Source organism: Gambusia affinis, linkage group LG04, assembly GCF_019740435.1.
Source record: "Gambusia affinis linkage group LG04, SWU_Gaff_1.0, whole genome shotgun sequence".
NCBI classification, from domain to species: domain Eukaryota; kingdom Metazoa; phylum Chordata; class Actinopteri; order Cyprinodontiformes; family Poeciliidae; genus Gambusia; species Gambusia affinis.
In genome coordinates this window covers 31,559,052-31,630,274 of record NC_057871.1, presented here as the reverse complement: position 1 = coordinate 31,630,274, position 71,223 = coordinate 31,559,052, and the positions used below count along the sequence as shown (strand labels likewise).

Here is a 71,223-nt window from a genome sequence, read left to right as displayed (position 1 = left end):
ACAGTAAATACTAATACCTTTATACTAATGAAAAAGCTTCAGTTTCACTGAATCAAACCAGGATGGTTTATGTAATCCTTACTGAGGTAAAACAGGAAAAGTTTATTCTGATTTATTGTCAGAACCTTTTTACACAGAGGATTTATATCTGGTTGCAACCTGCAGCCTTGGAAGCTAAATCAAAAGTTTGGGTCTCAGTAGGAGAGGATCAGAGGAAAAGAGTGAATGTGAAAAAGTTTCTGCTTTTGGAAAGTCTCCATCTTTGTTCGTGTTCTTGTGTCATGCTTCTGTTTCGCCTTCAGCTTTGCTTTAAGGACCCAGAGGAAATGTCCGGATCAGGAAAGACGTGAAGAAGTTAATTGAATGCGAGCTAGTGGACGTGTACAGCAGTAGGAGTGTAGATACGACTCGGCAGAATGTGACAGAAAACTTATTTTTCTTTGATGAACCTTTAGAGTCTGAGACAAAAAGGAAAAACTGGCGACTGTTTTCCTTTTTCCTGCTTCGGTTTTATGACTATATTGGTGTTTATTTTCAGATTCAATAAAAGTATACGCAGCTTACCCAGACTCCTGGTCTTGTTTCATGGGTAAGAACGGCCTAGTCAAAGTTCAGACTTAAATCCTGTATCCAGTCTGACTGAACTCAAGCGGTTAGAGATGTAAATAAGTTGCAGCAACAACTACAGTGGATGGAGGAGAGCATTCATCTTCAACAACATGATTTCTGAAAATAGTTCTGTTCATTTGACATCTGACAATAATAGACAATAATAGAAAAACAATTAAGCTTGTTATAAATATAAAACTAAGTCTCTTACTTGTTTTAGTCAATAAGAGACCTTCATAATAATACTCAAATAGAACTAACAAGCACTTTTTTAACCCAAAGTTACTGAAGTAACTAATGGAATGAGTAAATATAAGTAGTTAGGAAGCTGATGAGGAGCGTCATTTCCCACGCCAGGCCCAGTTTGGACAGGAAACCGGAGGATACTGTGAGTGGGAGCAGTTATACGTCACTGTCATCTTCTGCGAGTCCCAGAATAACGCTGCGCAAACTCACTGTGCTCAGGACATAAGCCCCGCCCTAAACTGGAGTGCTTGTCATCTGATTGGTTAAGACAGTTCGCCCTGGTGTAATGGGCGGAGCTACTGTGATGTGGCGTTATTAATCCAACTGAGATTCTACATCAGAGCCGTTACCAAGAGAGAGAAGGACGACCCGAACCGAACTGACTGCTTATAAACTCAAACACCTACCCGAAACGTCAGAAATGGACCAACGGAACCAGTTAAAGAAGAGAACCGAAGCTGCGGAGCGGGCGAGCTGAACTTTTAGCGGGGAGTTTAGTTGTTTCGGTGGGAGACGGTGAGAGTTGACGGGCGGTCGGTCGGTCCTCCGGGGAGCCAACATGGATGTCCTGGGAGACACCGGGCGCCTCTGAGGAACACTTCCTGCCGTTTCTGGGTTACTGGAACCGAACAGTTCTTGTGGAGCAGCGCGGAGAGGTTCTGAAGCAGGGCTCAGTTCACCAGGTGAGTCCGGACCGGAAAAACTATCATCTGTTCTCATACTGTAATAGCAGTATATTCTGTCTTTGTTATTTAATTAGTTTAAAAAAACAGTAATTTTTATGACACCATTGTGACTTTTATATTATAATTTAATCACATTATTTTTCATTCAATGCTAATCATGAAATAATTATTTTTTAATACGATTAAATTGTTCGTTTCAATATATTTGAAATACAGTTAAAGATATTTAACCACATTATCAGTTTATTGGGATAATTTTTAAAGAAAGCAGAAATATAATTTTATTGTTATGGCCATTAAGATAATCCAGTCTGGCTGTCACTAATGTTATGAATCACACCCCGACAACTTTCCATCTGTTGCTTTATCCCTCACTTATTACTCCTGTGTGTGTGTGTGTGTGTGTGTGTGTGTGTCTGTGTGTGTGTGTGGTGACCTTTGTCACCTTCCTAATGAAACAGCCAGCTGTCCTTTTGCCTCCATGCAGCATCGTTATGCAGCATCGTTTACATCCCATTGTGTTCCCTGCTGCTTCTGGTTGGTCCATCAGTTTAATGAAACCCCCAAAATAAAATAATCTCCTGGTTCCTACTGGAGATCCACCAGCCAGACATCAGAACCAGACGATTTTTCTCAACAGGTCAAATAGTGACTTGATTTAATTTTTCAGAAAAAACAGTTTCAACTGTTTTCTGTAACGGTTTGCTTTAACAAACGTTTGTGTTTGAGTGTTTGGGCCGGTTCTGACTGATCTAATGGCTGCTGGGTCGAAACCAACAGAATCAATATGTGAAACCAGAGGGTAACCACAACACACTGACTCACTGTTCAGTGAAACCGGACCGGTCCGGTTCTGACCCGACGGCAGGCGGTCAGATCGGAGCAGCAGGTTGATGATTGATGATGATCGACCGGTTCTTCGTCTTGTCTTCCTCCAGCTGGTCAACGTTTACTGCTTCCTGTCCAGATGTTCAGGCTGCGGCGCCGGGACGTCCCGCAGCCGGACCCGCCGGGCCTGGACCCGGACCCACACGCCGCCGCCCCCATGGGGCCCAACATCTCATGGGTCCACGAAGCGCCGGTGCTGGGGTCGGCCCAGCCCACCTTCCTGATGTCGCCGGCGGCGCAGGCGGTGTCCGGCTTCTTCGTCTGGACCGCGCTCATCCTCACCTGTCACCAGGTAACGACCGGACCAGCAGGACCGTTAGCCGCAGTTAGTTCTGGTTCTGACTCTGGTTCTGGTTCTGTGTCCAGATCTACATGCACCTGCGGTTCTACAGCGCGCCGCAGGAGCAGCGGCACATCGTCAGGATCCTCTTCATCGTCCCCATCTACGCCCTGGACTCCTGGCTCAGCCTCCTCTTCCTCACCAACGACCAGTTCTACGTTTACTGTGACAGCGCCAGGGACTGCTACGAAGGTCAGCCGCCATCCAACCGCCATCCAACCGCCATCCAACCAGACATCCAACTGTTCATCCAACCAGACATCCAACCAGACATCCAACCAGACATCCAACCAGACATCCAACTGTTCATCCAACCAGACATCCAACCAGACATCCAACCACACATCCAACTGTTCATCCAACCAGACATCCAACCAGACATCCAACCGTCATCCAACCAGACATCCAACCAGACATCCAACCGCCATCCAACCAGACATCCAACCAGACATCCAACCGCCATCCAACCAGACATCCAACCGTCATCCAACCAGACATCCAACCAGACATCCAACCGCCATCCAACCAGACATCCAACCAGACATCCAACCAGACATCCAACCGCCATCCAACCAGACATCCAACCAGACATCCAACCAGACATCCAACCAGACATCCAACCGCCATCCAACCAGACATCCAACAGTTCATCCAACCAGACATCCAACCAGACATCCAACCAGACATCCAACCAGACATCCAACCAGACATCCAACCGTCATCCAACCAGACATCCAACCAGACATCCAACCGCCATCCAACCAGACATCCATCCGCCATCCAACCAGACATCCAACCGTTCATCCAACCGTTCATCCAACCAGACATCCAACCAGACATCCAACCGCAATCCAACCAGACATCCAACGGCCATCCAACCAGACATCCAACCGACATCCAACCAGACATCCAACCGCCATCCAACCAGACATCCAACCGCCATCCAACCAGACATCCAACCGCCATCCAACCAGACATCCAACCAGACATCCAACCGCCATCCAACCGCCATCCAACCAGACATCCAACCGCCATCCAACCGCCATCCAACCAGACATCCAACCGCCATCCAACTGTTCATCCAACCGCCATCTAACCAGACATCCGACCAGACATCCAACCAGACATCCGACTGTTCATCCAACCAGACATCCAACCAGACATCCAACCGTTCATCCAACCGTTCATCCAACCAGACATCCAACCAGACATCCAACCGCAATCCAACCAGACATCCAACCAGACATCCAACCGCCATCCAACCAGACATCCAACCAGACATCCAACCGTTCATCCAACCAGACATCCAACCAGACATCCAACTAGACATCCAACCAGACATCCAACCGTTCATCCAACCAGACATCCAACCAGACATCCAACTGTTCATCCAACCAGACATCCAACCAGACATCCCACCAGACATCCAACTGTTCATCCAACCAGACATCCAACTGTTCATCCAACCGTTCATCCAACCAGACATCCAACCAGACATCCAACCGCCATCCAACCGCCATCCAACTGTTCATCCAACCAGACATCCAACCGCCATCCAACCAGACATCCAACCGCCATCCAACCAGACATCCAACCGCCAGCCAACAGGTCATCCAACCGCCATCCAACCAGACATCCGACTGTTCATCCGACTGTTCATCCAACCAGACATCCAACCAGACATCCAACCAGACATCCAACCAGACATCCAACCGCCATCCAACCAGACATCCAACCGCCATCCAACCAGACATCCAACCAGACATCCAACCGCCATCCAACCAGACATCCAACCAGACATCCAACCGCCATCCAACCAGACATCCAACCGCCATCCAACTGTTCATCCAACCGCCATCCAACCGCCATCCAACCAGACATCCAACCAGACATCCAACCAGACATCCGACTGTTCATCCAACCGTTCATCCAACCAGACATCCAACCAGACATCCAACCGTTCATCCAACCGTTCATCCAACCAGACATCCAACCAGACATCCAACCAGACATCCAACCAGACATCCGACTGTTCATCCAACCGTTCATCCAACCAGACATCCGACTGTTCATCCAACCAGACATCCAACCGCCATCCAACCGCCATCCAACCAGACATCCAACCAGACATCCAACCGTTCATCCAACCAGACATCCAACCAGACATCCAACCAGACATCCAACCGTTCATCCAACCAGACATCCAACTGTTCATCCAACCAGACATCCAAACAGACATCCAACCAGACATCCAACCAGACATCCAACCGCCATCCAACCAGACATCCAACCGCCATCCAACCAGACATCCAACCAGACATCCAACTGTTCATCCAACCGTTCATCCAACCAGACATCCAACCAGACATCCAACTGTTCATCCAACCGTTCATCCAACCGTTCATCCAACCAGACATCCAACCAGACATCCAACTGTTCATCCGACTGTTCATCCAACCAGACATCCAACTGTTCATCCAACCAGACATCCGACTGTTCATCCAACTGTTCATCCATCAGTCTCTGTTTTTTCCACATATTTTAAATCCAATAATTGTAGAAATTTTTGTGATAAACTGTTGATAATTTTTTTTCTACTTGGACGTTAAAATCTCTTTGAAATCAACTGAAAATTATGAAACATATTTTGGAGAAACTGTGAGAGTTTGACATGAAAACCTTTTATTGAACTGATGTTGAAAGTTGAACTTTTCAAATTCAACAAATATCAGCTGGTGGAGGTTCTGGTTCTGGTGGAGGTTCTGATGGAGGTTCTGGTTCTGATGGAGATTCTGATGGAGGTTCTGGTTCTGGTGGAGGTTCTGATGGAGGTTCTGGTTCTGGTGGAGGTTCTGATGGAGGTTCTGGTTCTGATGGAGGTTCTGGTTCTGGTGGAGGTTCTGGTTCTGGTGGAGATTCTGATGGAGGTTCTGGTTCTGGTGGAGGTTCTGGTGGTTTATTGTCAGGATGACAGTTGGTGAAAGTCGTCTGATTGTCTTTGTTTTCCTTTTTGGACTGAAATATTCTGGTTCTGACCCGTTGATGTCAGAGTGAAGTGGATCTGATTCATCAGAAACGTGGATCTCCTACGTCACATCGCCGCCTCCTTCCTCCTCCATCCTTACATGGAGCATCTCTCCTCCTCCTCTTCTTCTTCTGCTCAGATCTGTTTTCCTGTTGCTTGGCAACCGTGCTCAGACTTCCTCCCCCTGCATCAGATAATGGATTCTGCTACAGAAGCTCTCGGCTGTTGCATCACCATGGCAACCGCTGGGTGAAGGATGGGTGGAGGCCCAGGTGGAGGCTGCATCTTTTGACCTGGGTTCTGTCTTTCAGGCGTCGGGTCGGGTGGAGTCGGTCCAAACGGGCGGAGAGATGAGAATCTTTTAGTGACTGAAGATTCAGAAACAAATTTTTCTATTCAAACGATCCAAAGATTCTGGAAAAGACTGTAAATAAATCAAATATTTAAATATTCAAATTCCATCAGTTAATATTTAAACAAAAATAGATTTGTCTAGCTCTGTTACAATAATCAATAATCAGTTAATATTGATATTGATTAAAACAAGATCAATAACTTCCATTTGCATGATTTATCACTTTTCTCTTCTCCACATTTTGGTAGAAAATTCTTCAGTTTGTTTTTAACTAAACCTTGTCTGAAGTTTTGTTTCCATAGATTTTATATAATTTCATTTGTTTGATTTATTTTGTATTTAAAATGTCAAATCCATCAAAAGTAACAATCTGCTTCTTCTTCTTCTTCTGTCTCTGCAGCGTTTGTGATTTATAACTTCCTGAGTCTTTGCTTCGAGTATCTGGGCGGAGAGAGCGCCATCATGGCGGAGATCCGGGGGAAACCAATGGAGTGAGTCCAGAGAAAACCAATAATCTAATCAATAATCAATGAATCTACAGATTATTCTCACAATTAAAAGATTAGTCACATAAAAAATTCAGGTTCTGCAGTTTTCATAAATATACAGAATCAGAAATTTGCTGTGTTTCTAATTGAAAGATGTGTTTATATTCCAGTTTGAAGTTTTCATGTTTCCAGTCACTAACAGAAGCTGCTGGTCGTCTCCAGGTCCAGCTGTTGCTACGGTACCTGCTGCCTCGCGCGCCGCGTTCTCCATCGGGTTCCTGCGGTTCTGTAAGCAGGCCACGCTGCAGTTCTGCGTGGTGAAGCCGCTGATGGCCGCCGTCGCCGTGCTGCTGCAGGCCTGCGGCAGATACAGAGACGGAGACTTGGAGTGAGTCCGGCGGCAGACCCGCACGCCTCAGACCTCTAATCTGTGTCTAATCCCATTCCTGCCGTCTCGCCGCAGCGTTGCCGGCGGTTACCTGTACGTCTCCATCGTCTACAACGTCTCTGTCAGCCTGGCGCTCTACGCCCTCTTCCTCTTCTACTCCTCCACCAGAGAGCTGCTGAGCCCCTACAGACCCACTCTCAAGTTCCTCACCGTCAAGTCCGTCATCTTCCTCTCCTTCTGGCAGGGTAGGAGTCTTCATCACTCTTCATCACTCTTCATCATGGAGTCTTCATCACATCCGTTAGCAACGCCAGGCTACCAGCTTCTCTGTCTCAATGCGAATAGATGTGATAAAGTACTGGGACGTAACGAGTGGCAGAACGCCAACGCTACACACACCCTGGGTCACGGGGGTGGCAGCATCATGCTGTGGGAAGCAGGTTAGGGTTGATGGTCGGATTAAATCAGGACCAGCAGCCAGAGACATAGTTCAGATCACAGCAGATTCATGGCTTGCAACGGCCTAATCAAAGCCCAGACCTGAATCCAGTGGCCCAATGTGAAAGTTCACAGATTTTCTACAACCAAAATAAAATATTCAGAATCTGGAGAATCAGGTTTCCCTCCAAGTCAGAAATCTTTTACTGAACGTTTCTGGTTTTAGTTTCACTTCCTGTTGTTTTTCTGTTCAGGCATGTTGCTGGCCATCCTGGAGAAATGTGGGGCCATTCCTCAGATCAAGGAGGTTTCCGTGGGCGAGGGCACGGTCGCCGCCGGTTACCAGAACTTCATCATCTGCATAGAGATGTTTTTTGCAGCTCTGGCCCTTCGGCACGCTTTCACCTACCAGGTCTACATGGACAAAAGCCTCAACTCCACAGGTCAGGGCGCTAAGCTAGGTGCTAGAGTGCTAAGCTAGGCGCTATAGCACTGAGCTAGGTGCTAGAGCACTAAGCTAGGTGCTAGAGCACTAAGCTAGGCGCTAGAGCACTGAGCTAGGCACTAGAGCGCTAAGCTAGGCACTAGAGCGCTAAGCTAGGTGATAGAGTGCTAAGCTAGGAGCTAAAGCACTAAGCTAGGCACTAGAGCGCTAAGCTAGGCGCTATAGCATTGAGCTAGGTGCTAGAGTGCTAAGCTGGGCGCTAGCTTTCAGAATGCTAAGTGCTAGCTGCTCCTCATTCGGTTCTCATTTGCTGACTCAGCATCGTGTTTCTTTCCTCTCTGCTGCACATGAAGGATTTCTTTCCACATGCGGAGAGTTTGGTAGGTTTACCTCCAGAATCATTTCTACCGCCTCGTTGTGTTTTTATGTGTCTGGTTTGAATCCAGTTGTTGTTGTTTTTGTAACTTTTGATTGAAATGAAACCAAAACCAAAATGTTTGAATCATTTGACCAAAAATCAGAAACATCTTAAAATCCTTCAGTGTCAAATGGAAAAAGTTTCACACTGTGAGGAATGTTTCCGTTCATCTGGATTCATAAACATTTATTCCTAGAACATAAACACTGACCTGGTTTGAACAGTAGATGGCGCTGCACATTTATAGTTGAAACAACAGGAAGTTATGACTGAATGTCAGATTCACTGGATTTAAAGAAAGAGAGAGAAAAGTCCAAATATGAACAGAATAATTTCTAACCAGATGAAATCATTGCAAGAGTTCTCATAAAATTACAACTTTATTCTATTTTCATCATTTAAAAATCTTAATCCTGTTTTATATCTGTGGCAAGAAGTTTAATATGAAGATGTTTTATTATAAATCAGCTTGTCACACTCCAAGTCCAGATCCTGCCCTGTGATGTCATTTCCTGTGTTTCTTGCATTGTTTTGGTGATTTTTTTAATGAATCGGTTTGAGCCGCTGACCCTTCCTCCTCCTCCTCCTCCTCCTCGTCTTCCTCAGGCCGCTGCGCCCCGATGAAGAGCATCTCCAGCAGCCTGAAGGAGACGATGAGCCCCGGCGACATGGTCCAGGATGCCATCCACAACTTCTCGCCGGCGTACCAGCAGTACACTCAGCAGGCCACGCTGGCCGCTGGCGCCACGCCGCTGCCACGGTGGCGCTGAGGCGCTGGGCGACACAGAGAAAACGCTGCTGCTCAGCTCAGACGACGAGGTCTAGAGCCCAAAGCTTTCTGAAATCTAAAGAGAATCAAACCCGATGCAGGCTGGTTATTCTGGGAGGATTTATGGGAAAATCAGGAACCTTCAGGCAGAAACTGGAGCAAAACACTCAGATGTCTGAGTCTGTGGAAACTCACTGATTTAAATCTGAACACTTTAATATCACCTCATTTTTATATTTTCATTTTTTCTTCCTAAATACGTCGCTCAGTCGAAATCTATTCTTTAAAACTGATTATTTTTACCAAACGATGGAACGATCTGAAAATATGGGCCAAGGCCCATTATTACCAATTAAATATCAATATAATTGTTTATTATAGTCGTACAATATGATGGAAAGGAACATCTTTTTTTATTTCAAAAATATCTTTAGATTGTTTTCCAATATTCTGATATTTAAATAGTTAAAGATCAGTTTTAATAACTCGTGGAAGTAAACATTAGCTAATATCGTCTTCAGATTGTTTTACCAAACGATGAACCATATTGATATCAATTAAATATTGATATTGTTTATTTTTTATATGATTGAACAATGTGATCAAAGAACATGATAGGAATAAACATCAGTTATTAATATTGGCTCAGCTTTACCTGTTGGTCCAATATATTAATAAATGACTAAGATCGGCAGATTACGATATTAATTGCGATAACAATGACTCCGGGTGCCGTGCACCGATAAATCGGCTCTGATTTCCTTTAATTTGAGAAATCGGCCGATGAAAACGGCCGTCACTCTTTGTTGCAATTTTTCTTGCTATATTTATCGACGTTTCAGACATAAAATCGACGTCGGTGAAAATCGTCAGGTGGTAAAGATTGATGATCGGCCAGAAAACTGCAGCTTTGATTCCTGGTCGTCACCCGGCTCTTAAATCTAAATATTTAAGAAAATATTATCTTAAATATTGAGTGGCTTAAAAATGTGACACACTGTTTTTCATTTTTGTTGTTGTGTCTGTAACTCTAACAGTCAGGCCCTGAAATGCCAACAGACTCAGTTAAAAAGTGAACATAAAGTTTACATTTCCTGTTTTTCTTCCATTTGGAAGCCCTTTTTTTCTCCCTCTGGAGCTTTTCATGTGGTTTTTGTTTAGATCTCCCCTCAAGCAGCTGCTCTTTCTGTTTTTTACTCATAATTGGACCTGTTGAGTCATCTGGATGAGTCATGGTGAAAATACCAACTTGTTTACTTTGTACTTTCATTGCTACGCTGTAGTTCAGGCCGTGGCCACCAGAGGGCGCGCTAAGGGGCGCGCTGCCTGTTCAGTCCAGAGAAAATCTAAGATGTTAACCTGATTCTTTTTGTATTTTTATTGAGTAACTTTGTTTTTAGTTGTTCAGTCGTTGCTGTGATGAACGGATGAATAAAATAAAAGCACACTGGGTTTGAATTGAGGTGAAAACGTTGTTGATCCTGGATGTTTTGACATTATCGGCACGTTTCCAGCTGCTCCTGACGTAGTGTGGGTGGGTGTGTGTGTAGGGGCGGGTGTGTGTGTGTGTGTGGGGGCGGGGGTGTTCGGGAGCAGGACGACTCAGCATATTGAGGTTCCCAGGGAAACCTGAAAGGAACCAGTTTGGAGCTCAAACCAGTTCCTCTTCTTCTCTGAGCCGCTGGAATTAAGATGGCGCCAGGATTCCTGCCGAGCCTGGAAAAACCTGGAGAACAGTTTAAGAATTCTCAAGGTTTGGATCAAATATTCAAGAGAAATTTTATCCAAACGCTTCATCCATCATGACTTTTCTCCCGTGTAGTTTTTTTTTTTTTTTTTTACTATTTTTCACCCCATTTCATGTTTTTTTTCCCCTTCAATCTGCCCTTTTTGTGTTTTTCTGTTTTCCTTTTATTCTTTTTCTTATTTATTGTTTTATCTTCCTTGTTATTTTTTTCTTCTGTCCATCCAGCCTTTCTCTCCTCCTGCCTCATACTGATGTGCCGTTGAGCAAGGCATTGAACCCCTCCTGACCTGCAGCTGTTTTTGTCTCGACTACATCTCCATAAATTAAAACATTTCCTTCTCTCTGTTTTCTTCTTGTTGTTTTTGTATTTAAAATCTGACAAATTAATTCTAATATTCTGCATTAATACTCCACAAACAGTTGTTTTATGTACAATATGTACAACATTTATTATAATTAATATATAAAATAGACAATGTACTTAAATTTTCACAATAGAAAAAATACAGGTAATAAATACAAATACCATTTTTGTTTTGCAGGTATTACAAAACATCCAGCACGATTGGAAGAACGTTAAGATATCGGGAATAAATGCTCATACTTAGCTAAACATGTCTTACTCTGCAGCATGGTTGGTGTTATAATTCCTACTCGTATCTATATTGCTATGAATATTCAGTGGCCTAAACATGTCTCCATTTCTTCAAGTCAACCAGCCGTCCTCTCTGCACTTTCTCTTCCAGCCTCTACTTTCTGTTTCCATCTCTTCCGCCATCTTTCTTTAGCTTTCTGTCTCCCCAGATTTTCTTCTTCTTCTTTTTTTAAACAAACGTCATCGTAGAAAAATAAATGTCCCTCCCTGGAATCTGCTGCGACGAGCTGGTACAAATATGGCAATAAAACACAAACACACACAGAAAAATAATCATACATCAATATGGCCGTTGGCTTTGAGTATTTCTACGCAGCTAATCATTAACGTTTTGTAATCTTTGTCGCCACACAACACAGTAATAATAATTAGACGTGAGAATCTTCTCAGACTAGTCATAAGTACTTTTGAAAACATGTAGAACATCACAGCACTCGTTAGCTTGTCTTTTCAGAATATCTACCTTTAAATACAAATAAAATATAGAATATATATCTCTTAAAAATGTCACTCAACATTTTCGTCTCTGCAGCACATACGGACGTTACAAATAACACAAAACTGGAATGTTTCAGAGGATTTGCATCGAGGCGAGAAGGAGCGACGAGGGTCTGAACGAAGCCTGGAGATAAAGTCTGTTTGTAATGAAACTGAAGCTGACGGAACCCAAATTACTGCACATTTATGAAATGATTGATGTGAGTGAGTGTGTTATAGGTTTGAAAACCTAGAAAATCCACAGCAGTCATTCTGAAAGTGCAGCGGCTCTAAAACAGGAAAGGAGGAGTGGTTAGCTTCTGCTTTTCTTTGTTTGGGTTCTGCGTGAACCGAAGGCACTGCGTTGATGGCCGCCATGATGGAGGAGTACAGCGGGGGAAGTAAACCCAGTAACACTTCCGGTCGCATCTTTAACATTTGAGACGCGGGACAGCTAACAGTCACTGCTATGGTAGGCTAATATCCACTGCTAGTCTGGACGGTGGGATCAGAATATGACAGAACCCAGAACTTCAGACAGGAAGTAGGCGTTTCCCCCCCCCCTTCCTCTCCCAAAATATGTTGTTTTGACACACCTGACTGGACAAACTAAATCAATTGGACGACAAAACCAAACCTGATTGGACGAAATTAAAGCGTCATTTCACGTTCTGCTTAATATTAGCTTAGCTATCACTAGCTTACATCTCTGTGATCGGAATTAAGTCTTCCGGTTTAATTTCAAAATAAGAGCTTCAACATATTTATTTTCTACTGTTTCTGTTCATAATAATATATTCTAAAAGTATTTTGTAGACAAGTTAAAATTTTGTCCAAATTCTGTCTTGACTTTTAATGACATAATTCAAATGTAAAACCACAAAAACAGCTGAAGGTCAAACGTTTGATGGTAATAGAAAGTATCGGTACCGGTATCTTGGTCTTGTATTTACTTGGTATTGGATCAACAGTTTCAGTTTCTGCTGCTGGAATGAGCCAATCAGAGTTTGCGCTGAGGAACCGCCCACTTCCTGTCTGCAGCAATACGGTACAGTAACTCTGGTGTCGGTCCGGTTCAGGTGTGGCGCGAGGACAGGTAACTTTCTGCTCCTGGATAGAAAAGCTAAGCTGCTGTTGCTAGGCAACGACGCACACTTTACTGCACTGAGGTAAATCACTTCCGCTTAACGTGAAAAAGGTGCAGAGAGCATGTTTAGTATTTTCCTACTGACCCAGTCTGTGCATCCTGTGTGTTTGTTCTGAATTTCCACGCCTCTGTGTTTGTTTGCATTGCAGACCACCTGACCCCGCCCCCCTCTCATCCCCCTGGTTCCGGTTCCGGTTCCCCTAGGACGGCTCCTGCTCTCTCTGTTGTTGCGGCTGCTGCGGACTCTTGACGATGGTGATGACGGAGGCGGTGTTGAGGCGCGGCGCCGTGGCCAGCAGCGTGCCGCCGCCGGCCTCCAGGCCGCGGGCGAACCGCTGCAGGGCGGCCAGCCGCGCGCCCAGCCCCTCCAGCTCTTTCCGCATGCCGGCGTTCTCGGCGCCGAGCCGCTCCACCTCCCTCTGCAGCTCCATCTTCTGCTGCTCCAGCGCCTCCCGCTGGGAGACGCGCTTGACGCGGCAGCTGGCGGCATAGCCGCGGTTCTTCAGGGTCCGCCGGCGCTGCTTCAGCTTCTGGATCTCCTCGCGGGAGAGGCCCCGCAGGTGGAGGTTCAGCTCCCGCACGGAGAGCGACATCAGCTCGCTGTCCGACAGGAAGGGAACGTTCTCCCCGCACTCCTGCTTCACCTGGCAGGAACACAGAGCAGGACGGTCGTAACCTTTATATTTAGTCACGTTCCAGCATGACCTCACGCACTCAAGAAACAGCTTGCTAATGACGACTAGCATTGGTTTTAGCTGTCAGGTTTTTAGCATAACGCTCTAAATGTTAAATGCGAAGGTACATGTGATCTGCTACTAATTGCCAACACTTCTATAACTAGATAGGGACAGAAAAAAACAGCAAAGGAGAGGGAGATAGGTCAGTTATGCTAGCTAGCTTGACATCTGAAACATATCGATGTGCTGTGTTTGGGTTCAGTTACATTTTTTTTTTAAATTTGACCCAAACACCAACTGACAAACAAAAGTAAAGCAGGAGGTTAAATTAGCTAACCTACCACAGCTCTGTTAGCTTAGCTAATAGCAGCGATAGCTAATCTACCACGACTCTGTTAGCTTAGCTAATAGCTGCGATAGGTAATTTACTACTGCTCTGTTAGCTTAGCTAATAGTGACTCGCTAATCTATCACAGCAATCACTTATTAATAAACGCAAAGTAACATCAACCCTGTAAACATAAAACTGTAATGGACTGAATGTTCTGCTGTGCATTTGTTTGGTACTGAATCCTGATACATTAGCGTTGTTGTTGTCAGTTGCTATGGCAACAAGTCTGTGTATGCTAGTTAATGTGGCAACAGCAGGTAAACAGTCTTCCTGTAACGGTGAGTTGTTTCGCCGTCATTAGTGCATGTAGAAGCAAGTACATGACAGTGATTGACAGCACTAAGCCCCGCCTCCTGGTTGGTTTTGGTTCATTTCTTCAGAGGACAATATTATCTTGGGGAGGAGGAGGAGATGGATCTTTTCACTGTCATGACATCGAGGCACGTTTAACAACAAAAACTATTTTCATAAAAGTTAAAACATGAAACTTTTCCGATTGTTGCCACATTAGAACCTCAGAGTCTTAAGTCTGAACTGCACCATGAAAAGCTTCGTCAGACTGGATGGACAACATCAAGTCATTCTGCATATTCAGGGTTTTTTTTTAGGTCTGGTCTTTGACTAGGCCATTCTAACCCATGAATCAGCTTTGACGTAAGTCATCAAAGCTCAGTTTGATTTTGTTCCACATTAAGATGAAGAATCAAACAGGATGCAACATGGCCGATCAGACGCCTTGGAAACTACGGGTTAGAGATGGACCGATCCCATATTACTATCGGTACCGGACCAACATTTAAAAAATAAATCTGGACTGAATATCTGTGACCATCTAATTCTGTGCTTCATTAATTATTTGACATTATATTTAGAGTGTTTGTTCCAGTCAACCTGATGTTTGTGTCAGTTTCTGTTTCTTTGTTGTTTATTTTAATTGGCTGTTTTACTCCTGACTGCAGTGACTGAACAGATTTTTAAAGTTTTTTACATGTTTGACCAGCTGGTTCCTGGGTTTCCTGGGTTTAGGTCTGTTTAAAAAGAAAGAAACGTTTTCAGTAGTTTCAGTCGACACTGAGCCAGTGAAAGCAGTGGATCGGTCTGGCGTATGGAAGTGGATCAGATCAGATATTTTTGGGTGAAAAAGATTTTGGTCGCGTCTTCCTGCTGGCTGTGCATCTCTGCAGCTCCTCCAGAGCAGCTGCTGCTCATGAGTGCATGTTTCAGCGCAGTTGGCCTGCAGCTGTGCTAGTTAGTGGTGATAATGTGGCAGCTCTCGTGTTGCTGTTTGTTCTGCCGGGTCATAAAGACGGTTCACCTTCAGGGCTTTGTTGCTCCTCTCTGTCGTCATGATCCGATTGTCTTCGGCTCTTCAAACAGATTCAGACTCTGTGGAAGAAGAATAAAAAAAAGCTGAATTAAAACTTTATGGCTCCTCATGTGATTCAGGCATTGTGCTGTTTTTGGCTCGTTTCTGGCCTGACATTTCCCATCCGCTCACAAGACGGCCGGTCATGCACACTCTGTGAAGAAAAGGAGAACCCGCAGCGCTTTCATGCTTCTCCAAACACGCTCTGTCATTAAGCGCTGCGGTTTGATACGGAGGAAGAGGAGGTTCTGAAAACCCGGCCGCTTTGCTTCTATTCGCTGGAATGGCGAGGGGAAGTTATATCAAGTGTGTCTGGCATTTAGTTGCTCAAAGGCAGGTGTCCTAATCAGTTCGCTCAACACTTCCTCTTGTCAACATCAACGGCTCAAAGCTTTCACTGAGAAATAAAACCGAGTGGGGAAAAACCTGGAGCGGCGCTGTAACAAAGCAGGGTCAGCGTGGGATGACCTCTGAGTGGGATGACCTCTGAGTGGGATGACCTCTGAGTGGGCTCCGTGGCGCTCCACATCACTTTCATATTGATAAAGGTTCTGGTCTGTTGCCAAGGCAACCCGAACACTCGCATAACGGAGGTTATTATCGTTAAACAAGACTGACAAAATCTAAAAAACATCTTCATTAACTGAAATAAATAAAACTAATTGAGGAAAAACTATAACTGGAACTGTATCGTATGTTGGAAAACTAACTAAACACACTGAAATATAGACATAATGTCCTTTATTTTGATGTTTATAAATCATTTATTAGCCTTTCAAAATGATGGGAAGGAGTTTACAAAAGCAGTTTTTGCTCCATCACATCCTGGCGGCGCTACGCTAGTCAGTAAAATATCGACAGGAAATGTTGGGATAAAATGTCAGTCAGCTTGTTGTTCATCAATAATTAAAAATATTATCATCTGCTGAGTATTCATGACCCAAATTAATGTAAACATGATCACAACACTTTGACCTTTTTGAAATCTGCACCTAAAAATTTACCAAAACATGGAAAAACTGAAACTACTACAATAACTGATAAACTGAAACTAAACAATATTAAACTAATTGAAACTAATTAAAACAACCTGAATTAGACAAAGTAAATGAAATAAAACCACAGTGAGAAGCAGCCAGAACCGCTGTGACCCAGACGAAGCGGCTCGGGTTTTTCCCTGACCTGCTTCTGCAGAGTTACAGAAAACTTTCTCCTTTTTCGCAACACAGGATTTTTCTCTGTGGAAAGTGATCGTCCTCCCTCCATGTTGTCCTCCAGGTGAGGCTTTCTAGTCCCGATGTTTGAGGAATAAACGGGCCGGTTCCGCTGAACCCGACCTCAGAACCTCGTCAAGATGTTCTGTCTTGACGAGTCCAAACATGACTAAACCCAGAGAATCACAAGGCTGCAGTTCAGTAACATCATCACATTATTTCATATTATTAGGGCAACCACCGCAGGTTTCTCATTATTGATCACCAATTTTGATTTTGGCCAATACTGATTTATTTAGTCCAAAATGTTGCTAAATACAGTTAGCAACCTGAATCAGAACCAACTTTATTGGTTAAAATCTTCGGCTCACAGCAAACAGACATCAATAAACCAGAATATCACTGAAAATCTGTTTATTTCAGGAACTTCATCACTAAATGAATTAATCATTAATCACACCCAGTCTGGTGACTTTCTGCTTCAAAATTAGAATATTATGTCAAAGAATAAAAAACTATTATTCGTTTAATGAAAGGAATGTTTAATACCTGCTTAAATGTTTTTAACTGACAGATGAGACTCATAGGAAAGATTATTCTAATTTATTAATATTATTGTGTAAAAACGTTGAAGCAGGAGAAAAAGATCAGAATGTATTTATATATCATTTAGTAAATCGGCTCTGATTTCTCTAATTTTGGGCGTTTATGTCAATAATCACAACACCGTCACCAAACGACAGAAATAAACCCAGTTTGGACGTTTTTCCTTTGGTTCACATGAGAAGCGGCCATGTTGGATTTGAGGAAATGTCTGAATGTCCAACAGAATAATCCAACCAGGAAGTTAGAAACTTTAACTGCTGAAGAAAAGTTTTTACCTTCTTTTCTCTGACATTAAACACTTTTAAAATGTCCGAGTAGCACTTGAAGGCACCACGACCAGACAGACTTGGTTACACAATCTAAATCCTGCTTGCATAAAAACTGCATAGTAGTAAGAGCTTCGGTGTATTTAGGGCTCACAATCACTGGAGGATTAGTGCAACGCAGCAACACATCAGGGCAACACGCGTTTCTAAATCCGAGGTTCTCAAACGGTGGGGCGTGGACCACCGGCGGCACCCGGGTCTCTCTCTGTGGGGCCCACAGGACTGATTTACAAAATAAATGCAAAGCTGATTAATTCTGTAGTACAGCTGATGAAGTAATTGTTCTGGGAAGGTTGAAGCTTAAATGAGAGAAAAATGTTGAAAAATGGAAACTATTGGTTTGTTTCCACGGTGATTAGACGCAAGGCGGCCATGTTTGGGTTTGAGGGAAAACTCTGACTTTCCTATTTAGTTATTTAAATAAAAGTGGAATTTGGCAACAGGGAATGTTTTCTCCCTCCTGGTTTTTATTAAATGTGTATATTTCAGGTTTCTTCGTGTCCATTTTTAGGTGAATATAAATTCATATATTTCCTGAATTTCAGCTGACTTTGTCTGTTTTTTTGTGTCTGCTTCACTTTTTCAGGCTGCAGTTGTTTAGTTTCTCCTTTTTACAGTTAAATTCTGTTATTTTCAGTTATTTTGTCTTGTTTCAAGTTCCTCCAGCCTCTTCTGAAACGTCGTCCTGCTTTTTAGGTTTTTCTGTTTTTGTTGCAGCGTTACTGAATTACACGAGACGTTCACAGACTGGCTCCAGGCTGGGAAATCACAGACTTCTTGGAGACCCTCACCTGTCCTGGCTGAGTTTTCCAGGTATGAAACAGACCCGGGTCGTTTCATACCGATCATCCATCACTTAGATTACAACCTGAAGTAATTTTCTACAATCTGTTCAGATTACAGACAGGAAAGGTAATAATATGAACCAAATGAAAGATGGCTGTGTATTTATCTCTACAAACTGAAAACGTTTGTCTTGTTACAGCAGCACAGGAAAACATTCGGGTGGGTCTGGTTGCCCTGCAGTGTGAAGGTAACTTTTCACAGAATGAAAATCCAGTTGACTTCACTAAATGAATCTAATCAATGAATCAATTATCTTCTTCAGGCAGCAAATCAAAGACCAGAAACATAAACACAACAGTGACAAAAATAAAACTAAAAATGATCACAAAGAAGAAGAAACTGAAACGTTTGAGTGTCTCTAACAACAAACAATCAATCAATTACGTTACATGATCAATTAAAATGAGTTACATCATTTCCATTCTGGTGAAATTTCATATATAGAGGCTTCATAATTAATTGTACTTACAGTTTTGGTTATTTGTTTTATTTTGATTGTCTAAAATGTCGTTCAGTGCTAAAATTACAAATGTAAAGTTTATTGATCTTTGAGAATGAGTTCTTGCATTATTATGCCATTATTACCATTATTATATTTAAATAGTCTCAAAAACAATAATATTGTTGATCGTGATCACTTCTGGGACAATTTATCGTCCAGAAAAGTTAATTATAACGGAGCGGTTAGAAAATGGAAGTGAGGTGACCAGGTGTTTCTTTTATGTAGCATTTCAGTTTAGTTTGGGAATCCCGGCTGGTTCTGTTCTGGTTCTGGTTCTGTTCAGAGCATGACTGAGGGAGCAGCTGAGGTCGTCGTTAGGAAAGCCGATGACTAAAGAGTTTGGGACGGACAGAGTTACATTTATTTTAATAATTTAATTTCTTGTTTGAGTAACTGCTTTTGATTTGCATAAAACTATTCTGTTATTTATTTAACCTTTAATAAGCATGAAAAAATATTTTTAAATAATTAAAGTAAGTTTAAACCAATACGTCTAATTACCGTATTTTTGTTGTAGCTATTAATAAAAAAGTCTGTTATTAAAATGAAGCACTGTAACAACTCAATGATGGGTTGGACTTGTGGCTTTGGTTACAGAAGCCACAAGTCTTCTGTATTTAAGATGTTATTTAACATCTTAAATAATGTTTAACGCTTTTCATTATTCACACCAGCAATAAGATGGAGAACTTACAATTAATGTGAAATTCTGTTTATTTTGAAGACAAACAGAAATCCTCTCTGAACTCTGAGTGTCGTTCATAAAAACAGACGCTGCTGTTTATTTTATGCATTTTTTGGTCACTGAACTTCCTCTTAATCTTATGTCATAACTATTTTGAAACGCCAGTTTAAAGGCCTGCCTTGCTTCAGCAGGACTGTGGGTTGTGTAGTTACCTAAACAATTTAGTCAGATCCACTGACAGGAAGAAGCTCTAACCTCAGAATAAACATTGTTGTTTTTAAAATGAATATATATTTAAAGATTTGCGTATTTACATGTATTTTAGGTCTCCCATTTAGACATGATTTTGTTTAATTTCCGTAGAATTGCACGAAACGGCAACGAGAGGGAACGAAACAGAGGTACGAGTCACCAGCCTCCCGCTCCTCCACGGCCCTGCGGCTGGTCCACTAACGCTGGATAAAATAAAATCTTTGCATGGGCGAGTGGGTTTGCTGGCAACAAGCTCCGGTTCCCGACAAGCGTAGGAAGTCAGCGGTCGCAGCGGAAAAAGTGTCCGAGCCGGGCAGGACTCGGGCTGCGGACCGAGGGGACCGCCTCTTTGTAAAGTCAGGGTGATTCAGCAATACGCCTTCTGCTTTAGCCCTGCCAGGACTGCCAGCTAGCAGAAACCCAATAGCACCCACCGCTACGAGGCGAAGCCAGTTCTCAATATTCCGCTTTAATTAAACCAAAACACCGAGCGAGCTGGATGAAGCACTTAAATAACAATATGGAAGCAACAAGTGAACGCAACACGGTCAAACCTGCTCGATTCTTAACCATTCTACCCTTTAGTATCCACTATTCTTGTTATTCTGTTTCAAATAGCTCACAGCGCTCATTATTATGTTGTTTACCATGTTCTTAGGTGTTTAAAATCTACCCGTAAACCGTACAGGAGGAGCTGGCCAGCTTAGGGCGCCGCTGCTGTAGTAAACAGCCATCACGAGTCCCCGGGACATTTAGGGTTTAAACAACTTACCGAGTGGCTGTTAATATATTCAGAATATATAGTTTAGTAGATAGCATCTGTTTATGGCAGATAACACGCGAGGAGAGACGCTAATTAGGAAGCGAGCCTAACTTTGTAAGTATTTCTTAATATGCTAGTAATGTTAACCGTTAGCAGCTAGCATGGACGGTTTAAACCGAACAGCTGCCTGCTCACTTGGCGAGCCGCCCGGTGGACAGCATTCCTCCAATACACGGTAATTACCACCGAATAACAGCGTCACAGCACAATATTTAAACATTTACCTCCACATTTAGATATAAACAAGTGATAATTTACCTGCTGATTCGACGCGACTCTGGCGACAAAATGTCAGTCCGCCTTTTCCGGAATTACTCCGCTGCGCTCTGAGGTTGGATTCTTTCATTCATAAAAAACACTAAGCGACAATGACGTCAGCCCAGAAGAATGGGGGCGGAGCTAACCGCCCACCCCGGCGCGCTCCGGGAGGATGTAAACAAGGAATCCCTGCAATCCTGCAACTTTTCCATGGCCGCCCCTTTCAATGTTCTCAGCAGCGGGAAAAACAGCCGAGGAATGAGGTGAGAATAAACCAAACATTTTTCAGAGTAAACGCTCATTTTCCAAGAAACTGAGAAAGGTAGGAGATAGCTTAGTTTTACTTTGACGAATGAAATTAGACTTGACTAGGTAAAAAATATCAATACACATTTATGACTGATTTCAGAAAAAAGTTATTGTTTTATTTGTAAAATGAAAATTTTCTGACATCTGAATAAAATTCAAACGGTAAAAAAAGCTACAATTTGAAAATAACAAAATTCAACAATATGAAAAATCTGAAAATTATTTAAGATTCTAGCTTCTGATATGTTTAAAAGTCATGACTGTGGGCTGGACAAACATTTTTCTAAGATAGACTCACTATCTTCACTTCTTCTTTCTCTTTGGGCCTTTCCCTTCAGGGGTTGCCACAGTGAATCATTTGTCTCCATTTAGTCCTTTCCTCTTCATCCTCTACCATCACATCAGCTTTCCTTCTTGCTAAAAATATTTAATCACACCTGACACTTATTTATCTACTACAAACTGCTTGCATATACTTCTTCACCTCTGTACTGACGGCTAATAAGATAAATAAACAATGCAACTATTGCAAATGTGTCTTTTCTTCTTTTAATTTCATTAATTCAAATTAATAGGGGAAGGTAAATGATGCTAAACTCACAGAGAGAAGAACTGAGTAAGTCAAATTAAAAAATACTTTATTGAATTAAATGTTGTAATCTGAGTTGGGTAGTAATCAGCTACATTTATAAATCACATTTACTTGAGTAACATTTTTGAAAAATTTTACTTATAGAAGTATTTTTACTATGCTGTACTTTTTACTTTTACTTGAGTAACTTTATTATGAAGTACTGGTACTGGATTCTTATGTCTCTACCCACCGAATGAAGAACCAACCTGCTTTAATTTTGGGTACTCTACCCACCTATTGTTCTAACTCATTTGATGAAATAGTTATTGTAGAAGGTGATGGCTGTCGGTATTTGTTCGATTCAAGATTTGCTATTAGACCGTCCTCACGGTAGGGGGCGCAGTTTGTTTTGCGTTTTCTCCAAACTGACCCCTGCCCTTCCACCGTCATGCGACCCTGACAAGTCTCACGTTTTCCCGTCTGTGACCTCGGAGTGTCGGTGCTCAGACTCGTCTTAATCTGAATGAAAGAACGCTGGAAATTGTTCAGAAAAACTAATTAAGTGAAAACCGCCCCGCGGCTGCCAGAGAATCGTTGGCCGTACTAAAGTGAGGTTAGCCGGGCTTCCACCAGGGGAGGTGAATACGAAACATGGCTTCCGTGGAAGAACTGTCCCCGGCGTCAGGCCCGGTGTCTGCTCGGCTTCGAGAAGATGAGATAGACGACGATGAAGATGAAGATGTTAGCATATTTCCTCTCAGATATTTATCTTACTTGCGTTAACAAGAGTAAAGATGTAGCGTAATTTCCTGTTAGCTTGACTGTGCTAATAAGTGAGCTAACTGTGGTGCCTGTTGCCAGTCTTCCCTCAGGTTCTGCTGCCACTAACAGGCCGATCAAGGCTTTAAACAGACTGTAACCTCCCGTATAAGCTGATCTGTCTCAAGTTGTTTTTATCGTGATAACTAACGGTGTTTTGTGTGTCTGCTTCAGCTGGATGAGACCCTGGTGGAGAGGTTGTGGGGTCTGACCGAGATGTTCCCGGACACAGTGAGGACAGCTGCGGAGACTTCTGCGCAGTGCTCGGTCTCCGTGTTAAAGAAGTTTTATAGGTACAGTCCCAGCAGTCAAACACGGGCAGAAACACAGCAATGATGCACAAGTAATCAAAAATGGGAAATATTTAAAGATGCAGATGTTGGACACAAATTAGTTTTATGGTTATTAAACGCTTAATATTTACATGTAATGTAAAAGTATCTGTTTATTCAGAAATGAATATTTTTCTGAAAGATCTGGACTACAAGTTTTAGATCCTTCAGATCGTTTTAAATGTCAGAATCAGCTTTAATCCTTGTTTCTACTCACAAACAAGGAATCATTATTCCTGGCTACAGTCTCGCATATTTACTTTGTGTTTATTAATATGGATCATCTCCATACAAATGTAAAAATTACAAATGCAATTTGAGGGCCTGCACTATTAACCAGAGGTGATTAGAGTTCCTAAAAATGTACTGAAGTAAGAGTAGCAGTACTTACTGAAGTAAAAGTAAAGAAGTATTCATCCAAGAAATTACTCTAGTCAGAGTTAAAAAGTGTTTCATAAAAAGTCAAATTAACAATTCTTTATTTTTTAACAGACCAAATTATTAACATAAGTGGAAATTTTGGTATTTTAAGCACCAAAATTACAATAATTCATTTAAGTAACAAAAAATAACAAAATCAGAAAAAGAACATTTTTACAAATCAGTTTCTTTCAATGAAAAACTTAAACTTTATCAAAAACTGCAGGTGTGTGTCTGTGTGGAGAATTTGTTTGTTTGTTTTTCATTTGCAATCCAGAAATTTACTCAAGTAAAAGTAAAGATATTTCATAATGAAATTACGGCGCAGTAAAAGTACTCCTAAAAGAACAGGTTATTCAAGTAAAAGTAACTAGTTACAACCCAACTCTGAATAATAACAGGTTTCAAAGCAGAATTTAATCACACAAAATGCATATTTTCTCTTTGTGTGAAGAAGTGCATCTCAAAGTTAAATGCTTTGTTTTTTATGGTTTGGGAAATAAATTTGGAGAGTTTCCTTTAAAACATAAACTTTTGCTGCATCACGGTGGAGTTTTGTTTTGGTATCTGAGAAAAGCTTCAGTGGCTGCTTGTGGACGTTGTTGCAGCTTTTCCCGCTCGGCGCTGTGGGTGGGGACGACCTCCTTCATGATCCTGGTGCTGCCGGTGGTGTTTGAGACGGAGCGGCTTCAGCTGGAGCAGCAGCAGCTGCAGCAGCAGAGACAGGTCAGGCTCCAGTCCTCTGTGGACCGCTCAGTGACTCTGACCTACAGGGAATCTAAAATAATATCTGCTAATATTTTCAATCAGCCTTATCTGTGGAGCCCGTTTGAGCAGTAAGGCAGCTCAAAGTGCTTCACATCATAAAGACACAAACTGAGAACACACAGCCACCAGCTGAAATATTACAATCGTCACCCATCAAAGTGTTTGTGTTTCATTTATTATGTTTCAGAAGCAGCTGTAACCAGGAGGGATTTTAGTCTAGATTTACAGGAACTCAGTGTTTCAGTTTTCTGTAAGGTGGTTCCAGATCTGTGGTTTATAGAAGCTGAATGCAGTTTCTCTATGTTTGGCTCTGGGGATGTTTTAGGTACAGTAAAGGCCAAATGAGTCCAGTCAGTTCTGTTTGTCGTTACTAAAGCTATATGCTTTTATTTTATTAGCAGCAAAACAGGAAAAAGGATAAGAAACCACTCAGTTTTAGTTTCAGTCCATCAGGTCAGTAACGGTGATTGAAGTAGATTTTAGTGATTTGAAATCTTTGAATTTGAATTGAATAACAAACAGTGGAGAAAACAATTGTAATTATTATTTGTTCTTTTCTAGATCTTACATTGGTTGATGATACGGAGAGTTTAAATAAATCATTTAACCATCAGATGCTACAGTTCATATGACAAATGTTGGTTCATATAATAAACAGATTTTCTGTGACAGAACGACACTAAAAATACCATCCATATTGTTTTAGATCCGTGTTTTTCTGTCATTAAGTTACAGTTTATGCCTTTTTAAATTTTCTGTTTGCCATCATTTTCAACATCCCACAAAAGAAAATGTAAATCCTCTTTTCTGCAAAAGTTATTTTATTTATTTAAAAACCTGAAAACAAAAATAAAACAAGGCTCTTAAAGAATGACAACAAATTTCCTGAAGTAATAAAACAAAGTAAATGTTCTTTTTTTTTTTTCTTAAAATAGCATTACAGGAATCAATAAAAAAAAAAATCACTTTGACCTTTAACTGAGCAACAACCTGAAAAGATGTTTCATTTTTTGATGTTTCATTTTTTTGTAGATCCTGTTAGGACCCAACACTGCGATGTCGGGCGGGATGCCCAGCATGATGCCTGCTGCACCTTCCTTAGGCAAGGTGTAAGGAGCAGGAGGAGTCTGGGAAAATCTGCCTAGCAACAGCGCTCTGATTCGCCTCTCTCCTTGAGCTCAACATCATGCAGAGACTGAAATCCTGAAATCCAGGAGCAGCTATCGCTTCTGTCAACTCGTTTGTGTTTTTTTTAAAGAAATACTGAGAGTAAACGTTTGTAGGATCTGAGTCAGGATGGTTGTGGACGTTGTCTGAAGTCTGATCAGTGTTTCTGTTTTTAGAGGTTCTGTCCTGGTAGTAGAAACGGTGCGTTGGTATAAATGATGTTTTGTTTTTCATTGATTGTATGTAAAAAAAATTCTTGCTGCCATTTAAGGAGAAAGTCTTATGCTTAAACATGTCACTTCTTTTTTGACTGCAACAATTAAAACCCATTGAAATACCTTAAATGACTTCTGGGATTTGATCACCTGCTCAGGTAAACCTGAGAGAAAAACGTTCGTCGGGTGAATTAGTCGGTATGTTTGACATGCAGCACTCTACCATCTCCACTGTCAGACACAGTGGTGGCAGCATCATGGTGTGGGAAACATTAGCAGATGCAATGAAGCTGGTAAGATTTGAGATTATAAAATATTCTCCTTTAAGGCAATAAAGTTTATTTCTGGAGAAATAATCTTTAGAAATATTTCTATCCAACATTCACACTATTAATAGCAAAACTTTGCTACTAACTGTATTTATAAATGCAGTGAAAATAGAAAGTTAAACCTAAATTGATGATCAGAATGACTTCTTTCCGTTATTGCATGTTTGTATTACAAAATATAAAAGTCATAATAAAGGTTTATTACAATGACTATTTGGGTTTGTTTGTCTGAAAAAAGAAATTAGAATGACATAAAACTAAAGCATTATCAGAATTTTTAAAAAATAGTTACACGTGAAGTGGAACCACGATTGTCTGGTATCACAATCAGCTTTATGCACCAAATTTCTGCACACCAGCAAGAAATTTTACTTTTTTGCTCTCAACAAAGACATTTAATATATGAACAAGAAAAAACAAAAGTTTTTTCTTTCTTGTTTTATAGATAGTTTTTACAAAAGTTAATTTTTTCTCTTTCTCTTTATAAAGCGATGAAGTCCGAGTCCTTCATATCATGCTATTATTAGCATATAATGTTGCGTTCACATGCATTTCTGTTCCTCGTTCAGGAGGGCTTCAGGGTAATAATCTGCTCGTGTCCTGTAAGTTTCTCAAACCAGATTCTCTATTAATGCATACACAACAGTATAAAAATTAAATCTGGTTAGGTTCGTTGTGTAAAAACCAGCAACAACCGATTAAACTTTATGAGGGAGTGTATAATCATATATGCGTTTATTTGACTAAGACAATCCAAATTTCCGCTAGTACTTGAATACATCGCAGGTCCTAATTTCCCGCCAGTGACAGACGCCGGCCGTCAGAGGAAACAAAAGGCTAGTTTTATTTTAGGATAGGGTTTATTTTATATATATTATCCGTTACATTTTTTTTTTTGCTAACATATCCAGAATCGACTAATTCCATCCGCTTTAGTTTATTTTTTAGTCGGTATTTTGTGAATCAATTTAGAGACAGCCAGCTAGCTTCCGATTAGCTAGCTGCTCTGCTTTTTGGCTAAAATCTCCTGTAAGTGACAAAACTGAAAACTTTATATTTTATTTCTAAGCTTCACTCTGAATTGAAAATGAAAGTTGCTGTGGATCAAGTTGTTGAGGATGATACAGGTTTCCAGGATGATGAGGTAAGATCAATAGTTAATACAGTTTAGTATTTTCCTATAAAAGTAGGTATTAATAAATAATATGATGGAATGATTTAAAAGTGATTTCTGTCTGGTTTTGTGGTTTAATATGATGATTTCTTCTGAATCAAACAGGAGTCGTTTTTTCAAGACATTGATCTTCTACAGAAACATGGGATCGTAAGTAAAATATCATAAAATCACCTGGAAAATGTAGTTTTTAACATTATGACCACAAACTAAATGTATCTCATTTGGATTTTATGTGATAGACTAACACAAAATTGTGTATACCAAATCAGATTCATGTCTTGGAATGGCCTAGTCAAAGTCCAGTCTGAAGAACTACTGATAATCTTTAGCACAATATTTTGTGGTAATATTGTGATAATGATAAATGTGATGATAATAACAGGTTGGTGCTATTTCTTTAGGTATCTGTGTGGCTCAGACTGTGTCACGTCACAAACTCTGCTCTTGGAAAACATTCCTGTCACATAAAGTGTGATTTGTCCATAAAGTAACCGCATTTAATCAGATTTTCAAATTTATTGATATTTATTGATGGTCTTCTGGAACAAACTGTGAAGAAAATAGTAAAAATAACAATCCTAACAATCTGGACATGTTTTTATTTTTTTTACTTCATTATCCTGAATTTACTGTGACAGAGATAAATCAAAATTCTTATAAGAAATTGTATCACAATAAATGATATGATAAATGCCTATTACAGAGCCTCTCTGAATGAGTCTCAAATGTAAAAATCTACTCTTGCAAAACTGATAAAGACCCAAAATTACGGTTATTTTTCCTCTTTGTCTCTTTGAACTGTTTTGTGCCTCTCGCATCAAATCCTAATAAATGCTGTGAATTTTGTGGTTGTAAAGAGACAGAGTGTAGTATTTTGTGTTTTTGTCCAGAACATGGCGGACATTAAGAAGCTGAAGTCTGTGGGAATCTGCACCGTTAAAGGGATCCAGATGACGACGCGTAAAGCTCTGTGCAACATCAAGGGCCTGTCGGAGGCCAAGGTGGAGAAAATCAAGGAGGCGGCAGGAAAGATGCTGGTTAGACGCCACTCTGTTGTTCTGTTATGCAGAAATGGACAGGAGCGTAACTCTGAGTCATTTTGGTTTTCCTGAGCAGAACGTTGGATTCCAGACGGCCTTCGAGTACAGCGCCAGGAGGAAGCAGGTCTTCCACGTGACGACGGGCAGCCAGGAGTTTGAGTTAAGATCGCACAGTTCAGCTGCTGCGGCTTTTATCTGGGTTCACTCATGTGTGTGTGTGTGTGTGTGTGTGTGTGCAGTAAGCTGCTGGGTGGAGGGATAGAGAGCATGGCCATCACTGAGGCCTTCGGAGGTGAGAAGACGTGTCACTTTTTAACTTGTTATGTAATAAGCAAGTTATTACATAACAAGTAATAACTTGTTTATTAGTTTTAGTTTATTAAAATAAATCTTTTAATAAACTAAAAGATTTATTATAAAATCTTTTAGTTTATTTAATAATAAACTAACAGATGATTTTATTTAATGATCTGATTTTCCTCAGAATTTCGGACGGGAAAAACGCAGCTTTCTCACACACTCTGTGGTGAGCAAGTTTATTTTGTGACTATATTTTAATATTTTGTGACTATATTTTAATATTTTGTGACTATATTTTAATATTTTGTGATAATATTTTAATATTTTGTGATTATATTTTAATATTTTCTGACTGTTTTGCTGCGTGTCGTGGGTTTTCTGTCTCCAGTCACGGCCCAGCTCCCAGGAGAAGACGGATACTCTGGTGGAAAAGTCATCTTCATCGATACGGAGAACACCTTGTATCCTTAGAGAGAGAGTTTATCCTTCCTTCTTCCTTCTATTTCTTAAGGATCCATTAATGTTTTTCCATTAATGGATCCTTACTTTCATCTTTACTTCCTGCCTTTCTTCTTTTTTTTGCTTTCTTTCTTCCTTGTTCATTCTTCCTTTCCTTTTTCTTTATTTCTTTTCTTCTTTCCTTGTATCCTTCCTTCTTTCTGTTCTTCTTTAGTTTGATTCTTCCTGTCAGTTTGATTCAGACGCCCAGAATTAGAGATAAAAAATTAATCTGGAACATTTTCCAACAGGTTTTAAATCTGAATTAAAATCAGGTCTGAGGCTGTTCTTCTGTTTGTTGTGACCTTTGACCTCCTTGCAGCCGCCCAGACCGGCTGCGGGACATCGCGGACCGGTTCAACGTGGATCATGACGCCGTGCTGGACAACGTGCTTTACGCCCGCGCCTACACCAGTACGACCAGCTCACTTCCTGAAGCCTTGTTCCAACTTCCTGTCGCTCAAACTGCCTGCTGTTCCTGCAGGCGAACACCAGATGGAGCTGCTGGACTTCGTAGCAGCAAAGTTTCATGAAGAAGGCGGCGTGTTCAAGCTGCTGGTGAGCCACAAACCTCTGATTGATTTCCTGCTGCGTCAGGAAGGTAGTTTGACCTCTTTCATCCTGAAACACTCAGAGGTGATTTCAAGGTTTGGAAAGTCCTGGAAAGTCCTTGATTCATAATAAAGCACAATGAAATTTTATACTTTAAATGTTACTGAAATTGGGGATTTTGTTTTGTTAAATTAATGTTTTGTTATCGAGTCAGTAATGAGGTTTATAAAACAAAACATTTGGTTATATTTTAGTTTTACTGGTCCCTGCTGTGTAACGCTGAATATTAAAAACAGTAATAAATCAAATGTTGGTGAATTTAAACTGTTTTTAGTTCATTTGTGTTGTTTTTAACCAAATCCTGCGTTCACGGCGCCATGTCGCCTCTTCCTCTTCAGATCATCGACTCCATCATGGCTCTGTTCAGGGTGGACTTCTCCGGAGGAGCTGGCGGCGGCAGCAGAAGCTGGCCCAGATGCTCTCCAGGCTGCAGAAGATCTCAGAAGGTGGGAACCAGAACCAGAACTGGTCCTGGTTCTGGTTCTGGTTCTGGTTCTGGTTCTGGTTCAGTTTAAGCTCAAAGGACGTCTGAGAGCCTCATTAAAACAATGAATCTTTACTCCAGTGTTAATATCTGGAGTTGGGAACTGCTGAGAATTTATTGGTACCGATTCCATAATCGATTCTTGGTGAGTTTGGAAATAAAGTCTTTAATTGAATTAAATACACCAAGTTGCATTCGGTTCAAACTAAATTTAAAAAGTAAGAATCTGTCTGTTAAATGAACATTTAACATGAAATTAAACATGAACAGACAAGTCCTCATCCCCTACAGACCAATTTGATCAATTAGAATATTAATGAGGTTAATTAGATTAATCTTGATGAATTGATTATTGAAATAATCATCAACTAATTTAGTAACTGATGAAGTGTTTTGTTGTTGACTTGCCGTCCAGAAACCACTTGCTATGACGCCGCGTTACGGCTTTTAAAGAGAAAATTTCCACACAAAAAACTGAAATTTTTAGAAAAATTCTAGAAGAAAATTCCACATTTTCCCCTTTGCTCCTTTTTTTCTATCTACAGTGCTCTAATACGCCGTATTAACTTGCTGCATTGGTTGTGCAGGAAGCTCCACTTCTGCTTTTCTAAGATGCATGGTTGTATAACTGTTAGCATCCATTTTCACTGTGTAAATGTTGGGGTGGGGGGCGTGGCCAGCAGCTGCTTGTTTGGATTTAAAGGGACGTTAAAACAGCTCATTCTGAAGGATTTTGAGCAAAGAATGTGACTAGCATGTTTTGTATAGGCCACAGACTGATCCTGTTTAGGGAAGCATCATAAGTCACTTTAAGGCTCTCTGCTGTTTTTATCCTAAATGAGGCTCAGTTTCTGTTTTCTGTCTGTTTTCATCCGTTCATCACGTCCTCAGAGTACAACGTCAGCCGTGTTAGTTACCAACCAGATGACGGCGGATCCTGGAGCAGGAATGACGTAAGAGCTGAGAAAGCCCCGCCTCCTCCCGCCTGTCCTGTGCTTTAAACGCTCGGATGTTTCAGATTTCAAGCCGACCCCAAGAAGCCGATCGGCCACATCCTGGCCCACGCCCACCACACGCATCAGCCTGAGGAAGGGCAGCAGATGAGGATCGCCAAGATATTCGACAGGTGAGCCGCCGCTCCACAGCACCTCCACTCTGTCGGCCATATTTGCAGTTTTGATGGATCTGTTTGCGATCATTCTAGCCCTGATATGCCTGAGAATGAAGCCACGTTCGCCATCTCTGGAGGAGGAGTTACTGACGCCAAAGAGTGAAGCATCTGATTAATATTTATTATTTATTATTTTATCCTCTATTTATTGGATTCACATCCATAAAAGTTGTCCAGTTGATGTTGTACTGCAGTAATTTTACTAACCGTTTGATGTATGCACTCAGTTGTGATGTTTCAGTTCACTGAACGTTCAATTAAATAATAAAATGAGTTCAATCTGGGAGTTTTATCACTTTTATTTGGATTAATAATCAGAAATGTTAGAACAAATCAGTTACATTCACAAGTATGGATGGAAAAACATCAAACACTATCACCATTATGGGAAGTGTATTACCATGCATACATAAAATAAAATAAATTAAATGTTTTTCCTCCTTTTCTGAGGTTAAATTAGAAAAATTCTTTTACATCAGTTAAAATAACTAAAATTATTTGAATTTGCTAAAAGCCAAAAAGTTGGTTAGAACATTTTTTGTAACTTTATTCAAACTTTGGAGTGAAACATGATATTATCTGGTAATAAAGTTTCCACCTCAGAACTCACTGCTGTTGAAAATCAGGTTAGAAGCAGCATTTATGCTAAATGAATCTAATATTTATGGCAGAGGTGTCCAAGGTGCGGGTAGTGTTAAACAAAGTTATTCAAATAAATAATTGTGTAAATGTAACCAGTCACTACTCCACTCTGTTGAAAAAACGTTACTAATGTTTTTCTGTCCGCCTGTTAGAAAAACACGTTGGTTTCAGTGGCGGCGCTATGCCGCCCCCTCGCGGCGCCAGCGGGACTCGCAGCTCGCTCCCAGCGCACAGCTACTCACGGATCCATATGCTGGTGAAAGCCAGACTGAAACACTATGGGAACTTCATCAAGCGAGTTCCTCCGAGTCTGAACCGAAGCAGCAACTCATTGCGTCTGAACAGAACCGCAGAACCGGCCCACCTCGACTCGGAGGGCGGCCCACAAGTTGTTCAACTCCAGAAGAAGAAGAATCTATGGACTCGAGAGACACAGCCCCGGATTCATGGGAGCAGGAGGAATATGCCGAGGCCCCGGCTCCCTCGGCGGAGCTCCCAGCCGCCTTCGCCGCACTCAATGTGAACGCCAAGCCGTTCGTCCCCAACGTGAACGCCCCGGTGTTTGTGCCGAGCTTCCTTCAGGGCAGCAGCGCCGGAATCCCGGCTGCAGACGGTGGGTGAAAGCCAGTCAGCTGGAGGTTAGCCCAGGCTGCTAGCTCTGATGCTAACTTAGCTTTTCTGCTTCAGTTAATCACGTTTCAGCCGCTGATCAACACGTCGGCCCGTCACTTTGGGGCTGTGTTAGTGGAACAGCGATGCTATAACACATTTACGCTCATATTTATACCTAAGATGCGGCCAGGATGTTGTTGTGGATATTTCTGAAAGTTGTGCTTGCTGTGCTGTGTGTCCCCTCAGGTTCTCCGGAGCCAGCTGCTAGCATGGAGGTGGCGGACACAGCCGGTACGCACCCTGGACTCCACATGTTCTGCTTCCAATCTGTCACGGTTTGGCGTGGAAGTGGGGCTCATTTCACGCTTTCACACCCGGTTTTAGATCTCCGCTTGAGTTGGTGGCTGCACCTTATTTGGGTTTCTGGCCCTGGACGGTCCCTGTGCATGGGGGCTACGCAGAGAAAATGATGCAACCTTGCTCTGCCCGGCTCAAAATAGACATCCCATTGACACTTGGTGTGATGGGCGCCATGCTGCTGGCCCTGGGGCCGGTTGTGTTCCTGCAGAGGAATGCTGTAGGAACTGCTGATTCTGTCCTTCATGGGGTGATCAGTTAGAAACAGGTTTACTTTCAGTTGTAGTAATGTCACATCAGCAGATAAATCTGCCCTTTTTATTGGTCTAACCTGTTATTTTTCTCACCAATAGCCATCCATCCAGTTAGTTTTTCCCTCTGCTCACTTTCTAGTTCCCTGTTTGTCACCTTTCCTCATGTCCTCATTCAACCTCCCTGTAGTTTAAGTTTCTTTTGCCAAACATATGATTTTTTGTCACTAAAAGCAGTTTGTACCAGTTAGTTCTGGTTCCTGTGTTTTAGATCCAGTTGGGTCCTTGTTTTTTTGTTCCTGTCACCGTCCCTCGTGTCACTGAATCACCCTCCCTGTAGTTTAAAAGCCAGTTTCTTTTCTTCCTTTCCAGATTGATTTTATCCTCCATGCCGGTTTCAGTCCATCTCCATTTTGTCCTGTTTAATTTCATTTTCCGCTTCCTGTCTGCATTTTGTTAGTAAACCATGACAGAGGGACATTATTCCAGACTTGCGTGTTCTGATGCAGGATGAGTTTGTCTTTGAAATCCAGAGCTGGCTGGATTTCTGAGTTGCTCACTTGCAGTTTGTGGAGGCTGAGAAGGAAACGTACTGAACAGTTGCAGTGACGGTCTGACCGTCTGAGTTGCAGAAATGAGAGGCGTGTTTGGCAAAATGTTCTTTTCTTCCTGTCTTCATGAAAGACTTGGCTGCTTGTTCGATGTGTTTTACTAGATTCTTTATGATGGACATCAAATGATGCATAATTGAGACATGGAAGTGAAATTATTGACTGGGTTTTGAATAATTTTACAAATACAAACATGTAGCATGCATTTATGTTCACCTCATTTTTAGCTTAATAAAAATTCTGATAAAGGTTTACAACACAGGATTTGACAAACAAAGGGAATTTTACAGGTTGTTTTTCTTTTGGATGCTAAATTATTGCCTCTGAAATAAACTGCAGCCAATTTTTGTGTTTAGAATCTAAAGGAGGTTTGAGGCATGAAGTTGCAATAAAATCAGATAGAGTTAGCAGTTGGAGTGGGATCTGTAGATTTGCAAACTGAAACTTAATTTGAATTGATTTTATTAAAATGTTGTCTCAAGTTTTCTTTGAACACAAAAATCCCCTGCAGTTTATTTCAGAAGCAAAATATAAACAACTTACAAAATTAGCTTTATGTCAAATCCTGTTGAAAATTAACCCTCATAAGAATTTTATTAAGCAAAGGAAAATGAATGCCACATGAAGCGCAGCTCCTCCCACACTCAGCTCCTTCAGACTAGCCAGCAGCAATTAGCAAACATCTGAGCTCATAATAAGTGCTGCTCTGGTAGAAACGTTAAAGGGTTAATAGAGGAGCCATGTTGGGATGACTTCTTGGAGGTGGAGCTTCAGGTAGAACGTGAGCTTCTTAAAGAGACAGAGGCCCAATTTCAAGACGCTAAATTAGGAAGTAAATTTTGTTATCATATTTGAGATGTGTACCATTTTTATAACAGCTGATGGTAGCAGTAACTTTATTATGCTACAAAATGGCTCTATGTGGCTGAAAAACGTGATGCTTAAACAATTTGTTTAAGAGGATCACTTCCTTCCTGTAAAGGAAAGAAGTGACCATATTTGGAGAAGGAGGAAGAGCTTCAGAAGGATTATTTGTTAGATTTCTGCAGCACTGCGACAGACTGGCGACCTGTCCAGGGTGAACCCGCCTCTCGCCCGGAACGCAGCTGGGGATGGGCACCAGCAACCCTCCTGACCCCATTAGGGACGAAGGGTGTATAGACAATGGATGGATGGATGGATTTCTGCAGCAGGGATGAGCATTTCATCTATCATGTATCGTAAAAAAAAACCTTGACTTGAGTTTTGACTTACTGTCTTAATAAATCCCAACTAATGTTATATATAAAAAAGTTACCATGTTCGCCGCTATGCTACAGCAAACATGGCGGCAGAAGAGGAAACGTGGACCAGTGTTGTGGGAAACACACAGTACTGTCCCTTTAAATAAGAAAAGCAATTAAAATCATGAGAATAAGTTTGTTCATTAAAAACAAACCATGACATGGGATGTGCTGTGGTGGTGCAGGGGTTCAGCACAACCCACATAAGGAGGCCTTAGTCCTCAACGCGGCCGCCGCAGGTTCGATTCCCGGCCTGGCGACCTTTGCCGCATGTCTTCCCCCTTCTCTCCTTACCAACTTTCCTGTCAATTAACTATCAAATAAAGGCCACTAGAGCCAATAAAACCTTAACAAAAAAACAAGCTGTGACATCATCCTCCCAACACTTCCTGTCGTCTTCATCATTTCTACCAGTAGTAACATCCTGTTGTCACTCGTGGGAGAAAATTGATCATATTGAAGTTTAGCAAACTGCAGAAGTTTTGATAGAGCTGAAAACCTCTTAACTAAATTAACTTAATTTATCTTTTTTTTAAAATTGGTGCGTTTCCAGTAAGCAAATTTATTCTTGTGATTTCAGTTTGTGCAGCTTTATGGTGAATAGTACAGCCGGGTCCCGCCTCACCAGGTACGGGAGCTGCAGTGACCAAAATCCTTCAGAAACGACTGTCTGCCCTTCTGTTAATTTGCGTTTCGTTGTGGATTCCATTTTGTTTTCTAAGTTCTGCGGTTCTGTCCGTGTTTTGACGGAAACTAGGGGCCGTGGTTTCAGGAGTCGTCTGTGTGTGTTTCCAGCGCCAGTGGAGAACGGAAACACAGAGGCTGACATGGCGGCGGAGGAGGAAACGTGGGAGCAGAAGGAGGAGCCCGGGGGAGGCGAGGGAGGCGGCGGACAGGAGGAGCTGGGAACGGAGGGAGGCGGCGAAGAAGGCGGCGCCACGGGGAGAGAGGATGAGGAGATGATGGAGGAGGAAGAGGAGGAAATCCCCCTCCCTAAGGTGGCCCCGCCGCTGCCTGATGCTCCCAAGAAGGAACATGTGAACGTCGTCTTCATCGGTCACGTCGGTGCGTACGCTTCCTCTCTGCTTCTTCTTCTTCTTCAGTTTTATTCACATTAAAGATGTTTAACGTTTGTTTTGTCCGTTTCAGATGCTGGTAAATCCACCATCGGAGGGCAGATCATGTGAGTTTTCTTAACACCTGATGGGTTGAATAACGGTGTTCATCCAGACCAACCAGATAAATTACACCACTGAGCCTTGCATGCCACACCCACAGGGGGCAGTGCAGCGCTAAGCTAAAACCTGTCAGCCAAACACAAACCACTTCCTGTTAGGAATTAAACATGGCGCCAGGAGACTCAGAGAGGTTGAACTACTTTTAAAATTTAAAGTTAATGAACGGAAGACAAAGTTGATCTTGTTAAAGCAAAGATGGAGGTTGAACGGCACTGAGCCTCCATGTTGGGGAGGGAAAGAAGCAGCTGATCTTCCTCCGTTCCAACTCAACGTGTTGACTAGTTAGGCTTATCTGAATAAACATAAAAAGTTTCCTTAAAATACCAAAACTTTCATTTAACTCATATTTCTAATTATCTAAATTACTTTTTTCCAAAACCTTTGTGCTGTGTGTCTTCAGGTACCTCACTGGGATGGTGGACAAGCGAACACTGGAGAAATACGAACGAGAGGCGAAGGAGAAGAACAGGGAGACGTGGTGAGCCAGGCGCTCTCCGGGTTCTGGTTCTGGTCACATCCAGACCTTCTGGGTCTCAGCAGTAAGTCGGGGTAATGGTTGGGTGTTGCAGGTATCTGTCGTGGGCTCTGGACACCAACCAGGAGGAGAGAGACAAGGGCAAGACGGTGGAGGTGGGGAGGGCTTACTTTGAGACGGAGAAGAAACATTTCACCATCCTGGACGCGCCGGGACACAAGAGCTTCGTCCCCAACATGATCGGCGGCGCGTCGCAGGCCGACCTGGCGGTTCTGGTGAGGAGAAACTCAAGTTCTGCTCAAAACATTTTGAATGGAGCAGTTAGTTCTTTACACACAGCTGGGCTCTAGTCGTCAGTGACGGACGCTCAAAGGCTGCTACACTGGACATTATTTAGGGTACCAAAGTAAAAGAGGTCTAAATAGAAATGTATGCCACACTTTTCAGATTTCTGGGGGTAAATAATTGTACTCTGAGTTAATTGGTCTTGAAATCCACCCGAAGTTTCTAGTTGGACGGAGTGTGAAGACTTATGCAAGGACTTGGGTGTGTTGTTATGCTAATGCTAACAAATGCTAGAATGCTTTAGCAACGTGGTAGATAGCCAAAGCTAATATTAAAGCGCTAAATTGAACCATTTTTAGACCCACCATGTATTAATGATGCAATGTGCTACAACATGGTATATCGCCCCCAGCAGGATCAGGTTTGTCATTACACGTCTACCTGCACACTTCCAGCTTCAGGAACAAACTTTCCACTCATGGTTTCAGTTTTATTGCTAAGTTTGGGGAATCTAAGTAAACGTTTTCAAAGTTAGTAAAAAAGTTAACTTTTAGCTTTTTTGCTAACTGTCCAGGTGGAGCTGAATGAAAAGTTTGCTCCACTGTTGGCGGTGGTGATCCCGCCGCTGCCTGACGGTAATTAACTCTTCTGATTGTCTCACCTCGATTATCCGCCTTGTTTCAGGTCATTTCGCCAGAAAAGGCGAGTTTGAGACGGGCTTTGAGAAGGGCGGCCAGACGCTGAGCACGCCATGCTGGCTAAAACAGCCGAGTCAAACATCTGATCGTTCTGGTCAACAAGATGGATGACCCCACCGTGAACTGGAGCCTAGAAAGGTGAAGGCTGTTGAACACCTGGATAATTTTACACACACAGACAGGTTGCCGTCACCATAGCTACCCAGGTTGTCCTGTGTTGACTTCCTGCAGGTATGAGGAGTGCAAAGAGAAGCTGGTGCCATTTTTAAAGAAGGTGGGCTTCAACCCAAAGAAGGACATCCACTTCATGCCTTGTTCTGGACTCACAGGTGCCAACCTCAAAGACCCAGTGCCCGAGTGTCCCTGGTACACGTAATTCTGAAGTACTAACTCTTGGAACGAAGCACCGGGTAACCATGGCAACAGAGGGTAGCCATGGCAGAGACAGGAAGTGACCTCAGCTAGCATTAGAGTCAAACAAGAAGCGGTTAAAATGCAGGTCAGCTCTCCATTAAAGGGCCGGCGAGCGCCTGACTGGTTGGACTAAAGGCCCATTGTTATCCAACCGTACATCCAACCATCCATCCAACCATCCAACCATTAAACCATCCAACCATCCATTTTATAAATTCTAATATTTTGGCCTCGGTTGTTCAGTTTATAGTTTCTGTAGAAAACTCTAAATGATTGTTTGTTGATGAAGCTTTGAATGTGAACAAAACTAATTAAGAGTTAATGAAATCAAATGTAACGGATCGTAAAGCAGTGATGCAGATTAATGGCAGCCATTTTGTTTTGTTTCAGGGGTCTGCCCTTCATCTCCCACCTGGACAGTTTGCCAAACTTCAACAGATCCACCGACGGCCCCGTCAGACTACCGATAGTGGACAAGTACAAGGTGCGGACGCTCTGGGGTCTGGAGACCATCACACACACACACACACACACACACACACACACACACACACACACACACGGCCTGTCCTGTCTTGTTTTCTGTCCTGAAAGACGTTCAGAAACACTCTGGGTTCATCTGTGCAGCTTTGGTTTCTGCAGCTGCATTGTGATCAGCCTGAACTGGAGTTAATGGGATTAGAGTTCAGTAAACTGGGAGCTGCTGGACTTGTACTTGGAGACAAGCTGTGAGCCGAGGAGGAACAAATATGTCTGCTGATTTTAAACGTAAATGAGTCTCTAAATCAGGAATAATTAGAGAAATTATTCAGACTTTACTGTCACAATTAACAATAAATCAATAAATCACATAATAAATGAAAATCAATCATTTCCATTTGCATGATTTATCGTTTTTCTCTTTCTACTGAAAACTGAATGATAAAAGTTTCTGTCTGGATTTTTTGTCTCAAATAATTTTTTTTAAGGATTTTTTTGTTTAGAGACTCAAAATTGATTTTGTTGTTTTGTTAATTTATTTCCGATATTTAAAATGTCTTCCAGTTCCACAGTTAAATGTTCATTAGAATCTAAAGTTTATTTGAGAATTTGTTCCTGCATTATTATTGTTCTCAGAACAGAAATATGATGGTTAATCAGGAAAACCTCTGGGATGATTCACCGTCCAGAATCATCAGTCTGGGCTTCGGTTCTGTTCGTCCCTGCAGAGACCACTGGCTGCGTCGGTTGATGTGTTCATTGAGTTTCTCTCTGTGTGTCTTCCAGGACATGGGGACGGTGATCCTGGGGAAGCTGGAGTCCGGCTCCATCAGTAAAGCTCAGCAGCTGGTCATGATGCCCAACAGGGTGAGGAAAACTGACCTCAACCTCCTGAAGCCACCAAACGCCTCGGAAAAGCAGGATGGCGTCAGGATGGACTGACGAAACCAGTTTGTCTGAGTGATGTCAGCGCGCCCAGGGCGGCCATCTTGTTTATTAATTATGAGATAAAAGTTGTAATTTTATCAGAACGCCAATAATAACAAATTCCAGTGAGGATTGTTAGGGTGTTTTACAGAAAAGGAAATATTTCATCAGATTGTTACCATTATTAATGTCAAAATGTTTGTCTGGTAAAATAGTGACTTTATTTGCTAATATTCCGACTATTTCATCAGAATTAAACAGAAATTGTTGTAATAATTTTTAAAAAATTTAATTTTTTATCTCTGCATCCTGTTATTATCTGGATCTAAGGAATATTTCAGCAATCAATTTTTCCATTGATTAATCAATAATTCTGAGAAGGAATGAGAAAAGAAAAAAAAAGATCAAATTGCATCTGGTATGAAAAATATGAGATTTTACTTTTAAACTTTACTTTAAAATTTAGAATATTCATGGAATGTTGAGTGGAAGGAAAAAGTGTGGCAGGAAAACCTGAAAAGATTTTCAGTCAAAATTCATTGAAGAGGTTGAGTTAGTCTAGATCCAGAGGGATCCAGAACCGGGCTGCTGCAGGTCCAGACTGAAGTCTCTACTGCTGGTTCTGGTTCTGATCCACTGAAATTCAAGCAACAGGAGGCCAGACCCGGAACTGGGAACAGAATCCTGACCTTTGTGGTTGAAACCCTTTAAATCCAGATGATTTTTTCCTGGTGCCATCCGGGCCGAGCCGGACTCAGCAGCAGCCTGGTTGTTGTTGCAGCACACGGTGGAGGTTCTGAGCCTGCTGAGCGACGACGTGGAGACGGACGACGCCGGGCCGGGGGAGAACCTGAAGCTGCGGCTCAAAGGGATAGAAGAAGAAGAGATTCTGCCCGGCTTCATCCTCTGCAGCCCAGACAACCTGTGCCACTCGGGCCGCACCTTCGACGCTCAGGTGAGGCCAGAACCGGTCAGAACCGGTCAGAACCGGTCAGAACCAGTCAAAAGACCTGAATGAAGAGAGGAGAAAAAATCATTTCAGTTTTTCACTTTATGTTACAAACTTTCCAACAACGTGGAAAAAGGTTTTAAAGATTCTCCTGAATTTATTGTCAAAAGTAACAAATCACATGAAGTTTTTAGTTTTTCTGAATATTTTGTAGATTTATGTTTGGCAGAAATTCTGCAGGTTTTTATTTGATCCGATTCTGTAAAAAACATTCATAAAAATCAAAGTAATTAAATTCCATTTTAAAATAAGAAAATCAGCATTTTATTGCGTAAAACGTAATAAAAATTTCTCTCTGCATCCTGTTATTATATTTCAGCAATCAATATTTCCATTGATTAATCAATAATTCTGATTGATTTATTTTGATGATTGGATGCACTCAAAATTCTGCAAATTTTTCATTAAACCACTTCAGTGTTTTTCTACAAAATTAGAAATAAATGAAAAGATGTAAAAAAAAAAGTCAGTTTGTTTATAAATAATCAAATCAACATTTTATTTCCCTTTCTGATCGTTGATCGTTGGGTGGATTTGGAGCTGCGGCGGTCTTAGCGGTTGTCATGGGAACCAGCTGCAGTATAGCGTGCTGAATGTGTGAATGTTCCCACAGATCGTCATCATTGAGCACAAGTCCATCATCTGTCCCGGTTACAACGCCGTGCTGCACATCCACACCTGCATCGAAGAGGTGCAGATCACGGTGAGTCGCCGCGTCCTGATTGGCTCCTGATTGGCTCCTGATTGGCTCCTGTTTGGCTCCTGATTGGCTCCTGATTGGCTCCTTTCACTCAGCGACAGGAAACCCCACAGCAAGACGCTTCCTCATTGGACGGGTTTTCTGTCGCCGCAAAAATCCTTTCAGAGTTTCAGTAGAAAACTGTTCAGATCTGATAAAAAAACACCTAATTAGTTTCAAACACAGATAGAAGCTCATCTTTGATACTTTTATGTCACCATATCTTGGCAATAAATGGATTTTATTGATCAGTCAAGTTTTTGGTTTTAAGACTAAATTTGAACCTGGTTTGATCCTGAACTGGTGACTCCAGGCTCTGATCTGCCTGGTGGATAAGAAGTCTGGCGAGAAGAGCAAGATGCGGCCGCGCTTCGTGAAGCAGGACCAGGTGTGCATCGCCCGGCTGCGGGCCGCCGGCGTCATCTGCTTAGAAACCTTCAAGGACTTCCCCCAGATGGGACGCTTCACTCTGAGAGACGAAGGTGAGACGCCGTCGGCCATTTTGAGGCCGTTTTCAGGTCCCTTCATGTGAAGCCGGATTCATGACCTGCAGGCTGGAAATGGGAACTTTCAGGTTTAGATAAAACTTCAACTAAAGGCAGAAATGTTTCCCGCCTGTAATAATTATTAATTATTAATTATTACAGTAATTAATAACACTAATAATTTAGATGAAGAAATGGAGAAAAAAGTCAAAGACAAAATGAAAAATAGAGGTAAAAATGGAGGAAAGAGAAGAAGGAAAAAAATACAAGTAATGCTGTGTTGTGGTCATTCCTGCCATCAAGTGAAGGTTTGTGACCTTTGACCTCCGTGGTTCTGCTCTGCAGGGAAAACGATCGCCATCGGCAAAGTGCTGAAGCTGGTTCCAGAGAAGGACTAAACGCGGCGGCGCCGGCATGCATGGAGTTCCTCCACCTGTTACCGGGCGGAGAAACGGCGCCAGACCCAACAGCCACTCTCTCTGTTTAAAACACAACGTTACTGAAGAGGAGGAGGAAGAGGAGGAAGAGGAGGAGGAGTGGAATCATGTCGCGTGAAGAAAAGGCAAACGAGACTGAATCAGTTTTTTATGAACATTATAGAATGAGAGCCCAAGTCCAGAGTGTCAGCTTTCTCATATTGAGAGCTCAGCTATGCCACTAATGTAGCTACACGCCCCCACCCCGTCACCATGGTTACGATGTTGGCTGGACGCCATGTTTGCTTTTAGGATGGAGGTGGGATGTCCAGTTCCTGCAGAAGCACCAGAGTTAGCTCGGTGTTCCACTCGGCGCGGTTTCAGGAGTCGATCTGATTTTAGGGAAAGTTGCACCAGATCTTTAGTTTGGACCGGGCTCACACAGTTCTGCTGCTGATCCCAGGATGGAAACATGCTCACATAAACCGGCGCACAGAGCTGTTACATTAATCCAGTCTGAAAATAAACGGTCAACCTGAAACCACAGCCTGTTTGTTATTTACTCACTGAAACCGTGTTGCATAAAATCAACGTTTCAGAAGTTTTTCCCTCAAAAACAAACCTGGAGCGATTGAGAAATCCTTTAGTCTCCATGGCAACCATCCAGCTGTCTGGATGGACCTAGCCCGCCTCGAGGTGCAGCTCCTCCCCCTCTCCGCTCCTTCAGACTAGCCAGCGGCAATTAGCAAACATCAGCTGAGCTCATTATAGGAGCTGCTGCTCAGAGCAGCGCTGGTAGAAATATTAAAGGGTTAATAGAGGAGCCATTTTGGGACGACTTCCTGGAGGCGGAGCTTCAGAAAGAGCAGGGTTTCTTAAAGAGGCAGAGGCCCAATTTCAATTCATTAAATCAGGAAGTTAAATTTCTTTTGAGTTATATTTGAAGTATATTTAGCATTTATAGCAACTAAAGGTACCATAATTACTTGATTATGCTATAAATGGCACCATTGAAAACACATAATGTTTCTATTAAATATGAGTTCATATTAGTGTTCATAAGACTAAAAACAGTGTGAATACAGTAAGAAAATAGTTATTTTTCAGGTTTCATTGTTTCTCATTTTATTCAAAGAATTTGCGATCTGAACATCAGCCATCAGCTAGTAACCCTGTTCTGGGATTGATTGGTAGTGTCTCCATCCTCCACTAGAGGGCGTGCGCACAAAGCGAACAACCAACCTGGACTGTAAATAGGTGACAACGGGAATTTAATCTGACAACGGGAACCTGACATGTTGCTGATATAATTGGCAATAAGCAGGAATACATAAACGGATTGATAAAGTATTTAACGTACCAAATATTGCATCCAACAAATAGAAAAATACAACCTTTCCCACTTATTTCATTATACAGTGTAACATAAATTAGTTTATTTTCAACTGTATTAATTTACACAACTGTTTTCCATTTTATTTCAAGTCTTATAGTTTTAACTTTATTTCATTTTCTCTATATTTTCATATTGTATTTAATTTTATTTGCTTACTGTCCTTTTATTTTTTATATTCAGAATTTAAGTTTTCTGTAATGTCACTTTTAATTCTACATTGATTTATTTTCTCTTCTAATGAGCAGATATTAATTTGTTACATTGTATAATCAAATAAGATCTGTTTATTTGTTGAATGAAACAGTTGGCACATGAAAAATTTTATCAAGTCATTTATTTATTCCAGTTATGACAGGATCTGTCCTCCATACCTGAGAAAATAAAATTATAAAATTAGCAACGCAGAGTAACTTTAAGTTGATTACTGGAATGTGAATAGTAACGCGTTAGATTACTCGTTACTGAACAGGCGGTTGGATTAGTGTTTTGTCATGCGCTTTCGTACCGATAAAGTTCCACTTTGTATACCGTGACGTAGACCTGACTGCCTCCTCAGTGCGCATGCGCAGCCTCGGCACACGTGAAGCAGGCGACATGGCAGAGAACAAAGAAGTACCGTTGGACCGGGCTCAGGTAAGGGTTTATCTCTGGTTACTTAACGGTTCTACTAGAACCCGAGGGGCAACTTCTGGGCCGCCGGTCGGGTTCTGGACGGAACCGTCTGTAGCTTCGATCTTCCTCTGCGGGGTTCGGCTAGCTGGATGCTAGTTAGCCGGGTACCTCGCCGTCTATCCGCCACCTCTAGTTGTTTACTGCCGGCTTCAACTAAACTCGCCTTCGCCTCCCAGGTGAAGAAGGCCGTCCAGGCCCTGCAGGCTTTCCTGAAATCAAAGTCCAGCGGAGATGCTCTGCTGCTGGATGACAGCCAGCCGATCAGCCTGCTCTTCACCCTGTGGAAGATCCCCAGACAGACGCAGACCATCCGCATGTGAGTCCTGGTGGTGGGAGGTTTGCTAACGGGGAGTAAATTGTTCATCTGCAGTTTGTTTGGTCGGTCAGAATCGATGTCAGGGGTCTGGACGTCGATCCTCGGTGTTTAGAGGGCAGATATATCGGTTATCGATCGTAACAGCGACATTAATATTGGATATCTGTGAATCCCTATTAAAATGTTTAGGAATGACGTAAAACAGGAAGGGATGGGACTAATTTTCCTGTAGTTTCCTCTCCATCGCTACAGACTACATTCTGTCTTATGAAATTGATCATTTGAAGTTTTAATGTAAACAAATGGGAAGAAATATGTTGCTTCTATAGTTTAAGTGCAACGTTTTCAAACAAAGTAATTTAATGTAGGGTTGCAGCGATTGTAGTTTTCTGGCCGATCACTGAAAATGTAGACACTGTTGTGTTGTGGTTTGTTTTTTGTATGGAAAGCAAAGGCTGCATTCAACGTCTTCATGTCAGTCTGATCGGCTCAAGTCCGATCATTTCACCCCCAAAAAAGTTTAAATGACACGAAAGTTTTCCATCCCTGTCAGGCTGAATCATGATCTCTGTTCTCAGTCCTCTGCCTCACGGCCAGCGGCCCGACACCCACGAGGTTTGCCTCTTCACCAAAGACGAGCCCAGGATGACGGCGGAGCAGAACCAGAGGTTCTACAAGAAGCTGCTGGAGGAGCGGGGCGTCACCAACGTCTCAGAGGTGCTTCAGGAGCTGCAGGCCACAGTAAGTACACCCTCACCAGGTTTTCTAACTGAATGTTTCTTCCTTTAGATCATCCCGCTAAAAACCCTGAAGACGGAGTACAAGCCGTATGAAGCGAAGCGGCGGCTGCTGGGAAACTTCGACATGTTCCTGTCCGATGAGCGGATCCGCCGCCTGCTGCCGTCGCACCTGGGGAAACATTTCTACAAGACCAAGAAGTGAGTTTCCTGATGTCTGTTGTTTCTCACCTTTGACCTTTTATTTAAGGTCATCAATTATCCTGTTGATTAATTCATTTAGAGCTGAAAGGATTAATCAATTATTTGAACAATCCAGAATTAGAAATACATGAAAGGTTGCTAAGAAATAAAAAAAATAAAATTCAATAACTTCAATCCTTCATTGATGCTTGAAAAGGATTCCTCTAATAAATAATAAATACTTTGATTATTTTATATGCAAATTGTTTTGGATGAATTGATGCTCTTTGTTTGTTGTTCTTTTTCAGTTTGTTTAATCCAGTTAATGATCATTTGATCATCAAATTGGTTTCATCGATCAATTAATCAGGATTATTCTGATAAACAGTTTCTAATCTGCAGGTCCAAACTGGTTCTGTTCTGATCGATCCAGTCAGAACCCACAAATGTCAGCTGATGAATCCCAGATTAAATCCCAGATTAAATCCCAGATTAAATCCCAGATTAAATCCCAGATTAAATCAGACTAAAGGTTTCTCTTTAGTTAATGAAAGTTTTTCTGTTTGTTAAACGACAGAAAATGAGTTTAAAGTTCAGCTCAGTTTATCTGCAGTTTCTAACTTCAGCGCCAGAATAACGATTTCCTCTTGCCCCACAGCATGATGCTGCCACCACCATACGACAGTTTTTTGTTTTCCCTCCTAATGTAACGATGCTGATTCTGTCCAGACATTTCAGACCAAAACTCGACTACAATCAGTTTATTCTCAGTAATGACTTCCTTCCCTCTGAGCCAGTAGCAGTGCATTGTGGTATAGGGATGTTTGGTGGCTGCTTCCAGTTCTGAATATAGGTTTTATAATAATTAAATGTGAGCCTTCAGGACCATTATAATGGTGTCCAGAAATCTTTGCTGATTTATTCATGATGTCATCCACTGGCGCTGTGAAGGACCAATCAGAAGCTTACAGGGCTGTGACATCATGTTTATATTCTGCAGAAAGTTACAACATTTCAAATTCTGCTGTTTAGCTGATAGAAATAATAACTGAGCTAAAACCTGACTGGTGATGTTTCTGGGTGTATGTAAAATATTGTGGCTTCTTCCTGTTTCTGGGTGTATGTAAACTTGTGACTCTTCCTGTTTCTGGGTGTATGGAAAACATTTTTGTGGCCTCTTCCTGTTTCTGGGAATTTATTGAAACTTGTGGCCTCTTCCTGTTTCTGGGTGTATGTAAACTTGTGGCCTTCCTGCAGTCAGAGTTCATGTGGGTCACGCCATCTACGTCCGACCAGGTGATTTGACAAAGATCCAAGGTCGACGATAAAACGCATGCCAAAAAATCACAGGTCAAGGTCAGCGGGAACTGCTCCTCCGGCCCAGAGGGGGCATGTCTGAGCCAAATGACCCAGAATGAAACTGAAATGTGACAATTTGGACAGAAAACCTTAAAGATGGAAACAGTTCATAAAATTCATCTCATATTTTTGAAGGGAGATTTTCTTAGACTTTATTTTCCTTTTATTTTTTGTTTTTTGCGTTTTTATTTTTGATGTTTAAAATTTCTTCCAGTTCTTAAAATTAAAGTTTATTGAAGTCGCTTTACGCCATTATCAGAATGGTGTTAAAATGTTTTTATAGTTTATTGATCTTTGAGAACGCGTATTATTATAACATGCAGAAACCGTTAAATTACTGGAAATGGGTCTCAAAACAACAACATTCTGGTTTATCAGGATCATTCTGGAACACTTGATCATTCCTACATTTCAAATCCTCCTGAGTTTTAAATTCTCCTGCACAGATGATGTAGAAAATGTAGAACTGATTTTATTCTCCTAACTAAAATATTGTGTGCTTAGATTCAAACTGAACAGTTTTAATCAGTGTAATTGTTTTGACTTGTTGTAATTAATTTCTTCTGGAAAACATTTTTGTTTGTTTTTTTAGCAGAATTTATTGAACAAGTTTTGAAACTTGAAACTTTTTTGTCTCCGTTGTGACAGAAAGGACCAATCATGAAGCTGATCCACTTGAAGAGTCAGAGTTCAGTTGCCCATCTACACGTCCGACCTGAGCAACCAGCCTGAAAGATCCAAGGTCAGATAAATCCATGTTCAAAAATCACAGGTTTTATTTTCTAACCAACCAGCAGCATGTTGTTGTCCAGAAAAGGATTCAAAACCAAAGAAGAACCCAGATGAAAATGAAAAGAAACAACAAAGGAACAGAAGAAGAAGAAACAGAGGGAGGAGGAAGAGGAGATCCCACAGCTGGTTCTACATGGAAACGCCCAGTGTATGCAAATAAATGTTGAGGTCGGTGTTTCCTCCTCCTCTGCAGCAGCTGCAGTCTGAATCACACGCTTATCGATTTTATTTTCATTTCTTTCAGAATCCCAGAAACAAACCAGATGCAGAAGATCTGACCAAACCTTCCAGTCGATTTACAAAGAAGGTCACCACGGGTCAAAGGTCACCAAGGCTTCGATCAAAGCAACCAGGAAGGTCTGCTGGTTGACCTTTAGAAAGGAAGGAGGTCCCTGGAGGTTGAAATGATTCTCCTGCACAGACTGAGAGTTCACAGGATCCGATTCTGTTTGATTGATTTGTATCCAAATCAGAGTTATTAAACCCGTGCTGGAAAACCTTCAACGTTTCATCTTTCCTGGTCTGGATAAATACAGCAGCTTCCTAAATCCTGTGGTTATTGTTCACAACTGACTAAATTTTGCCTTTTGGTTATCAATTAATGCCAAATAAACAGTAGGTTACCTTTAATAAGAGAAACTTACAGAACTAATTTATGACCTTTAGCAACCAGCTCTGAATATTTTAATGAAATGGTCTCTGCTGGTTGTTTAGGAGTGAACAATTTTGTTGTCCAGTTAAATCAGGATTTCAACATGTGACACAGAGAGGTAACTCTTAAAACTGTATCAAAACTTTTATTTTCCAGAAGCAAACGGTTTTTAACTGGTTCAATGCAGCTTTCAGGTCTACATGATGGAACAACTCTCTGTATGAAATAAATGTTGATTTTATTTTATGACGAGGAGCCATATTGAATCACAAAGTCGCCTAATTCGTGATGGAGTTCATCAAAGGTTAATCCCAGTTTCCCAGTGGAAGATCTGACTATGGAGGGTCTTCCAGTCGATTTATAATGTTCTCTGTTCAGACCTTCAGGGTGGAACAAAACATGATGGTCTCTGCTGGTTGACCTTTAGGGTGACGATGGTCTCTGCTGGTTGACCTTTAGGGTGACGATGGTCTCTGCTGGTTGACCTTTAGGGTGACGATGGTCTCTGCTGGTTGACCTTTAGGGTGACTGCGGTCATGGGTCCTGATGTCCAGGTGTGACTCCGCCTCCTGGTCAGTGACTGATTGATGGAGGATAGAAACTTGTCTGCCTTATGTTACCGGCTGCGCTGCGCTGCGGTGGCCGTGGAAACGGTTGTTCTTGCTGCGCCTGTATCGGGTGACGCAGCTTTTGTCCAGCGGGGATCAGCTGGTGAAGCCGTCTGCGCTGATGTGTGGATGATTGATGCTGAATGAAAGCAGATGATGACGGGCGGCTCTCTGAAGCCCTGCCTCCGGTCTGCGGCTGCCTCGGTCCTTCTGGAGTTACCGGCTTGTGTTCCCGGGTTACTGGTGAGGCAGACGGTTTCTCCTCCATGGGAGCAGAACCAGTCCAAACGGACCGACAGAAAAGAGGATTTCTCAGGACGCCATGGAAGAACCCGACAGACTGTCGCCTGAGGATCAGAGCCTGTGCTCAGACCAGAGCTCAGCAGGTCCAGCTTGGGCCTTCCTCCACAAGCCCATCATCTCCTTGGTGATGGGGTCTCTGATGTCCGCGGCGGGCGCGCTGCTGCTCCTGCTCCGCTCAGCCGGGGTGAGCGGCGCGTCCCGGCCTGTGGCGTCAGCCTGCCTGTCCGTAGGGCTGATGTTCGTGGCGGTGGGCCTGGTGTGGATCCCCGTCCTGAAGGAGAAGCGCCGGCGGAGACGCCTCAGCCAGGGGCTGGAGGACGAATGTTGAGGCCTCCGGCGTCGGCCATCTTTCCTTCCAGCTTTTAGGATCTACCGGAGAGGAGAGGATCTTCCTTCTGCTCTCAGTGGGATGCAACATTCTGGTTGTTGTTTCATCTTCTGTGGGTCCATCTTCAGGTTCTTCAGCCTGGAACTGGAGGAGGACATGAGTCTGAGAGGAGGAGTTGGGCGGAGCTGGGTCACAATCACAGAGTCCAGCTGCTTTTCTTCTAGGATTAACCTTCCTGTGTGGCACAGCTCACAACGAGCTTAATGCCTTCAACTGGGCGCCGCATGAAGCTTATTCTGTCATCCTGGTTCTGCAGAGGATCTGGAAAGAGTTCCTGCACTGATGCCACGTGATGCCTCCTAACTTTAACTACATTAATCAGAATAAAAAATAATTCCTCTAACATCAACTCTACACCAACAGAGCATTTAGTGGAAATTTCAGCAGCAAAACCTAATTTCTAGATAATGTTATCTTCTATTAATAGAGTCTTTAAAAGTTTAAATGCTGAGTTCATTCAAATTATATTTGTCCTTAAAAGATTACAACGCTTCAGCACCAATTTTATTTTGATATTATAATTTACATGTTCTATAATCTCCTTTGATGTTCTGTTTAATGTTGTTCTCTTGTGTCCGTTTTAGTTTTTCTGTACGTTTCTTAGTTTAAATAAAGTTAGGAGAGGAAGTGGAACAATCTTCACCGATGTTGAATAAATCTGGAAAAAGTAACTTATGGAAACCTATAAGTGCCCGAAATGTTTTCAAAGTTAGCTAAAGCACTAACCTACAAATTAGCTCCGCTATTAGCCGTTAGCGGATTGTGCCCACCACTGAGTTTGTGTGACTTTTTTGCAACGGAAATATCAGAAACTGCTTCAAAGCTCAACAGTAAATAGAAATGACCAAACGTTTCTCAGTGGGAAGGATGATGGGAGGCGATTCTCAGGAATTAATCTGCTGCTTGTTTGTCAGAGATGATGCAACATCAGATCCACTGGATTCCAGATAACAACTGGTGAACGTTGTACTTTGAACAGCAGCTTGTTCCATACAGGGATTTAACCTCACAGCCCTGCAGCTGCTGTCGGACCAGGTTTCTTCTTCTTCTGGTCTGGAGGACCTCCTCTGCCATCATGTCCACCTCCATGCAGATCGCACCGGTCATGGAAGAGACGTACGATGGAGTTGGCCGCTGTAAGTGTGCCTTCTGGTTGGCGGTGGTCCACGACGTTCTGGGCGTCCTGGTCATCATGGTGGGGGTGTTCGGAGGCCTGGTGATCCACGACGTCTTCATCTACGGCGGCGCCATCATCATCTTCCTCAGCCTGATCTGGTGGATCTTCTGGTACTCGGGGAACATCGACGTTCCGCCGGAGGAGCTGGAGGACGACGTGGGCCTGATGAAGCCCCAGAACAGGCGGCTCAGCCGGGCCGTCAGGCGGGTTTCCAACAGGATCAGGAACTCCTTCAGGAAAAAGGCTCGGCCTCTGGAAGAGGAGCCCTCCGGGGGCCCCGGGCCCTCAGACTATGGTACGGATGTAAGGCTCTCCACCATATATGGCAGCTCTAAAGGCTCTTCATCAAAACAACTTGTGAGAGAAACTTTGTCCATATGAAGAGTCAGAACCTGGAGCTGGAGTTTTATTTTGTCTTTATTCACAGTTATTTTTAATGCATCTCTCATCATTAGTCAACACAGAGGTGATGAATGATAAGCTGTAAACTTTGCACACAACAACAGCGGTTTGCTGACACATTCAGAGACTACTGACTGTTTTTACTGCCGACCATCTGTAGCTCATTTACAGATTTCGGAGGAGTTGAAATGAGTGAAGTGCTTAATTTTATCTGCATGATCTGTTCATTTATCATGGAAGTTGAAACAAAACACTGACACACCTGAAGCAGAAAACAGTTATTATTAAACAGCTGCTGCAACCTTTTGCTTTCCAAATGTTCCCTATTTGCAGCAGAAATACTAAATTATTGCCTGTAATATATGCCAAATATAAATTAATGATGATCCACATTGAACTTCCTTAATAACTCGTAAAACATTTTTATAATTTTTGTGTGAGATTAAAAGTTGTGTAAATATCACATTTCCATCTTGTTGTTTAAACCATTAAGGATTTAAAGTGTAACTGAACTGTCATCTGAGTGTTTAGCCCCGCGATCAATGTCTGGAAAAGAGGGCGGGGCTTCCATGGTCTGGGGGCGTGGCTAAGTGTGGGGACCAGAACGGGGGCTTAAAAACCACTACCAGCTTTTCAGATTCTTTAGCAGCCTTTTTTCTAAAAGCGATAAGTCTATTGTTTTTGAAAACCTTTATGGTGACGTGAAGCACCAGACGTGCATCCAGTTGAGAATTTAAGTAAAGAATTGAACATCTCTGTGCACAGATGTTCTCCATTGGACCTGACTCAACCAAGTAGAATCAGAGTATTTCATTTATGCCACCAATGAGAAAGATGAATCTGCAAAGTAATGCTCAATAATATGTATGTCAGACTTTTTAGATTTTAATCTGGGGAAAAAAATACAGTTGTGTTGTATCATTATTTTCCATGTAGAATAAAATGTTTTGTAGGTGGTATGTTATCCTCGTGAGGATTTAACAGCTGGTGGCTCGTTACATTATTTTAATAAGGGAACGTGTTATTTTTTCTTTAAAGAGGAACAAAATCTGACATTAGTTTGTCATTATAAAATTGCCACTGGATAAATCACAGACCGAGGAAAACATTTTTAGACACCAAGAAGAAGAATATTTATACACCTGGACTGCAAAGAACCAACGGAACAAACCTAAAGCGACGGAAATCAGTTTATCAGGTAAAAACTAACTCCCAGCAGCGCTCGTCATCATATGACCGGAGTGTGTTTGGTCACGTGACCCGCCGCCGTCATGCGAGTGGTCAGTTTCGGTTTTTCGCAGTGTCACAGGCTGAACTGATTATACTCTGATAACTTTTGGTTTCTGGACCAAAACGGCTCCCGGTTCTGGTGACACGGGACCAAACGGCTCGGAGTTCGGCCTCGGAACCGCGTCCATCACAGCCCGCCGGGTTATTGGACCGTGAAGCGGCTCCCCAACAGGCCTCGCTGTTCACCGAGCGAGCATCAGCGCTCACGCCGCTGTTGGGTGGGTCCAGGTCGGCTACGGCGGCGGCATGGAGCCGGGGCACCGCTAGCTTGGTGTTGGTTCTGGGAGATGAGAAGAACCGTTTCCTCAGAGCCATTTCCGGTCCAGGAGGTCGGATGTCAGGATGAACGGTGAGTTTCTCATCCAGCCAGAGAGGTTCTGCTCCAGCAACCTGCTCAGAGCTAACAGAACCAGAACCTGCTACTTCCTGCACACGTTCAGCTCCAGCTGCTTTATTCTGTGGTTCGGTACACTTGGGCTCGGTTCGGTCAGATTCTGCTGCTGGGAAATGAAAGCAAAAGTCCAACAACACCGACACAGCGCTCAGGTCACCTTAACAACAGCATAGAAACATTCAACTTTTATTTTGAAAGGAAGGGTCCAGATTCTGCCCGCTAGTTTGGTTCTGAACTTTAAATCCACTCGCCACGTTTTCCTCCTTTAAAACCAGTAAAACCATTAAAAAGCACAGGACAGCTCAGGTTAAGTTTGATTTTTAATATCATTTTAATTTAATGGAGACAAAGGATTCTCCTTATGGAATCACAAGGCAAAAAGCAGCCAATCAGAGTTCATTTTATCCGTTATTTATATTAGAGTCAAATTAACTTGGCACGTTTTGAAACCGCGCTGAGCAGCAACCCTCTGTAGAAACTATTTGATATTAATATTTTATTAATTAGGCCCGAGCAGCAAAGCGCTGCGAAGGCCTATTGTTTTTGTACTGTTTATTAGGCCCGAGCAGCAAAGCGCTGCGAAGGCCTATTGTTTTTGTACTGTTTATTAGGCCCGAGCAGCAAAGCGCTGCGAAGGCCTATTGTATCTGTATTGTTTATTATTCTTTTTCTTCCACCCTCTTTGGAGGCCTTTTTGGAGGCTTTATCATATTCAAAAACTCACCAAACTTGGCGGACGCGTAAAGCCTATTTAAAAATTTCGTATTTTAAGGTCGTTGCAAAAATCGCCAAAAAAATGGCTCAACAGCGCCACCTAGAAATTTTCAAAAGACCCTTTTCTATTCACTTACTTTGTCGTAGAGACTTGAAATTTGGTACAGTTGTAGAGCTCCCCAAGACGCTCAGAATTTACAATTATTGTCATAGTGCAAGTATCACAGGAAGTCGGCCATTTTGGATCGAAGGTCACATTTTGACCCGATTTTTGCCGATAGCCTTTCGATTTGATCGAACTCCTCCTAGGGATTTCGATTGATCGGCTTCAAACTCGGTCAGTCTGATCATAAGGCATGGCCGATTAAAAGTTATCAAACGGTGACTTTTTGAGTATGCTGAAGGGGCTAGCAGGGGTCAAAGTTCACCAACTCGCCACGAAACTCTAAACAGTTATAACTCCTACACTAAAACTCTCAGAGGAACCAAACTATCAGTGAGTGAGCCTCATGGGTTGACCAAAAATACCCTGGGGTCAAATGATGACAGCACTAAGGCCACTCCCCCTGAGAACCGGACGTGTCATATTTTACTGGGAACGGTCCCTATATTACACCTTTGACCTAATCAACATGAAACTGTGTTAACAGACAGGAAACATGTTGCTGTATTGAAGATTCCAGCCCGACCGGCTTTGATGGAGCAGGTGGGCGTGGCGGCGTGAAGTGACCTCTAACGCCGCTGTCATACGCTTGGCTCTGAATTCCACAGTTTTGGGCCAAACTTCTCCAAACTCACTAGGATGGATCTTTATCCACCCCAAGACAGGAATCCATGATAAAATTTGGTGGGCGTGGCCGAATTTCTCTATGGCGCCCACTAGAAAATTTTAAATGATCAGCCCGAAGCCATGCTATAACCTATAATTACGAAACTTCTTACACATCTGTATATTGTCCTGATGTACAAAAAAGTCTCTTGGAGCCATGGTCTCAACCCAACAGGAAGTCGGCCATTTTGGAATGAATTTCCAAAATTGACCCCATTTTTGATGTTTACAGCCTTCGTATTTGATCGAACTCCTCCTACAGTTTTTCAGATACAGACTTCAAAATCGCTCAGCACACACTTGAGGCATCAAAGGTCAAAAGTTATCAAAGGAATTGTCGTACTTCAAAGTATGTGGGCGTGGCTATGTGTCAAACTTTGACTATTCGCCATGAAACATAAAACTGTTATAACTCCTACAGTAAAACTCTCAGAGGAACCAAACTTTCAGTGATTGATCATCATGGGTTCACCTAAAAGACCCTGGGGTCAAATGATGACATCACTAAGGCCACGCCCCCTGAGAACAGGAAGTGTCATGTTTTACTGGGAACGGTCGCTATCTTACACCTTTGACCTAATCAACTTGAAAGTTTTTCCAGAAACAGAAGACATGCTGGTGTATTTTGGATTCCAGCCCTGACCGGCTTTGATGGAGCGTGGCGGCGTGCCGAAGTGACCTCTAACGCCGCTGTCATTCGTTTGGCTCTGATTTCCACAGTTTTGAAAAAAAATACATGTAGTTCCCATATCGGCCACTTGGTGTCACTGTTACTCCACGCATGACTCTGGACAATTCCTCAGTATTAGAAAAGAGTTCTGTAATGGCCATATTCGCGAGTGGGGTCACTATTACTCCACACATGACTAAGCTCCAATTTGTTCAGTTTCGTTACTACATGTCCCATGATGCATCTGCTGAGTTTGTAGTTCTACTTTTACGTAGCAATCAAGTTGTTTTTTATGCTTCGGTAGGAAAAAATAGCATTCACGGATAAAATACAATATCAATGCTTTCTTAATCCAGTGTTGTCCTCATATTTCTCTAATGTACGATCACACAACAGAAACGGTGTTGTCTGTTAACAACGAGGAGGCTAAGCTAACACAGCTAAGCTATCGGAACTAAACTGTCGGAACTAATATGCTGGATAACAACAGTGAGCCGTCCTGATATTACTTCCTCCAACATCCCAAGTTATCTACAAGTTTGCTGGAGGCATGTCGATTCTGGTGAGTGTCAAAATTCACTCTGTTAGGTATTGTGTGATCATGTTTTGCTTTGATTTTTCTCCGGGTGTACACATGTTACGTTACGGAGTGGGTGAAGTTTGTTTCATACGTCGACTTGCATGGACGAGGAAATATTAGAAAACATATCGGTATTAATGCTCATAGCATACGAAGTGCTGATATGGAGAACTGCTCAGAAGCCTACAGCATTTGCAGTGAGATCGCAAAATTGATGCAAAGATTTCTTTCTAGCTTAGTGGTTTCTGTTCTGTATATAAAGGATTATGTGAAGAATGAACGCGCTGCAGCAGCTTTCTGTTTTGTGCCGGAATACAAAGAGGGGAAACCCGAAGCCGCAATCTGAGCGCAGTGAGGATTGACATGATAACGATGGCAGATCGATCGTTCTTATTAGCAACTGACAGAGTATCAGAGACTGAGAGTATGATGAGATCCTGGCACTTTGAGAGGCAGATACTAAGAGATCCAAGCAGGGAAATGTGCAGCTCCGAGGAGTCGATCACTACGGAGTGATCCAGAGCCATCAGCAGCTAGTAGCAAACAGCTTACCTTGGCTATCTCCGGGAGCCAAGGTTTTTCCTATATTCCAAAAGACCTTTTTTTTACCTTGTTCCCCCAAACAATTATACATTTTTTGTCATCTTGTTTTGACTTATGATGTTTTTTCAAAAATTGCATACAAATGAATGAAGAATTGCCTTCATTTTCATGCTAATAATGTTATAAAACTGTTGTTTGCAATATTTTTACATCAGTTTAAGAAATTTACAGTATATATTGTAATTCTAAATTATAAAAAACATTTTTTTGTAAATATTTGACATTTTCACAGTGAAATTCTTTTTATTTTTTCAAATCCGATTTTGTTTTGATCAGATCAAATCAAAATCAATGATTTGAATGAGCTTTAAACTCATTCTTAGAGTTTAAATTAGAGTTTTAATTAATTTTAATGCCATGGCTCTTCAACATTTATGTGGGCTTTCGAGGATTAATCTTTGCTTTGAGATCTGTTTACATTGTTCCTAGTTAAAGGAAGCACATTTCAGCAGCAAGGCATTTCATAGTGCTTTACACCAAATCAAACACAAAAACACAATGCAACATAGAATCAACAATCAAAACAGAACATCAAGTCAGGTTTCGTCAAAAAATTTGCAATTGATTACATTTCAAATAAAACTCTAAACAAGTGGGTTTTTAGTTGAGATTTAAAGGAAGTCAGTGTTTCACCTGTTTTACAATTTTCTGGAAGTTTGTTCCAGATTTGTGGTACATAGATGCTAAATGCCGCTTCTCCTCATTTGGTTCTGGTTCTGGGGATGCAGAACAGACCAGAACCTGAGAGTTCTGGAAAGTTGATACAACAGCAGCAGATCTTTAATGTATTGTGGTGCTAAACCATTCAGTAATTTATAAACTAGCAACAATAGACTAGCAAAGTCTATTCTTTGAGATACAGGTAGCCAATGGAGGGACATTAAAACTGGTGTTATGTGCTCTATCGTCCTGGTTTTAGTGAGAATTTTATATGGATTTAATCCAGTGCAAACTCACTTACAATGATAAGGTGATGAAATCTGTCCATGCTGTTTGAACAGTGTGGGCGTGGCCAAATGGCGAATATCAGACCCTCGCCATATTCATACGATTGTCTTTAAATCACACATGGATGATCCGATTGGCACCAAACTTGAAATGTAAGACCTGTGGTAACCTTTAAAGAGCTCAAATGTTTTGAAATGTAATTTGACTCCACTGCGCCCCCTAGATTAATCCATCAGCTATATCTCTGCCGTAAATGGACCGATCTGCACCAGATTATTTGTGAGTCGTCGGGAAGCGCTGCCGAACGCATCCACGTGTGTCGTCTGCCGGGCGATCGGGCGGGGAAGGTTCGCGACAGCTCCCGCTGTGGCGAGCGGGTGCCGGCTCTGGAAACGGTGCGAGAGCTTCCGCGGTGGCTGGAACTCCGCGGTGGCCAGTGAGCCGGAGCAGCGCTTGCTGCGAGGGCCGCACGAGGCTGCTTGCAGCTTTAATTAGGCCCGAGCAGCAAAGCGCTGCGAAGGCCTATTGTTTTTGTACTGTTTATTATTATTATTTTCCCTCCAAATGAATTGCCTTTTTGGAGGCTTTATCATATTCAAAAACTCACCAAATTTGGCAGACACATAGAGACTGTTTAAAATTTACGTATTTTAAGGTCGACGCAAAAATCTAAAAAAAAATGGCTCAACAGCGCCAACTAGCAATTTTCAAAGGACCCTTTGCTATTCACTTACTTTGTCGTAGAGACTTGAAATTTGGTAGAGTTGTAGAGCTCCCCAAGATGCTCAGAATTTACAATTAATGTCATACTGCAAGTATCACAGGAAGTCGGCCATTTTTGATTGAAGGTCACGTTTTGACCCCATTTTGGCCATTTACAGCATTGGTATTTGATCGAACTCCTCCTAGGGATTTTGATTGATCGGCTTCAAACTTGGTGAGTCTGATCAGAAGGCATGGGCGATTCAAAGTTATCAAAATGGTGAGTTTTTGAGCATGCTGAAGGGGGGATAGCAGGGGTCAAAGTTCACCGACTCGCCACGAAACTCAAAACAGTTATAACTCCTACACTAAAACTCTCAGAGGAACCAAACTTTCAGTGATTGATCATCGTGGGTTGACCTAAAAGACCCTGTGGTGAAATGATGACATTACTAAGGCCACGCCCCCTGAGAACAGGAAGTGTCATGTTTTACTCTGATCGGTCGCTATCTTACACCTTTGAACTAATCAACTGGAAACTTTTTCCAGAGAAAGAAGACATGTGGGTGTATTTTGGATTCCAGCCCCGACCGGCTTCGATGGCGCAGGTGGGCGTGGCGGCATGGCGAAGTGACCTCTAATTCGTTTGGCTCTGAATTCCACAGTTTTGGGCAAAGCTTCTCCAAACTCACTAGGATGGATCTTTATCCACCCCCCGACAGGAATCCATAATAAAATTTGGTGGGCGTGGCTTAATTTCTTTATGGCGCCCCCTAGAAAATTTAAAATGATCAGCCCCAAGCCATGCTATAACCTATAATTACGAAACTTCTTACACATCTGTATATTGTCCTGATGTACAAAAAAGTCTCTTGGAGCCATGGTCTCAACCCAACAGGAAGTCGGCCATTTTGGAATGAAGTTCCAAAATTGACCCCATTTTTGATGTTTACAGCCTTCGTATTTGATCGAACTCCTCCTACAGTTTTTCAGATACAGACTTCAAAATCGCTCAGCACACACTTGAGGCATCAAAGGTGAAAAGTTATCAAAGGAATTCTCGTACGTCAAAGTATGTGGGCGTGGCTATGTGTCAAACTTTGACTATTTGCCGTGAAACATAAAACTCTTATAACTCCTACACTAAAACTGTCAGAGGAAGCAAACTTTCAGTGATTGATCATCATGGGTTGACCTAAAATACCCTGTGGTCAAATGATGACATCACTAAGGCCACGCCCCCTCAGAACAGGAAGTGTCATGTTTTACTGGGAACGGTCACTATCTTACACCTTTGAACTAATCAACTTGAAACTTTTTCCATAGACAGAAAACATGTTGCTGTATTGAAGATTCCAGCCCCGACCGGCTTGGATGGAGCAGGTGGGCGTGGCGGCGTCCCAAAGTGACCTCTAACGCCGCTGTCATTCGTTTGGCTCTGATTTCCACAGTTTTGGGCCGAGCTGTTCCAAACTCACTAGGATGGATCCTTATCCACCCCCTGAAAGAAATCCATAATAAAATTTGGTGGGCGTGGCCTGATGTATTTATGGCGCCCCCTAGAAAATTTTAAATGATCAGCCCCAAGCCATGCTTTAACCTAGAATTATGAAACTTGGTACATATGTGTATTCTTTCAGGACGAACAAAAAAGTCTCTTGGATCCATGTTCTAAATTCAACAGGTTTTCTGTTCATTTTGATTTAAGTTCACTGTTTAGAAAAAAATATGAGTAATTCCCTTTAAGGCCTCTTGGTGTCACTGTTACTCCACACATGAATGTGGTAGCCTTTAAAGAGCTCAAATGTTTTAAAATGTAATTTGACTCCACTGCGCCCCCTAAGTGAATCCATCAGCTATATCTCCGCCGTAAATGGACCGATCTGCACCAGATTTTTTGTGAGTCGTCGGGGAGCGCTGCCGAACGCATTCACGTGTCTTCTGGTGGGCGATAGGGCGGGGAAGGTTCGCGACGGCTCCCGCTGCGGCGAGCTGGCGCCGGCTCTCTAGAACGGTGCGAGCTTCATTGATGGCTGGAACTCCGCGGTGGCCAGTGAGCCGGAGCAGCGCTTGCTGCGAGGGCCGCACGAGGCTGCTTGCAGCTTTAATTATTATTATTATTCTTCCTCCAAATGAATTGCCTTTTTGGAGGCTTTATCATATTCAAAAACTCACCAAATTTGGCGGACGCATAGAGACTGTTTAAAATTTACGTATTTTAAGGTCGACGCAAAAATCGCAGAAAAAATGGCTCAACAGCGCCAACTAGCAATTTTCAAAGGACCCTTTGCTATTCACTTACTTCGTCGTAGAGACTTGAAATTTGGTACAGTTGTAGAGATCCCCAAGATGCTCAGAATTTATAATTATAATCATAGTGCAAGTATCACAGGAAGTCGGCCATTTTGGATGAAAGGTCACATTTTGACCCCATTTTGGCCGTTTACAGCATTGGTATTTGATCGAACTCCTCCTAGGGATTTCGACTGATCGGCTTCAAACTTGGTGAGTCTGATCAGAGGGCATGGGCGATTAAAAGTTATCAAAATGGTGACTTTTTGAGCATGTTGAAGGGGCGTTAGCAGGGGTCAAAGTTCACCGACTCGCCACAAAACTCAAAACAGTTATAACTCCTACACTAAAACTCTCAGGGGAACCAAACTTTCAGTGATTGAGCATCATGGGTTGACCTAAAATACCCTGAGGTCAAATGATGACATCACTAAGGCCACGCCCCCTGAGAACAGGAAGTGTCATATTTTACTGGGAACGGTCCCTATATTACACCTTTGAACTAATCAACATGAAACTATGTTAACAGACAGGAAACATGTGGCTCTATAAGGGATTCCAGCCCCGACAGGCTTTGATGGAGCAGGTGGGCGTGGCGAAGTGACCTCTAACGCCGCTGTCATACGTTTGGCTCTGAATTCCACAGTTTTGGGCCAAACTTCTCCAAACTCACTAGGATGGATCTTTATCCACCCCAACACAGGAATCCATAATAAAATTTGGTGGGCGTGGCCTAAGTTCTTTATGGCGCCCCCTAGAATATTTAAATGATCAGCCCCAAGCCATGCTATAACCTATAATTACGAAACTTCTTACACATCTGTATATTGTCCTGATGTACAAAAAAGTCTCTTGGAGCCATGGTCTCAACCCAACAGGAAGTCGGCCATTTTGGAATGAAGTTCCAAAATTGACCCCATTTTTGATGTTTACAGCCTTCGTATTTGATCGAACTCCTCCTACAGTTTTTCAGATACAGACTTCAAAATCGCTCAGCACACACTTGAGGCATCAAAGGTGAAAAGTTATCAAAGGAATTCTCGTACTTCAAAGTATGTGGGCGTGGCTATGTGTCAAACTTTGACTATTCGCCGTGAAACATAAAACTCTTATAACTCCTACAGTAAAACTCTCAGAGGAACCAAACTTTCAGTGATTGATCTTCATAGGTTGACCTAAAAGACCCTGTGGTCAAATGATGACATCACTCAGGCCACGCCCCCTGAGAACAGGAAGTGTCATGTTTTACTGGGAACGGTCGCTATCTTACACCTTTGACCTAATCAACTTGAAAGTTTTTCCAGACACAGAAGACATTCTGGTGTATTTTGGATTCCAGCCCCGACCGGCTTTGATGGAGCAGGTGGGCGTGGCGGCGTGGCGAAGTGACCTCTAACGCCGCTGTCATTCGTTTGGCTCTGAATTCCACAGTTTTGGGCCAAACTTCTCCAAACTCACTAGGATGGATCCTTATCCACCCCCTGAAAGAAATCCATAATAAAATTTGGTGGGCGTGGCCTAATGTATTTATGGCGCCGGCTAGAAAATTTTAAATGATCAGCCCTAAGCCATGCTTTAACCTAGAATTACCAAACTTGGTACATATGTGTATCTTTTCAGGACGAACAAAAATGTCTCTTGGAGCCATATTCTAAATTCAACGGATTTTCTGTAATTTTAGATTTTTTAGAAAAAAATTTTTTTATTCCCATTAAGTCCTCTTGGTGTCACTGTTACTCCACACATGAATAAGGCGAGAATTACACAGTATGAGAGAGGTGCTGTAATGGCGATATTAACCACTTGGTGTCACTATCACGCCATACATGACTATGTGTACATTTTTACCACTGCAATTCCCAAAGATGCATCTGTGTATTTTGTAGTTCCACAGTTACGTTGTTTTCGATACTTCTGCTGGCTCGTTGGGATAAAAATAGCCTCCACGGATAACATTAACGATCAATCCTTCCTTAATCCCGTCTGCATGTGCGTTTTTATTATGTAAGTATACATTTCCATCTCCTATATTTGCGTTTATATCACTTATTAGCACTAGAGAACTGAATATGACGGTTGACAGTCAAGCTAACGCAGCTAAGCTATCGAAGTGCACCGAAGCATGCAGGATTTTATCGGAGAGAGCAGCGCCTGCAGCTGCACTCTGCTTATTAATTTTCCCTGAAGTAAGAAAAGAAGAATTTCTGATATTTTTATTATTGAATCATCTTTATAATTAACAAAATTGTGGAGAAAAAAAGATTCTCTGTCAAAACATCTTGTAATGCGTGGCACGCCAAAGCTTAAATCTTATTTCTCAGTTCGCTTTTTTATTTGAACCTCCGGTACTTCTAAGAGCGGTTTGCATCCCAGCGAAAACATCTTGTACGTAGCGCATGCCAAAGCTTAAATCTTATTTCTCAGTTCGGTTTTGTTTATTTGGTGCTTTTTCTGTAAGCTAAAAATGAATAAGCAGAATTTGAACCTCCGGTAGTTCTAAGAGCGGTTTGGATCCCAGCAGAGATTTTTACTGTGTGCGGTTCTGGCTCGATCTTTAGCACGCACGCACGCACACGCCTCCATCCCCCACCCTCGAAGGGTTGAATATGACGGTTGACAGTCAAGCTAACGCAGCTCCTTGTTTTGACTTATGATGTTTTTCAAAAATTGCATAGAAACGAATGAAGAATTGCCTTAATTTTCATGCTAATAATGTTGTAAAACTGTTGTTTGCAATATTTTTACATCAGTTTAAGAAATTTACAGTAGATATTGTAATTCTAAATTATAAAAAAATATTTTGTAAATATTTGACATTTTCACAGTGAATTTTTTATTTATTTTTCAAATCGGATTTTGTTTGAAATCAAAACAAAATTTGTTTTGATTTTGATCAAATCAAATAAAAATCAATGATTTGAATGAACTTTAAACTCATTCTTAGAGTTTAAATTAGAGTTTAAATTAATTTTAATTTTAATGCCATGGCTCTTCAGCATTTATGTGAGCTTTAAGGGATTAATTTTTGCTTTGAGATCTGTTTACTTTCTTCCTAGTTAAAGAAAGCACATTTCAGCAGCAAGGCATTTAAAAGTGCTTTACACCAAATCAAAGACAAAACACAATGCAACATAGAATCAACAATCAAAACAAAACATCAAGTCAGGTTTTGTCAATACATTTGCAATTTATTACATTTCAAATACAACTCTAAACAAGTGGGTTTTAATTTAGATTTAAAGGAAGTCAGTGTTTCAGCTCTTTTACAATTTTCTGAAGTTTGTTCCAGATTTGTGGTGCATAGATGCTAAATGCTGCTTCTCCTCATTTGGTTCTGGGGATGTAGAGCAGACCAGAACCAGAAGACCTGAGAGGTCTGGAAGGTTGATACAACAGCAGCAAATCTTTAATGTATTGTGGTGCTAAACCATTCAGTGATTTATAAACTAACAACAGTATTTTAAAGTCTATTGTTTGAGCTACAGGGAGCCAGTGGAGGGACTTTAAAACTGGTGTTATGTGCTCTATCTTCCTGGTTTTAGTGAGAACACGAGCAGCAGCATTATGGATCAGCTGCAGCTGTTTGATTGGTTGGACAGACCTGTGAAGACGCAGTTGTAATAATCAATGTGGCTGAAGATAAACGCATGGATGAGTTTCTCTAGATCTGGCTGAGACATTAGTCCTTTAATCCTGGAAATGTTCTTCAGGTTATAGTAGGCCATCTTTGTGACTGTCTTTATGTGGCTGTGAAGGTTCAGGTCAGTGTCCATTACTACTCCCAGGATTCGGGCCTGATTGCTGATTTTTAGTTGTAATAACTGAAGCTTTGCACTGACTCTAGATTGTTCCTCTTTAGGTCCAAAGATAATAACTTCAGTTTTGTTTCTGTTCAGCTGGAGAAAGTTTGGCACATTATCTGTTCTAAGCATCTGTTCTGTGTTTGGATGGGTTCTGAGTAACCTGGTAACTTTAGATGTGCCGCTGCTGCCTGGATAGAATGATTAGTTCATTAGCCCCACCCACTACCCACAGAAAGTCACCATTTTTCCTGCAGTATGTCTAACTTTTCTCTGTTTTTATATGGATTTAATCCAGTGCAAACCCACTTAAAATGATAAGGTGATGACATCTGTCAATGCTGGCTGAACAGTGTGGGCGTGGCCAGATGGCGAATGTCAGACCCTCGCCATATTCATACGATTGTCTTTAAATCACACATGGATGATCCGATTGGAACCAAACTTGAAATGTAAGACCTGTGGTAACCTTTAAAGAGCTCAAATGTTTTGAAATGTAATTTGACTCCACTGCGCCCCTAGGTCAATCCATCCGCTATATCTCCGCCAGTAAATGGACCGATCTGCGCCAGATTTTTGTGAGTCGTCGGAAGCGCTGCGAAACGCGATTCGCGTGTGTCGTGTGGCGGGCGATCGGGCGGGAAAGGTTCGCGACGGCTCCCGCCGGCCAGCGGCGCCGGCTCTGGAAACGGTGCGAGAGCTTCCGCGGCTGCTGTAACTCCGCGGTGGCCGGCGAGCCGGAGCAGCGCTTGCTGCGAGGGCCGCACGAGGCTGCTTGCAGCTTTAATTCTTATTATTCTGCCCCCCTATTTAGAGGCCTTTTTGGAGGCTTTATCATATTCAAAAACTCACCAAATTTGGCGGACGCATAGAGACTGTTTAAAAATTTTGAATTTTAAGGTCATCGTAAAAATCGCTAAAAAAATGGCTCAAGAGCGCCACCTAGCAATTTTCAAAGGACCCTTTGCTATTCACTTACTTCGTCGTAGAGACTTGAAATTTGGTACACTTGTAGAGCTCCCCAAGACGCTCAGAATTTACAATTATTGTCATAGTCCAAGTATCACAGGAAGTCGGCCATTTTGGATCGAAGGTCACATTTTGACCCGATTTTTGCCGTTTACACCCTTCGTATTTGATCGAACTCCTCCTAGGGATTTCGATTGATCGGCTTCAAACTCGGTCAGTCTGATCATAAGGCATGGCCGATTAAAAGTTATCAAAACGGTGACTTTTTGAGTATGCTGAAGGGGGGCTAGCAGGGGTCAAAGTTCACCAACTCGCCACGAAACTCTAAACAGTTATAACTCCTACACTAAAACTCTCAGAGGAACCAAACTTTCAGTGATTGAGCATCATGGGTTGACCTAAAATACCCTGGGGTCAAATGATGACATCACTAAGGCCACGCCCCCTGAGAACAGGAAGTGTCATATTTTACTGGGAACGGTCCCTATATTACACCTTTGACCTAATCAACATGAAACTGTGTTAATAGACAGGAAACATGTTGCTGTATTGAAGATTCCAGCCCCGACCGGCTTTGATGGAGCAGGTGGGCGTGGCGTGGCGTGACCTCTAACGCCGCTGTCATACGTTTGGCTCTGAATTCCACAGTTTTGGGCCAAACTTCTCCAAACTCACTAGGATGGATCTTTATCCACCCCAAGACAGGAATCCATAATAAAATTTGGTGGGCGTGGCCTAATTTCTCTATAGCGCCCCCTAGAAAATTTAAAATGATCAGCCCCGAGCTATGGTTTAACCTAGAATTATGAAACTTCTTACACATTTGTATCTTGTCAGGACGTACAAAAAAGTCTCTGGGAGCCATGGTCTCAACCCAACAGGAAGTCGGCCATTTTGGAATGAAGTTCCAAAATTGACCTCATTTTTGATGTTTACAGCCTTCGTATTTGATCGAACTCCTCCTACAGTTTTTCAGATACAGACTTCAAAATCGCTCAGCACACACTTGAGGCATCAAAGGTCAAAAGTTATCAAAGGAATTCTCGTACTTCAAAGTATGTGGGCGTGGCTATGTGTCAAACTTTGACTATTCGCCATGAAACATAAAACTGTTATAACTCCTACAGTAAAACTCTCAGAGGAACCAAACTTTCAGTGATTGATCATCATGGGTTCACCTAAAAGACCCTGGGGTCAAATGATGACATCACTAAGGCCACGCCCCCTGAGAACAGGAAGTGTCATGTTTTACTGGGAACGGTCGCTATCTTACACCTTTGACCTAATCAACTTGAAAGTTTTTCCAGAAACAGAAGACATGCTGGTGTATTTTGGATTCCAGCCCCGACCGGCTTTGATGGAGCAGGTGGGCGTGGCGGCATGCCGAAGTGACCTCTAACGCCGCTGTCATTCGTTTGGCTCTGATTTCCACAGTTTTGAAAAAAAATACATGTAGTTCCCATATCGGCCACTTGGTGTCACTGTTACTCCACGCATGACTCTGGACAATTCCTCAGTATTAGAAAAGAGTTCTGTAATGGCCATATTCGCGAGTGGGGTCACTATTACTCCACACATGACTAAGCTCCAATTTGTTCAGTTTCGTTACTACATGTCCCATGATGCATCTGCTGAGTTTGTAGTTCTACTTTTACGTAGCAATCAAGTTGTTTTTTATGCTTCGGTAGGAAAAAATAGCATTCACGGATAAAATACAATATCAATGCTTTCTTAATCCAGTGTTGTCCTCATATTTCTCTAATGTACGATCACACAACAGAAACGGTGTTGTCTGTTAACAACGAGGAGGCTAAGCTAACACAGCTAAGCTATCGGAACTAAACTGTCGGAACTAATATGCTGGATAACAACAGTGAGCCGTCCTGATATTACTTCCTCCAACATCCCAAGTTATCTACAAGTTTGCTGGAGGCATGTCGATTCTGGTGAGTGTCAAAATTCACTCTGTTAGGTATTGTGTGATCATGTTTTGCTTTGATTTTTCTCCGGGTGTACACATGTTACGTTACGGAGTGGGTGAAGTTTGTTTCATACGTCGACTTGCATGGACGAGGAAATATTAGAAAACATATCGGTATTAATGCTCATAGCATACGAAGTGCTGATATGGAGAACTGCTCAGAAGCCTACAGCATTTGCAGTGAGATCGCAAAATTGATGCAAAGATTTCTTTCTAGCTTAGTGGTTTCTGTTCTGTATATAAAGGATTATGTGAAGAATGAACGCGCTGCAGCAGCTTTCTGTTTTGTGCCGGAATACGAAGAGGGGAAACCCGAAGCCGCAATCTGAGCGCAGTGAGGATTGACATGATAACGATGGCAGATCGATCGTTCTTATTAGCAACTGACAGAGTATCAGAGACTGAGAGTATGATGAGATCCTGGCAGTTTGAGAGGCAGATACTAAGAGATCCAAGCAGGGAAATGTGCAGCTCCGAGGAGTCGATCACTACGGAGTGATCCAGAGCCATCAGCAGCTAGTAGCAAACAGCTTACCTTGGCTATCTCCGGGAGCCAAGGTTTTTCCTATATTCCAAAAGACCTTTTTTTTGTTCCCCAAACAATTATAAATTTTTTGTCATCTTGTTTTGACTTATGATGTTTTTTCAAAAATTGCATACAAATGAATGAAGAATTGCCTTCATTTTCATGCTAATAATGTTATAAAACTGTTGTTTGCAATATTTTTACATCAGTTTAAGAAATTTACAGTATATATTGTAATTCTAAATTATAAAAAATATTTTTTGTAAATATTTGACATTTTCACAGTGAAATTCTTTTTTTTTTTCAAATCAGATTTTGTTTTGATCAGATCAAATCAAAATCAATGATTTGAATGAGCTTTAAACTCATTCTTAGAGTTTAAATTAATTTTAATTTTAATGCCATGGCTCTTCAACATTTATGTGCGCTTTAAAGGGATTAATCTTTGCTTTGAGATCTGTTTACATTTTTCCTGGTTAAAGGAAGCACATTTCAGCAGCAAGGCATTTCATAGTGCTTTACACCAAATCAAACACAAAAACACAATGCAACATAGAATCAACAATCAAAACAGAACATCAAGTCAGGTTTCGTCAAAAAATTTGCAATTGATTACATTTCAAATAAAACTCTAAACAAGTGGGTTTTTAGTTGAGATTTAAAGGAAGTCAGTGTTTCAGCTGTTTTACAATTTTCTGGAAGTTTGTTCCAGATTTGTGGTACATAGATGCTAAATGCCGCTTCTCCTCATTTGGTTCTGGTTCTGGGGATGCAGAGCAGACCAGAACCTGAGAGTTCTGGAAAGTTGATACAACAGCAGCAGATCTTTAATGTATTGTGGTGCTAAACCATTCAGTGATTTATAAACTAGCAACAATAGACTAGCAAAGTCTATTCTTTGAGATACAGGTAGCCAATGGAGGGACATTAAAACTGGTGTTATGTGCTCTATCGTCCTGGTTTTAGTGAGAATTTTATATGGATTTAATCCAGTGCAAACCCACGTGAAATGATAAGGTGATGACATCTGTCAATGCTGGCTGAACAGTGTGGGCGTAGCCAAATGGCGAATATCAGACCCTCGCCATATTCATACGATTGTCTTTAAATCACACATGGATGATCCGATTGGCACCAAACTTGAAATGTAAGACCTGTGGTAACCTTTAAAGAGCTCAAATGTTTTGAAATGTAATTTGACTCCACTGCGCCCTCTAGGTTAATCCATCAGCTATATCTCCGCCGTAAATGGACCGATCTGCGCCAGATTTTTTGCGAGTCGTCGGGAAGCGCTGCCGAACGCATCCGCGTGTGTCGTCTGGCGGGCGATCGGGCGGGGAAGGTTCGCGACGGCTCCAGCTGCGGCGAGCGGGCGCCGGCTCTGGAAACGGCGCGAGAGCTTCCGCGGCGGCTGGAACTCCGCGGTGGCCAGTGAGCCGGAGCGGCGCTTGCTGCGAGGGCCGCACGAGGCTGCTTGCAGCTTTAATTTTTTTTTATTTCTCTTCACAAAAATGTGTTCAGAAAACCTGTTCACACTTATATAGAAGCATATAAACACCTGCCAAAGTATCCATTACTGCATTCATGGGACATCACTCACAGGTACTGAAAAGGTGAAAACAAAAGCGGTCACATTATCTCACCTGGTAGCAAGAATCCGTATGGAATGTGATTGTGTGGGCTGGGCGTTAGAGATGAGGTGGAGGGTGTACTCGGAGGTAGAGTGGGTGTGAAGGAGGTTGAATGGGCTCGGTTTGACACATTTGCCAGCAGTACAAATAAAATAGTGGAGAGAGTCATGTTTTGACTGTGAATCATCCCAAAAAGAAGAAAAACACACAAGCACACACCCGAGGCACCACAGGCAAGCTTTAAGTTATAATGGTTTGTTGTTTTTATCAGATAGCATCACACTTAAAAGCGTAATCGGACTTATTGGCTAAGATAGGGTGCAAAAGGAAGGAACTTGACTTAGTTTCACACACTCACAGTGTACAAACATTAGGTAAATTTATACATTTTGGAGGTGAAATGAAAGAAAAGATAAAGAAACAATAATTCTGTATATCATCAACTTAACTGACTACTCAGGCTGTAAAGTGTAAAGTGTTTCTTTGTGTTCATCACAATGGGAGATGTTAATGTCTTTGTGTTGGCTGGTTTTTGCAACAAACAAACAAAAAAACCCTCTTCGTTGTGCCAACCTGACGGCGAAAGTCTAAATAGTTTGAGTCCAGGATGTGTGAGATCTGCAGATATGTTAGATTTTTCTGACTAGACCTGTACAAGTCCTGGATGGAGGGAAGGTCCGCGCTCCTGATCCTTCCTGTAGACCCGATTGTTCATTGCAACTTGATCTGTCTTGTTTTGTGGCTGAGCTAAACCACACAGTCATTTAGAAGATGACCAGTGGCTCCTGTGGAGGATTGTGGTTCTTTAGTTGCTGCAGGAAGTACAAACTCTGCTTAGCTCTCTTCAAAACTATCTGTGTGAAAACTAAGTCCATGCAGAGACCTTAGAGGGGTGGGCCCTCAAATTTAAAGAGGGGCAAGTAGAACAAGATTTTAAAACACCTTAACACAACTTGGAGTACTAAGCTGAATAACAAAATACAATCATCAAGAATCTAAAATGGAATCACATCATTATCATTTGATAAGAACCTTGCAAAGCTAGCCTACGCTTGACCTGATGGGGTGGAATATTGCTGCAGAGGGCTGTTGCACCTGCTGCTGCTACTAATAGTGATAGAGCGGAGCTGTTATTTTGTTGTCAGAGAATGTTAAAAACTTAGTTTCTTATGGTTTCCATACAGAGGTAAGGCTTGCATATATATTTTATCTGTGTGGATGACATTGTATCCTACATATAATCGTAACTGTCACCTCACTAGAAATATATATATATATATATATATATATATATATATATATATATATATATATATATATATATATATACTGAACAGAAATCAAATATTTGATTTCTGTTCAGTTTGTCTGCTTTTTTAGCCATTATGTTGTTTAGCCCAGGTGTATTCTTTCATGTCGCCATGGACACTGTATTTGCACATTTTAGGCATCTGACAAAAAAAAAAAAAAAGATTCTGCAATTTCACAGATCCTTCCCTGGAAATATGAGCATTGATTGTTTATTGTTTTGCACGGCTGCATCATTTTTCTTGTGTTGCTTCTCAAAGACATCATGTCCAGACAGGGATTGCCAGTTCTTATCAAAACTCTGCCTAAAATGCGTCTGTTCATACCCTCATAATGATAGGTGTTCCAGCGAAATGCAGTTTCGTTTTGACTTTTGTTCATCAGATTGTGCATGTTTTATATTTTTATATTATTTTTGACAACAGACACGGTGAGTGAAATGTGGATCCGTCTTCTTGCTCATGCAATGGTTCTAGTGACTTAGCGACTTAGCCCGAAGCCATATTCTACTTTATTGTAAAATGAACCCAATTAGAAACACATTTTGATGAATTATGCAGACTTGTACAGGCTTTAAACTAGTTATCTAGAGTCCATAAACCTGAAAGAGAATTTTTTACTTTGGGAAAAAGTCAAGGTCAAAGTAATCCCCTGCTGGCAATAAAAAAATAAGCAACTTGCCCGCTGGTTACACTTTTCAGACTCAGAGGCTACATGGCTATCTTTTTCTCCCAGCATGTGATTAGTGAAGTCCTCCCACTGTCCTCATTTTCCCATCTCGACCTCCCGCCTCCTCT

General features: G+C 42.0%; 5 protein-coding genes and 3 pseudogenes across 6 annotated transcripts in view; 7 read left to right on the top strand and 1 right to left on the bottom strand.

Annotated features, from left to right (window-relative positions):
• LOC122829335 (casein kinase I-like) overlaps nucleotides 1-563 on the top strand; it is a 5,711-nt gene extending 5,148 nt beyond the window's left edge. The window contains exon 7 of the mRNA XM_044113801.1: nucleotides 1-563. This exon is cut by the window's left edge and continues 1,410 nt beyond it. The gene's annotated coding sequence lies outside the window, so the exon portion shown is untranslated.
• Nucleotides 564-1,153: 590 nt separating this feature from the next.
• Nucleotides 1,154-9,096, top strand: LOC122829334 (annotated as a pseudogene).
• Nucleotides 9,097-11,262: 2,166 nt separating this feature from the next.
• Nucleotides 11,263-21,138, bottom strand: LOC122829390 (transcription factor MafF-like). The gene is made up of 3 exons (XM_044113916.1): nucleotides 21,068-21,138; nucleotides 15,505-15,575; nucleotides 11,263-13,765 (listed from the first exon to the last, which is right to left on the bottom strand). The coding sequence occupies exons 2-3, from the start codon at nucleotides 15,535-15,537 to the stop codon at nucleotides 13,322-13,324; spliced, it is 477 nt and encodes a 158-aa protein (XP_043969851.1). The 5' UTR covers nucleotides 15,538-15,575; nucleotides 21,068-21,138; the 3' UTR covers nucleotides 11,263-13,321.
• A 24-nt stretch (nucleotides 21,139-21,162) lies between these two features.
• LOC122829391 (mitochondrial import receptor subunit TOM22 homolog) lies at nucleotides 21,163-26,210 on the top strand. 2 transcript variants are annotated; one of them, XM_044113917.1, is made up of 4 exons: nucleotides 21,163-21,330; nucleotides 22,944-23,062; nucleotides 24,130-24,247; nucleotides 25,322-26,210. In XM_044113917.1, the coding sequence occupies exons 1-4, from the start codon at nucleotides 21,178-21,180 to the stop codon at nucleotides 25,400-25,402; spliced, it is 471 nt and encodes a 156-aa protein (XP_043969852.1). In that variant the 5' UTR covers nucleotides 21,163-21,177; the 3' UTR covers nucleotides 25,403-26,210. The 2 variants fall into 2 exon arrangements, with proteins under 2 accessions (XP_043969852.1, XP_043969853.1); XM_044113918.1 differs by lacking the exon at nucleotides 21,163-21,330 and adding an exon at nucleotides 22,357-22,691.
• Nucleotides 26,211-26,805: 595 nt separating this feature from the next.
• Nucleotides 26,806-31,568, top strand: LOC122829966 (annotated as a pseudogene).
• Nucleotides 31,569-31,981: 413 nt separating this feature from the next.
• On the top strand, nucleotides 31,982-42,745 carry LOC122829967 (eukaryotic peptide chain release factor GTP-binding subunit ERF3A-like). The gene is given in 16 exon segments (XM_044114942.1): nucleotides 31,982-32,537; nucleotides 32,783-32,827; nucleotides 35,834-36,103; nucleotides 36,188-36,221; nucleotides 36,677-36,754; nucleotides 36,846-37,034; nucleotides 37,728-37,774; nucleotides 37,777-37,803; nucleotides 37,806-37,872; nucleotides 37,966-38,106; nucleotides 38,539-38,632; nucleotides 39,415-39,495; nucleotides 40,337-40,510; nucleotides 41,178-41,267; nucleotides 41,617-41,785; nucleotides 42,134-42,745. Coding segments are annotated over 16 exon segments (2,043 nt in total). The 5' UTR covers nucleotides 31,982-32,053; the 3' UTR covers nucleotides 42,187-42,745.
• A 1,349-nt stretch (nucleotides 42,746-44,094) lies between these two features.
• On the top strand, nucleotides 44,095-49,550 carry LOC122829333 (annotated as a pseudogene).
• Nucleotides 49,551-50,315: 765 nt separating this feature from the next.
• LOC122829533 (transmembrane protein 238-like) lies at nucleotides 50,316-51,691 on the top strand. The gene has a single exon (XM_044114154.1). The coding sequence runs from the start codon at nucleotides 50,686-50,688 to the stop codon at nucleotides 51,166-51,168; it is 483 nt and encodes a 160-aa protein (XP_043970089.1). The 5' UTR covers nucleotides 50,316-50,685; the 3' UTR covers nucleotides 51,169-51,691.
• Nucleotides 51,692-71,223: the final 19,532 nt, after the last annotated feature.

Coding starts and splice junctions, on each gene's coding strand:
- LOC122829390 (XM_044113916.1), bottom strand. CDS start 15,537: ATGACGACAGAGAGGAGCAACAAAGCCCTGAAG. Junction 13,766..15,504: donor GGAGCAACAAAGCCCTGAAG/GTGAACCGTCTT, acceptor TGTTCCTGCCAG/GTGAAGCAGGAGTGCGGGGA.
- LOC122829391 (XM_044113917.1), top strand. CDS start 21,178: ATGACGTCAGCCCAGAAGAATGGGGGCGGAGCTAACCGCCCACCCCGG. Junction 21,331..22,943: donor AAAAACAGCCGAGGAATGAG/GTGAGAATAAAC, acceptor TGTCTGCTTCAG/CTGGATGAGACCCTGGTGGA. Junction 23,063..24,129: donor GTGTTAAAGAAGTTTTATAG/GTACAGTCCCAG, acceptor ACGTTGTTGCAG/CTTTTCCCGCTCGGCGCTGT.
- LOC122829533 (XM_044114154.1), top strand. CDS start 50,686: ATGTCCACCTCCATGCAGATCGCACCGGTCATGGAAGAGACGTACGAT.